The following is a 72,089-nucleotide window of genomic DNA, read 5'->3' as shown; positions in this document are numbered from 1 at the left end:
AATATAATCCCTTTAGCCTAATATTATAGATCAAACTCGAGGCATGCATTGTGTCATTCTCTGTTAATGTTTAATCCTTTTTTCCTTGATCAATGAGTAAATTATTAACCAAATCAGTATTTCAGCACGACCATGCATTTTATAGTCTTACTAAATGAGGAGGCCAATAATATCACTCATTTAATATAGGAGGGCTAAATCTCATCTAGATCATTCATATTTCTCATACGGTTCATATATACCCAATGTCTACTTTTATTATTACCCGATCAAGGATAACTTTTAATAGTATCAAAGTATATTAATTCTCATACAAAAATATAATGATTTCAGGTCTAACGACCAATACATCATTATCACTATGAGATTAACTTATGACACATGTAGTATCTCACAACAGGTCAATCCAGCACCATGTATCTAATACGTGTGTTTGTGTTCTGACTTTAGTTTCACCATACCTATGATCAATGAGTGTGATCATCAGCCAACAAACACACTAATTTCAATGTATTTATTATCGTCCCTTAACAATAATACTTGACTAGGAACCTTTAGGAATATCAATACTATTATCATAATCTCATTTCTAAATCACGTACTTAGATATATAGATTTACATATCATATTTTAAGGATATTTATTAATCTAACATTTTATCGCAGAAAATAAAGATATAATAAATTACTAAAGAATAATCCATACAATCATAATTAATAATCCAAATGTTTCATAATGTAAACATAATAGTGTTGTCTCTAGGGCACACACACTAACAGACTTAACATCAAATCCTGACAAGGGGTTATTTTCTGACAAGCAAGCCATTCCTGACAAAAGGTCAATTCCTGATGCAGCTATTCCCGACAGAGTAATTCCCGATGAACTGGTTATTGCTAAGGACAACAAAGGAGCGATTTTGGTCACTCATTTTTCAGTTATACCCATAGAATCACACTCTAAAGATACATTAATTTCTCAATCTACTTTTCTAGATAGCATGATTATAAATAGACTTGTTTATAGGGATACCTCTATTTATATGACTACAGACCACTCTTCTTTGCCCCCTCTTATTTCTTCAATTACTATTGAGTTGAGCCTTTCTAGAGAGTTTTTTAGAAAAGATCAAGAGAAAAACATAAATATTGAGAGGCAGTCTCCTGTACTGGCAAAAGAAGAGGTAGATAAGAGTGATAAAAGTGAGCCAAATATTACTATTGACGGTAATATATGTGTGAGAAGTGAGTAGATCACTTTAAAAGAAGAGAGAGATTTAGGTATTCTTGGTTCTTTTATTCCAGGTTCATCACAGGATACTGGGCCTTCTAAGTCAAATCCTGATTTAAAGCTCAAAGGAAAAGTTGATCCAATTCTTGACTCTATTCCTGATGTTCATGAAGCATTCAACAGCAATTCGGATGACAGTGATAATGATCCTGATGATGCTGCACTGAAAGATGTATTGAAAGCATCTAAAATGTCTAACTTTGGATTTTCATCAGGTCGTGCTCCTTCGGATGGTCTTAGATCCCATGAATGGAATTATTTTTGGTGAAAGTGCGTAGTTGTATGAACAGTTACGTGATAACTCAACACGAGAACAACACGAGAACAGGACGGGTTGAATTCCTTGTATCCTAATTTGATATCTTCTATTACTTATTGTCCATTTAATTTAATTTAATCCCATATCTTATGTTCCCTCAAATCACGTGATTGGACTAGGATCTTTCCAACCTCCTCGCCAATCTCGTGAATCTCGCATCTCCCTGATTTCCACCATGGGCGCTTGATGTTTGCCCTTGCTGCTTTTGGGCACCCCATGCATCCTTTCCGCCACCTGCATTACGAATCCACTACGATCCTATATTATTTTTCGCACCACTTAACCAATTTCCATATGCCTTGTCTATCATCTTCTCAGGATTTGCATAAACAACATCACACTCCCTTTCAGAATGTCCTATGACATGGCAAACAAAGCAAAATGTACCAAGTTTTTCGTATTTAAAATGAAGCCAACTCCAGTTGTTTCCTTCTCGCTTTATCTTCAACCTTCGTTTCAGTGGCCTTTCTATACATTCACTGCAACCTGAATTCTTATATATGGTTTCCAACCTTTTTCAAATGTTCCTGATCTGACATACTTTCTCGTTACTATATACACATATGTTTTTTAAAATGTTCTCAGAGACAAATCCCCTTGGCATATCATGTATTTGTATCCATATTTCCATATCTTGTATCTGAACCACAGTTAGATCTTCCCCCATTTCCACTTGATGAAGCACAAGCATCGATTGTTCAAAAGACCAAGGCTCTTCTTCCATAACCTTTGCCACATCCAGTTTATGATAGAATATGAACAAGTATTTCCGATCTCCCATCTCATACACTTCCATTCCTTCTTTGGGTCGCCACAATAACGCCATTAAATTCTGCAGATCTTGAAAGTTGATATCTTTCTCTGTTATAAACTTCACCACCAGCATATATGTTGGTTTATGTTCAACCACCTCAGTATTGGCCACCACTATTTCATCCTCCTCTTCTTCTTCGATTACCAGATTTGCATACATATCTTCTAACGATGCTTCAGAACGTGCCATAAATACCCACGTAGATTTTAGTAATTTAATGATGAAGACATTGATTTTATATTGATGAAAAGAATAATGGGTGTTTAAAAACCTCCCATATAGTCATTGACAGAAAGAAAAACTGTCATACAGACAGAGAGATTGTTAAAACGCCAATTACCATCTGAAGTAGCTTAGCTTTCACACATGAAAGATTGTTTTGTTCTTTGCTTTTATATTTTTATTTAGCATTATACTTTATTATATTTCCAGCTAAATTCTTTTTTAGTTGGTGTTCATGTCAATTCTACTAACAAATTCTAAAGTCCCGAGTTTTAAACTAATATTATAAAAAATAGTAAAAAATCTAATATAAATAATTTAAAAAAAAATTAAGATAAAAATAACCCTAGCTTTGCATAAATAACAAGCTACTTTAGTATTTTATACTAATAAATACATAGTAATTCATTCTAATTTATTTATACTTTATTTATCTAATTTTATTCTAATGAAAACAATCATTATCATTTATCTACCGTATTACTTTATATAATTTGTATCGTGGCAATTGTGGATATATAACATGAATTTTCAATTTCGTAAGATTTAAATTGAAACTCTAATATAATTATGAATTCGTAATATGATAAAATGGAATTATATAATTAAAAATTGTTTCAAATTAAAATTTTTATTATTATTTTAAACTACAACATATTTTAACAATAAAATATAAAAATTAAATATTTTTAATACACTTTTTTAAAAATTTAATTTGGTAAATCATATTATGTAATCTGTGTTTTAAATTTTCATCATTTTTTAAATAACAGTGCGAATTACATTTATTTATATTAAAATATAAAAGATACATTTGATAATAAAATTTTCTTTGATATAAAAAATTTTGATTTGTGAAATAGATTAAAAATTTAGAACCATGATATTTTATAAAAAATATATATTTTACTAATCTATTTAATATACATATAAAGGTACACTTTTTTAAATAATAATTGTAAATTGAGACGGGGATATCTTAATTAACGATCCAGTCTTCAAATTCTTTTATTTTTTCTTCAAATTCTTTTAATTTTATTCTTCAATCAGAACATGTGAAAAGAGGAAAAATCCCCAAATTATACTACCTTCCAACTCCAACTGTTAAAAATGTTGATCGGTGATACGCTTCGCCCAAACTGTTTCCTGAATACGTATTATGTCTATTTTCCATTTTGAGGCCACCGGAAACCGGAGCCGCTTTTGCGGTCCTTGGTTTTTCTGACATGGTTATTGCGTTTTGGTAGATTTAAACCGGATTTTAGATTGTGTATCAATTGTATGGATCGGTTGATATAGTTTAATTAAAGTTTTGTGTCTATTTTGGGTTGACATCGCCAGAACTCGATAAAGGTCGTCGGCTTCGTTCTGTTGTTTCACCGGAAATGACGTGGCTGAGGTCGGTAGTTCTCGTTGAGGCTGAATCGGTGTTGCGGCATTGTTGGTGAACGAAAACAGAGAAAAATCGGACGAACCCGTGATGATTTGTGCAGCAATCGAGCTCGTCGGATAGTGAAAAGCTCGCCGAAAACTGCATTAATTTCGACGTGTTCTTCATGGTCCGGTGACCCGTTAACCCGAATTCTAACCCGAGTTTTGACACGGTTTTGATCCGAAAATCTACAATTATTTTCTTAAAAACCTGATTCTGAGTTTTATTTTAAAAACAAATTTTAAAATTTTTTATTTATTTAAATAAATTGATTAATCAATAAATTGATTTATTTAATAAATAAATTGATTTATTTAAAATTCTGATTTTTCTTAAATAATTAATTAAAAATATGATTAATAATTAATTATTTTAAATGATCAATTTTTCGGAAACGAGTCAGCTTTTGATATTTATTTATTTTAGATCCAAATTATTTTAAAATAGGGATTAAATATTTTATAAAATTATTATACGAGCTAAATATTTTATAAAAATACGAATATTGATCTCATTTCGATTTTAAAAATATTTTACGAACCTGTGTGATGATTTGACTTATGTGCTATGTGATTTATGTGCATAGTTGAGTCCTAATTGTCATCTTTATTTGTTTTGTGAGTTATTTGTTATCGTATAGTTTGACAATAAGTTTTAGACGAGTAATCTTTTATTTATAGATATGAGTCGGATGAGGCGATATGAGCCAGGGTTAACTAGCAATAATAGAGTTTGTTTTTATCACATACTAGGCAAGTTTTGTCACATATTCTAATTTTAGAATGCTGAAATACTTTACTTCTTATTACATCAAATTCTGATTATGCTAGTACGCATATGCTCATTGATCTTTCATTATGATAGTTTATTGATATCTTGAAAATATGACCTTTGTTCTGGGTTATCTGCAATTCAGTTATCTTTCTTTTGATAGTGGATCTTACTAGATTGCCTAATATTCTAGATAAGTTGAATGCACCCTCTCATATCTTATTTTCCTTATGCAATGTTCGTAACTAGAAAAATATTATGATGTTGGGACAACATCAAAGCTTACTGATTGTCCGGGATGCTTACCTTATGGATTGGATGGTTACAACAAAGGGTCAGAGATGGAATGGACCCTATATTTTATTATGCCAGAATAGGCCTGGGTACCCTATATTATTGTGGGTTTATGTCGATGGGCATAGATTCATACTATATCCCGACTGATAAGCGGGTTATAGCACATATGTTGGTTCTAGTGCTTAGTCTAATTTTTTGTTGATCGTCGTTAGCGGAATTCCTTTTTAACTGCTAAAGTAAACAGTTATATGTTGAGATTGCTTTATTTAGGGCGTGTTGTGCATTCGGTTATAACCAAACCGAACTTTTTTTTGGTTAACCGAAACCGATATAGTGGGAAAACCCATACCAAAAACCGAACTGTATTATATTCGGTTTTAACTGAATATATTCAAAAATCGAGTAATCAATCAATCGAATATATTCAAAATAGAGTTGAATATATTTACCACAGTATAATCAATCGAATCCAATTAATAATCGAATTAGAGAAACTGATGGTGCATCGAGAGGAGAGAAGAGAAGAGATTGCGTAGTCGTTGAAGAGAAGAGATGAACATAATCGATCGGGTTTAAGCTCATGTGATTGTATACTGTATGGCTGTGTAATTTTTTGGTTGTGTAAGTATCGACTATTGTTTAACTTAGAAGATAAGAACAATGAGACATTATAGACATATGTTTTAATAAATAATAAATATTTTAGATTTTCATTAAATATTCGGTTATTAATTCGGTTTTTCGGTTCATCACGGTTAATAACTGAATTACCGAAAAATGTAATTTCAGAATTTTTACTACCGAAAACCGAATCGAAATTTGAAGTTTGGTTATCCGAATCAAAATAATTTCGGTTATTCGGTACGGTTCGGTTAACCGAACGGAATACACACCCCTAGATTTATTGATTCTTTATCAGATTCACCTTGTTTACGTTTGTTGAAACTTGTATATATACATATTATGGACTTGTTGAGCAATTTTGGCTTATCCTCGTTGTTACTCCATTTATCTTTCTGTTAAGTTAGAAAATGAAGCTTATCCATACCCGAACGACAAGGAAGCGTGTGAGAAGGCGGGACCCTCAGACACATAGGGTGCTGGTACCTATTCAAGAGGAGAGCTTTGAGTTACCCACTCAGGTGTAAATTATGTAGTAGTGTGTGTGTGTTAAAACTGAACTAGTTGTAAAACTTAACTAGATGTTTGGTTGTAGTATGCTTATTATCAGAGTTGTGTTGAGAATTTAAGTTGGGTTATAATAATTGTTATGTTTTTTATTCTTATTTCATACCATAACATGAGATCGATCCATTTCCTGTAAGGAAGAAGTTGAGGCTATCTTAGCTCGAGAGGAGCGATATTTGAGGAAAAACACCATTCTGTTTGTGAAAGTTTTGTGGAAAAATCATTCGGAAAGAGAGGCTACATGGGAATTTAAAAAATCTATTCGTGAGAAATATCCGCATTTATTCGATTCAGGTATGAGTATTTAGTTCGCTTGATTCTGGGACGGAATCCTTTTAAGGGGGTATATATGTAATATATGTGAATTTTAATAATAATAATAATAATAATAATAATAATAATAATAATAATAATAACAACAACAATAGTAATTGAATTTGAATTAAAACATAGAATTAGAATAAATAATTATTTTATATTTCTTATTTAGAAAAGGTTTATAAATGAAATTGAGTTTTGGAGTCCTATTAGAATTTGGTTGTCTGTGATTATATTCGATATATATATAGTATCACATGTACGTTCTATAATTAAAACCCTAAACCATGAAATCAGATAAATCAGAGAGATGGAAGAGAGCCGTGTAAAAAAAATTAATAGGGCAGAGAGAAGAAACACGGGTGAGCAGATCAGGAGACGAGAGGTAGTGTCATTCTTAATTACACAAAAGATAAAGGCATTCCTATTTTCGTTTCTCCGACATGAATATAAATCTAATTTAATATTCATATGATTGTATAGCTTGCTCTTGCTTGTGTTAATGCTTATACCATGTATAAAACTCTAGTATTAAATTTTTCATTATAATACATATGTGCGGTACACTACATGACTTATTTTATGTTGTCTTTGTGTTAAACTATTCAATCACTTAGTCTGTATGGTGTTAGGGGATATATACTACCAGTCTACCACTGAGTTTGAGAGGGTTCATTTATATATATTTATAATTTTATATTAATTTTTAATTTGTTACGGTATATGTTTGTTATTATAAGTTCGTTTGCTAAACCAACAGAGGACTTATGAACCCATGCTCTGTTTTGATCTCATGTGTACATCATGTATATATTATTTTAATTAATTGGCATGTGGAGTTTATTTTAAAATATATTTTTTTATATTAGCTACTTCAATTGTTTATGTACATGCATGGCAATGCTCTCTCTTAAATCATGGTACTATGTAATTATTTAAATGTTAGGTACTAATGATGGTATGTGTATTTTGCGATATCTAAATATTGTTATTTAGTCTAAGTTTTGCCAAAGGTGGCCATGTAATTCGAGGAAGCTTGGTATACAATATTTGATAAATATATGTCACCATATCTTGGCCTAACTTAGTTATATTAGTTCATAGTAATTCATTAATAATTGGCTTGTAAGATTGTAATATTAAAACTAGAACTAGTGCGTAGTGTTACAGCATGTCAGGTGATTATAATGTCATATAATATAATATTAAGAATAAGTTACTAACTAAATTTAGTGAATATTTTAATTGTTATAAAAACAAACACTAAACAATATTTTATATAATTAGGTCCAGAGCCGGGAGTTTAGAAGATCGTTGCGAATTTTGATAGTATTTTAGTTCCGATATTTGAGGTACGGATTTTGTCCCTTTTTATTATGCGCTACTTCTCTTAGATATTAAAAATATTTGATTTATTCCGTTCTACTTCATGTTTGTTCCGTTAAAATTCCTTTTGATCTCCTTGACTTCCAAAAATTGTTTTAAAATGGATTTGCAAAATTATAAATATCTGTTTATTCTGTTTTCAAATATTATTTATGACACCCTCTGATTTGGAAATCTGAGTTACTTGTATCAGGTAATTTTAAGTTTTGCGAGAATATTTTATTTTAAACCCTTAGTGTGATTTAGGGTATACCGAGTTAACCAGCTGTAGGGGTACTACAACCATGTCATTGCGGCACCAGTGACATGACACTTCCGTGACACTGTGATTGGTCACGGCGTATCCTTCTATTATCTCTTGGGAAGAGCTTTTGGCCATTTTGATTTTTGTTCAGGATAAGTGGGTGCACCCAGAGTTTGATCTTTGATTTGATTTGTGGTGAAGTTGTATACGGCGTACACGCTATCCATTCTGTTGCACGCATTAGGTACCCTATGATGTGTGTATTTGTATATATTCTTATCTCGGTATAAAATATCCTAACCCCTCGTTGTTTCAGCCTTACTTATTTTTTTTAAAATTGTTGATTTATTATAAATTGTAGATTAATTATTTTCGATCTCTTATTTTATAAACTGTATTCCAAATCCGTACTGGGCGTTTGGCTCATGCCGTATTCTTTTTCTGGTAGGTGCTTAGGGGGATTTGGGACTGTGTGATGGAAAGCTACCATATTTATTGATTAGGATTTCGGACTTTATCATTATCTAGTCTTAATTATTTAATTTGAGATTTCTACATTTATATTACTGGTTTAGACAATTTGGAGATTTAATATTATTTTGGAGATTTTAAACTATTAAATTATTATTAAAAATATATTAGTGCTCTGTTTGCATGTCTTTGGATTTTAAGTAATATATCCCTTTTATTTTAAAGAAGGGGGTGTTATAGAGATGGCATCAGAGCTTAGGTTCTTTCTTGTAAAAAACCTAATTAGGTTGACCTGTGAGTTTGAGTAGATGATAGGATGGGTATCCTGTTTAATTTCATTTCTTTATGCTATTTATCATTTCATTCTGCTTCATTATCTTGAAATTTGTTTGTAACTGATTCATCATATGTGTTATCATAATCTTCATTCATTCGCTATCTTATATTGTAGATGCCTCCTAGGCATGATCCTTTTCACATTGACCCGCTCAGCTTACTGAGATGATAGGGCAAATAGTGGCTCAGTGTAATATCCTGTAATTTTGGAATTCGATTAATAATAGAATAATAGTTATCAAAGGATTAAAATTAGACAAGGGCTAGGATTTAAAATTTGATTAGAGTAATGGGACAAAAATTTGGATCAGATTCTAATATGGATAACTTGTAGGTTAAGATATAGGGTTTTGTATCATTATAAATACACTCTATTCGTATTTCTCGTATTAATCATTAAAATTGTAGGGCTCTTTTCAGCATAAATCAGCTGTATTGCAAAATTCATAGAAAATTCATCATAAGTCAGAATTCATTGATTCTGGACTTTTCGGAAAGTTTTTTTCGTTTTCTACAACTTTCGTGTTTCAGGTTTTTCAAGAAAACATCGTTTAGAGGGTCAAAAAGAGTAAATACAGATCTAATCAGGTTTTGAGGTAAGTTTTCGATCGATTTTGCTAGTGTTTTCTAAACTATATGTTACGTGTGTATATTTGATTATAAAAATTTGGACCAAGTGATAATATATTTGAAAGTATTATTTATTATAGAATATCTATCGATGTGTATGTGTAGTGTCTAGACGATAATTTTGGATCTCTGATTTATGCCTTGGTTTATGAAAATATCGAATAAGAACTTAGGACCGCAGTCACCGGATTGTAGTGACAGTTTTCAGAAAATTTAGGACCGTTATCACCAGGTTGTAGTGGTCGTGGCATGGGTTATGGATTTTGAATTATTGTTCTTTATGTGCTATGTGTATCGAATAAGAATAAGAATATGTATCGAAAGTGTTTGTTTCGTATATTGTACATCGTATCGTATAGATTTTCATATTTTGTTATATGTGTTCATGTTACTCGGCCTACTAGTTGGATCGATTGTTTTCTTGCTGGGGTTCGTAGCTCATTACTTACAATTTCAGGTTTTGTCTAAGATTCGAGTTGTTTAGCATTGGAGTTCGAGGACTTAGAATTGGAGTAGATTGACCTTTGGACTTCCGCTTTTAGCTGCGCATTTGTAATAGTCACCTTTATAATAGATTTTTGTATTAATAATTGTATTATATTTTAGTTTTTCTTTAGAATTAATAGTCCGGAAGTGCGGGCTGTTTCAGTTGGAATCAAGAGTAGGATGTCTTTCGGAGTGTATTAGGTATGGGAATAGTACATTCCCTAGGATGCGTTCATGTGGACCATAGTTTAAGTTTGACCTGTAGGAGATTAGTAACACTAGACGTAAAGGATTATTGTGAATTTGGGGACCAAATTCTTTTTAAGGAGGGTAGTATGTAATATCCTGTAATTTTGGAATTCGATTAATAATAGAATAATAGTTATCAAAGGATTAAAATTAGACAAGGGTTAGGATTTAAAATTTGATTAGAGTAATGGGCCTAAAATTTGGATCAGATTCTAATATGGATAACTTGTAGGTTAAGATATAGGGTTTTGTATCATTATAAATACACCCTATTCATATTTCTCGTTTTAATCATTAAAATTTGTAGGGCTCTTTTCAGCATAAATCAGCTATTTTGTAAAATTCGTAGAAAATTCATCGTAAGTAAGAATTCAGTGATTCTAGACTTTTCGGAAAGGACTTTTCGTTCTCTACAACTTTCGTGTTTCAGGTTTTTCAAGAAAACATTGTTTAGCGGGTCAAAAAGAGTAAATTCAGATCTGATCAGGTTTTGAGGTAAGTTTTCAATCGATTTTGCTAGTGTTTTATAAACTATATGTTATGTGTGTATATTTGATTATAAAAATTTGGGTCAAGTGATAATATATTTGAAAGTATTATATGTTACAGAATATGTATCGATGTGTATGTGTAGTGTCTAGACGATAATTTTGGATCTCTGATTTATGCCATGGTTTGTGAAAATATCGAATATGAACTTAGGAACGCAGTCACCGGATTGTAGTGACAGTTTTCAGAAAATTTAGGACCGTTATCACCGGGTTGTAGTGGTCGTGGCATGGGTTATGGATTTTAAATTATTGTTGTTTATGTGCTATTGTATCGAATAAGAATAAAAATATGTATTAAAAGTGTTTGTTTCATATATTGTACATCGTATCGTATAGATTATCATATTTTGTTATATGTGTTCATGTTACTTGGCCTACTAGTTGGATCGATTGTTTTCTTGCTGGGCTTCGTAGCTCATTACTTACAATTTCAGGTTTTGTCTAAGATTCAAGTTGGTTAGCATTGGAGTTCGAGGACTTAGAATTGGAGTAGATTGACCTTTGGAGTTCCGCTTTTAGTTGCGCATTTGTAATAGCCACCTTTGTAATAGATTTTCGTATTATTAATTGTATTATATTTTAGTTTTAGTTTTGCTTTAGAATTAATAGTCCGGAAGTGCGGGCTGTTTCACTCAGGCTATACAGCAAGCCATGGCAAACCAAGGAAATCAGAATGGCGAGGGAAATCAGAATGGATAAGGAAATCAGAATGGCGAGGGAAACCAGAATGGACAAGGAAATAAGAATCAGAACGGCCAGGGTCATCAGTTGGAGCCATTTGTATGGCTGGAGAGGTTTGTGAAGCAGAAACCCGACTCTTTTAGTGTAGCACCGACTCATATTGATGCTGAAAATTGGATTATTCATCTCGAAAAGATTTTTGATGCACTGGGTTGTGATGAGATTCAGAAGGTCAGGTTAGCTGTGTCTAAGTTGGAGGGGGATGCTCAGAGGTGGTGGAGAGGAGTGAAAGCTACTAGAGGAGAGTAGTATGCAGAGGCTTTGGAATGGCAGGGATTCAAGGAGGTATTCTATGAGCAATACTTCTCTAATACTGATAGAGAGGCTTATTTGAGGGTGTTTCATTCCATTGTGCAACACTATGATGAGAGCATTACTGATTATATGGCGAGATTTATAAGGTTGGATGGATTTTCTGGGATAGTTGCAGGGACTGCTGCACAGCAGGCTGATAAATTTAAATGGAGGTTGAAGTCTAATCTGGGGGTTCCATAATTTCTTTTAAATTTGATAATGTGGAAGAGAAGGCTAATGTAGCAAAGGATGTTGAGAAGGAGCGCATAGATTTCAGGACTTCCAGGTCTAACAGTGGTAGTAAGAGGACTATGGATGATCAGGGTTTTGCACAGGGTACACAGTGGTATGGAGGTCAGAGTGGTCAGCAGGGACAGTGGCGCGGACAGAATAAGAATAGGGGTGGTCAGTCATTCCATGGCCAAAATCAGTATGTTGTTCAGAATCACAATCAGCAATTTCAGCGACAGAAGCAGCCTAGGCAATGGCAGAATCGTCAACAGGGGCAGAGCCGTTACTCAGTGTATGGGGGGAAACCCCAATATGATTCCAATAGCTCCTTGTCCTACATGTGGTGGACATCATCCAGGTAGAACTTGTTACAGACAGACTGGGGCTTGTTTCTTGTGTGGTAGCATGTCCCATAGGGAAAAGGATTGTATAGTGTCGCGCAACACTGGTGGAGGAGGAGTTGGCTGTGGAAGTCAGCAAAATCCTACAGCCAGAGTGTTTGCATTGACTGCAAATCAGATAACAGCTAATTCAGGTACCATTTCAGGAACACTTCTTGTTGGTAGACGTGATGCTTATGTATTATTTGATAATGGTTCGACCCATTCTGTTGTGTCTTTATCGTTTGTTTGTCATCTTGGTATTGCACCTTCATTATTATATCCTCGTATGTCTATTTCTACCCCAATGGGAAATTCTGTTGTTATTTTTATATGTATCGAGAGTGTCCACTAGCTGTTGGAGATAGAAGTTTTAAGGTTAACTTGCTTCCGATGGAGATGCGTGATTTTAATTATTTTAGGCATAGATTGGTTGAGTGAACATCGTGCCACAATTGATTGTCAAGGAAAAAGGGTAATCTTTTGTTATTCCCAGTGGACTAACAATGAGATTTACAGAAGGGGGGGTTGAATGTAAATCTCAAAACTTTTTCAAGTTTTGAGCAGTTTCTAAGGCTAAGTGTTTGAGTGATCAAATGTGTGTGAATTGCTTGAAGCTGATGCAGACAGATATATATTCAAACACAAATGTAATGAGCACAAAGAACTTAAAAACTTTTCTGGTGGATTTGTTGTTCCACCAGAGATGTGTTATTTCAGAAAATCTGTGATTCAAAGAATTAAATCACAGCTGCTTCCTAGTACAAACTATATGATTTTCTCTTTTGATATTTCTAAACAGCTCAGGAAAATTCATATCTAATTACTAGCTGCTACTTGGTTTATATATCACCAAGTTTACAAGTGAAGACAAACTGTAAAATATAATTGAAAAGATTCTTCACATGTTCTCTCTTCATTTCTCTATCCAATGCAATCTAGGATAATCTGTAAATCTTTGAATACTTCCTTGCTTGCATCAGAATGGAAATGCTGCATTTTCTTGATTCCTCCTAGAGGCTTCCACATTCCAGTATGTCTCTGTCAACCCATGTGCCTCTGTCAGCTTGTGAATTGTCACTATCAACTGTTAATGAACTAAGCATCCGTTGAAGCTTTCATCCGTTGATGCCTTATCCATTGAGGCTTTATCCGTTGAAGCTTTATCCGTTGATGCATTATCAGTTGAAGTCTTTATCCGTTGAAGCACTTATCCGTTGATGGATATTATCTGTTGAAGCATTAGAGACATCCGTTGAAGCTTTGTTTCTTATCCGTTGAAGGTTTTCAATATCCGTTGACACTTCTTCACTTATACAAAATTACAAGGCATGAAATATTTATAATTAGCCCTCCTATTTGTACATCCATTAGTAGTCAATATGACTGATTATTTCCTAACAACATCTAAGAATTACAGCTTGAAACCAGAGAGTGAAATGTGCTACAATACTAAACTTATTGCTAAGTAAAGCTACTCCTTCAACGGATAGCCAAGATGGTCTTATCCGTTGAGGCTACAAACACAAGATTTCTACTTAAGTGTTTTGCTTAACTTATCATCAAACTAATACACATATTCCTAACAATCTCCCCCTATTTATGTCTACTAGAACTGTAGGCATAAATTTGGGTTTAGCTTGATGATAACAAAACACTTAACAAATATATAAACTGTAATAAAGCAGAAATTCAAAAGTGCTACAAAAATGTATATGCTGAGATGGAATTGAAGAATTACATTGTTTCCAAGGGTGCTCCTTTAGCCTGAGCAAATTACTTTCTTTTCCTTTGATCCCTGGTTTTCTTTCCTAGCCTCCTATCATTCTCCTCTATTTGAAGTTGAAGTTGTCTGTAGAATTCAGCTTCATCTTCTTCATTGATATCTAACTTAGATTGCATATCCTTGAGAGTTTCATTACTGGCAATCTTTAGATGATCTTCAATTCTGAAAAATCTTCTGACTCCTTTGTTGTCTCTGAACTCCATCAACCAATGAGGTGATCTGTGAATTATAATTCCTCTTTCTTGAATGAGTAAAGTTCTAGGCAAAGCATTGGGCTCCCTCCAAGTTTTCCTTATGTTGGCAATCTTGTTGAGAATCTCAGTCTTGGCAGTCCTGGTAAAGCCAGAATCCCTTTGTATGGCTGTGTAGACTCTAATCAAGGTAGAGTAGCCTTCATTCCGAATTCTGTGAAGAGGCCATGTTCTTTCCCCAGCTCCTTTGTATTTGAACACTAGTCTTTCTGGTAGCTGTCTGTAGGCAGTTATTCCCCTTACTTCCTCCAGCTCATCCAGATAGAGTTCAATGTCTGAAAATTCTTTTATGTCACAGATGTGAACATAATCATCTTTAGAGGTTTGAGGTTTAGGCTTAGGCTTCTGTGTGAATTTTATTGAGGCTTTAGAGGGTGTTGATTTGATTCTTCTTTTCTGCTTCTTTGATGGTGGAGAAGAGGTTAGGAAGGTGGGCAATTTGATGGTGTCCCAATCAATTGGTTCCTTCTTGGGAATGATTATTTCACCATGAATGTTCATGAAGGGGTCAGGTACAATGGGTTCAGGAATAGAGGGTAGTGGTTTGGATATTGATTGGGTTTCTTCAGTCTTATCTACCTTCTTTCTATTTGCATTGACCTTCTTTCTTTTCCCTTTCTGCCATTCTTCCTTACTTCTTTCCTCCATCTCAGTACCAACCATGTCCCCCATAGCTTCATATTCACCTTTGTCTTCAATTTCTTTCTGTTCTTCAGCCTGACTTGACTTTAGCTATTTTTCAAGCTTTGGTTGTGCTCTTTTATCAGCCTTTAGCTGTTTGGCTTCTTCCTTCAACCTTTTGGTTTCTTCCCTCTTGGCTATTGAGAATTTGGCATGTCCTTGCATCACACATATGCTCTTTCCCTCTCTGAAGATAATAGCCATGTTTCTCCTTACAGCCTCATGCATGGTCTCTTTGAGATATGCAATACTTCTACCTAAAAGCTTGTCCTCATCAGCTTTTGGAAGAGGAAAATCCACCTCTTTTAGAGGATTCTTTGTAGAGTCCTTATTGGATCTGTTGTTGGGCTTGAGAACCATAGGTTGCAGATCTTTGGAAGAAGTTTCTCCATCTTTATGCCTCCCTACTGGCTTGAGTTCCATAATAATTGATTTCACTTTTGTGCTATGCTTCACAGATTGTGATTGAGAAGTTGTAGAACCAAATATTAGTTGCATCTTTTCATCAATCTTCTTCCTTTGCTCTTTGACTTGCAATTCAGCTGCTGTTATCTGGATTAGATCAATTCCATCTAGCTTTCCTTTGACTTGAATAGTTGGAGAAGTTGTGATGACAGGAATTAGCACTTGAGAAATCTGAACTGTTGTAGATGGCTCTCCGTCCCCTTCCCCTTTATTCTCCCCCTTTTTGTTATCATCAAGGGTAGGGGTCAAGCCTTGTACTTTTGCCAGCTGCATGAGTAGATTTGTTTGAGTTTGTTGATTCTGAAGAATGGTGACCAGAGAGTCTTCAATGATTTGAACCCTATCTTCCAATCTGGTCAGCCTCTTGTCAGCATCAGATGCTTTCCTCAGTCTCCCCAACAAATCTTGCATAGTCCCATAGGGTATAACTGAATCCAATTTCTCAGCATTGTAGGATTTCGGATCAGCAATGTCTTGCTTGAGCTCATCCACACTGAGATTTTGCTGGTAATGCTGCAACTGCAAGAGATGCAAAAATTCCAGATGAGCTTGAAGAATTGCCTTGGTACCAGCATCTTGAGTCTCCTGAAGGGCCTTCTGAATTGTCATGACTTGTCTGACCAAAGTGACACCAAACTCTCCTGGTGTTGATGGTTTTGCCCATGCCCATTCAGGAAGATCAGGAATAGAACTTGGGCCTGCTACTCCCCCTAAGTTCATGCTCTCATTCAAAGAAATAGAGTCATCATCATTAGAATTTACTCCAAATTCTTCCGATGGCTCACCAGTTTGAGAAGGCAGCATGTTGACAGCAGCTTTGTCTCTGAGAAGAGATTCTGAAGTGTGTACAATGTGTAGTGTCTGTTCTGCCTCCACATTGCCCTGTGCAGCCAATAATTGATAGGCTGAAATGGGGTGAGTAAAAGTGTCAGCATCCAAGGAAATGTTATCAATGACAGCTTTGTAATGTTGCTGAAATTGTCTTTTCTTTTCTGCATCATCCACTTTCATTAACTCACTAGCAATGGCTGGATCCACCCTTATAGCTTCTGTACCTGCCTTTCTCTCAATTTCTCTCTGTTCTTGCATCAGGGGCTCCCCTTGGCTCACACACACCCTCACACCCTCACCCTCACCTTCTAAGGTGGCACTCCTCTCACTCACTTTTGCCATGCTGGAAGAAATAGCATGCATATGGTGACTCTCAACCTCTTCTTTTGTCTGGGAGCAACCCGGCCTCTCACTCAAAAGATCACTCCCTTCCCTCAAACCTAAAAGTGATTGTACAGTTGCCATGTCCTCTACAGTTGGAATTGTTTATGTTAAGTGTGTAGTAACCATCAATGGATAGGGAATATCCGTTGAAGTGGAAACTGATGGTATCAACGGATAACTGCTGTTAAGCTTATCCATTGAAGAACCACTTGTCAACGGATGAGAGATATCCGTTGAAGAAGGAAAAGATGTAGAGATAGAAAGTGACATAATTATTGAATCTGTGTGGATTGATTTTAAGTGTGGTGACACAGATTCTGCAACTACATCTGAAAGAATTGGCTGATGATCCAACAAATCATCTAAAAGATGATGATCACCTGGTTTTGAGTGGGGCTCCTCCCTGAGTTTTAATGAGGGAGAATCAGGAATTGATGTGAATATCATATCCACATCCAGAGAGGGTGTTGGAGAGTTTGATGAATGGTGTGTTTCTATATTGAGAGAATGGGGTTGTGATTCCACATTTGCTGGAATCACATCAAGCTGAATTTGAGAAGGCACAGATGCAGGTAGATGTATCTGTGCTGTGTGTGTCCCTTGTGTGGAAACTAGGGTCTTGGCCTTCTTCTTCCTTGAAAAGGCTTTAAATGGTGAATGTGTGGCTTCAGTGTCCCTCCCTCTTTTGTTCTGTGTCCCTGGTTGGGGACTATTTTCAATAGTTACAACCTTTTGGGAGGATGCAACTAGGGATGTGTTGGACTCCTTTTGAACCACCACAGTCTTTTGAGAGACTGTGGCTTGGCTGGTTTGGGTACCACTCACCTCTCCCACCTTATCCTGGGGGGCTTTTTAATGTTCACCCCTCCCCTCACCACTCACACCCTGTTCACTCCCTTCAGGGTTTATGGTAGTTGTTACAACTGTTGTCTTTTGAGAAACAATAGAGGTAGGTTTCTTTGACTTGACTTTGGAAACTTTAGATTTGGTGGCTTTGGTAGGAGCCTGTTTGGACAAAGACATAGGTTCGATAGCCACACTAGAAGGCAAAGAAACATTGGGGTTGGAAATAGTAGGAGTTATAGAAGTATTTACCTCACTTACCTGTGGTGCATTCATGATTGGCAAGTATACCAATGGCACCTGGCTGTTGAGGTTCATTCTCAAAAGGTCTACAAGGACCCTTTTCTCTTGCGCCCAACATTTGAGTTTATTATTCTCATTGGATATAACCAAACCTTCAGCAACATGGTTAGCCAATAACATAAAGAATCTAGCATAGTAGATGTTATGTGGTCTATTAGCTTTGTTACCTAATCTGGAACCTAATTCTAGCATAACACAGTTGCTAAAATTAAAGTACCTATCAGAAACTAGCATATAGAGCATATTAACAAGAGATGAAGTGATAGCATCAAAATTGCTAATCTTCCCAGAGAAAACCTTAATAAAGGCATCTCCAAGAAAACTCCATTCTTTCTCAAGGCCTTTCCTTATAATACTACCTAAACTAGCAGAATCAAAAGCATAGCCTATGGAATCTAGCATAGCAGAGACATCTTTATCAGTGTGTGGTGTCATGGCATTATTCTCAGGCAACTTAAAGCAAGATTGTATATCATCACAATTAATGCAATAGTCCTTACCTTTGAGAGAGAAGGCAATAGTCATATCTGTCGTGTTGAACTCTGCAGTTGTCCAAATCTCCTCAATCACCTCACAGTAGATGGTTGGGGTTTCCAGCATTGCATAGCTTAGTTTGCAGTTTTTGATGAAGTCCATCATCTTGTGATAATCAGAATGGGCTTCATTCTTTTCAACCAAGGCTATGAAATTATTCTTTTCATAAACAAATCCTGTTTGAGACATAATTTTGACTACTGGTGCCATTGTTGTGAGTAGAGGTTGCAGAGAAAAACTTGAGAATTTAGAGAGAAAGAGAATAAGAATTGCAAGAAAGCGTAAAGTGAGAATAAGAGTTCAATTGGGCTTTTATACTTTCTTGAATTAAAACGTAAATAAAATAATTAAATGATACTTTTAAGTAAGTTACAGCCGTTCAAGAATAAATAAAACTGTAGAAATTCTGAAAACTACCTTAAATACAAATACATACAACACTGTATATCTGTATCAACGGTTGAGTAAAAGAATCAACGGCTGTGACTCAGTTATAGTAACTGACGTGACACTTCAACGGATAAGGGAAATGGTTATCCGTTGATGAACAACACCATTTTATCCGTTGAAGGATAAAATTACCAGAAATGTATTTGTCTTTCAACGGATAATGAACATCCGTTGATAGAGCAATTTTGGCTTTCAACGGATAGAGAATATCCGTTGATAGGATAAGTCTTAATTAAAGCCAGCTTTGTTCTTGCAGCAAATTCATTTCAGGCTTCAAGACAGATTATATAGATGACATAGATTATGAATAATTAAGCATACCTAACTCACTTACTAATCTTGTGAATGTTGATTCATCAAGTGGCTTGGTAAATATGTCTGCAATCTGCTTTTCACTTGGAACAAAATGAAGTTCCACTGTACCTTTCATCACTTGTTCCCTAATGAAGTGGTACTTGATATCAATGTGCTTGGTTCTTGAGTGTTGCACTGGATTTTCAGTAATGGCAATGGCACTTGTATTGTCACAGAATATTGGAATTTTGTCAACAATCAGACCATAGTCAAATAATTGATTCCTCATCCATAGTATCTGTGCACAGCAACTACCAGCAGCAATGTACTCAGCTTCAGCTGTTGATGTGGAAATAGAATTCTGTTTCTTGCTGAACTATGATACAAGCTTGTCCCCTAGAAATTGACAGGTGCCTGTTGTGCTTTTCCTGTCTATTTTGCAACCTGCATAATCTGCATCTGAGTAGCCAATTAGATCAAAACCAGACTCTCTAGGGTACCAAATTCCTAGATTTGGAGTCCCCTTGAGATATCTGAAAATTCTTTTAATAGCCACTAAGTGAGATTCTTTAGGGTCAGCTTGAAACCTAGCACAGAGACATGTAGAAAATATTATATCAGGTCTACTAGCAGTTAAATATAAAAGTGAGCCAACCATGCCTCTATAACTTATAATATCCACAGACTTTTCAGCCTTGTTTAATTCAAGCTTAGTGGCAGTGGTCATGGGAGTTTTTGCAGGTGAACAATCCATTAAGTCAAACTTCTTTAAAAGATCATAAATATATTTAGTTTGACTAATGAAAATTCCACCACTAACTTGTTTAACTTGTAAACCAAGAAAGTAAGTTAGCTCTCCCATCATGCTCATTTCATATTTATTTTGCATTAATTTAGCAAACGTTTTACAAAGCTTATCATCTGTAGATCCAAATATAATATCATCTACATAAATTTGTACAAGTATCTTAGAGCCATTAACATTTCTAAAGAAGAGAGTTTTGTCAACAGTACCTCTTGTGAAGTGATTATCTAGAAGGAACTTTGACAAAGTCTCATACCAGGCTCTAGGTGCTTGCTTTAGTCCATAGAGTGCTTTCAACAGATAATACACATAGTCTGGAAAATTTGGATCTTCAAAACCTGGGGGTTGGCTTACATAAACTTCTTCCTCCAATTCCCCATTTAGAAATGCACTCTTGACATCCATTTGATAGACTTTGAAATTGGCATTAGCTGTATAGGCTAGAACGATTCTGATGGCTTCAAGTCTGGCAACTGGAGCAAATGTTTCATCAAAATCTATTCCCTCTTGTTGAGAATAGCCTTTAGCAACCAATCTGGCTTTATTCCTTATGACAATGCCATTTTCATCCATCTTGTTTCTGAATACCCATTTTGTGTCAATAGAACTCTTGTTCTTTGGCTTGGGTACCAGCTTCCATACTTTGTTCCTCTCAAATTGGTTTAGCTCCTCTTGCATTGCTAAAATCCAATATGGATCCAATAGAGCTTCTTCCACTCTCTTAGGTTCCTCCTGTGATAGAAAGCTACTATACAGATATTCATCTTGACTAGCCCTTCTAGTTTATACTTTTGATGTAGCATCACCAATGATCAGTTCAAAAGGGTGATTCTTGGTCCATTTCCTTTGAGGTGGTAGATTAGCCCTAGATGAGGTTGCCTCAGTATTGTCATGATGTGAGATAGAATGTTGATTTGTTGAAACTCCCCCTGAGTTGCTGATCCTTTGAAAGGAATTGGGAGCTCTATCAACTGATGAAGTGAATTGATTATCCGTTGACAGACTGTGATCAACGGATGCTTCATTATGAACTTCAACGGATGATGCACTTTGTCTTTCAACGGATGCTGCATTGCTTCTTTCAACGGAAGCTGAATTATGACTTTCAACGGATGCAGCATTCTGTGCATTATCCAAAGGCAGATTCTGAATTCTTCTTGAGATGCCTTCTTCATCATTCTCATCTTCACTATCAGCACAGTATATCTCAATGTTGTCAAATTTGAGTCCTTCATGATGTCCCTCATCTGTTAGTCCATCAATCTTTTTATCATCAAACACAACATGTACAGATTCCATGACAATGTTGGTTCTTAGATTGTAGACCCTATATGATTTTCCAGCAGAATAACCAACAAATATTCCTTCATCAGCCTTTGCATCAAACTTCCCTTTGTGATCAGATTGATTCCTTAAGATGTAGCATTTGCAACCAAAGACATGTAGAAAGTTTAAAGTTGGTTTTCGTCTCTTGAATAATTGATAGGGAGTCATGCATTTTTCCTGATTGATTAGAGAAATATTCTGAGTGTAACATGCACAGTTAACAGCCTCAGCCCAAAAATAAGTTGGGAGTTTTGACTCTTCAAGCATTGTCCTTGCAGCTTCAATTAGTGATCTGTTCTTCCTTTCCACCACACCATTTTGTTGTGGAGTTCTTGGAGCTGAGAACTCATGCATGATCCCACTTTCTTCACAGAACAACTTAATGGTTGAATTCTTGAACTCAGTTCCATTGTCACTCCTAATATTCCTTACTTTGAAATCAGGATGATTGTTGACTTGCTTGATATGATTGATGATGATTTCACTAGCTACATCCTTTGATCCAAGAAAATAAACCCATGAAAACTTTGAGAAATCATCTACAATCACTAGGCAGTATCTTTTCCTTGAAATTGACAATACATTGACTGGTCCAAAAAGATCCATGTGTAGAAGTTGTAGTGGTTCATCAAGTGCAGATTCAAGCTTCTTACTGAATGATACTTTCTTTTGATTTCCTTTCTGACAAGCATCACACAGTCCATCCCTTGTGAATTCCACTAGAGGCATTCCTCTAACTAAGTCCTTTTTGACTAGATCATTCATTGTCTTGAAGTTCAAATGGGACAGCTTCTTGTGCCATAGCCAACTTTCAACTGGACTTGCTTTGCTGAGAAGACAAGTAATGGATTCTGCATCTGTAGAGTTGAAATCAGCTAAGTACACATTCCCTTTTCTAACTCCAGTTAGAACCACTTTATTGTCCTTTTTACTTGTGATAATACAGGCTTCAGAATTGAAGGAAACAGTATTCCCTCTGTCACATAGTTGACTGATGCTCAATAAATTGTGTTTGAGACCATCAACCAATGCAACTTCATCAATGATGATATTTTCTTTTGAAATCAAGCCATATCCCATAGTGAATCCTTTGCTGTCATCTCCAAAGGTTATGCTAGGGCCAGCTCTCTCCTTAAACTCTGTGAGCAGGGTGAAATCTCCTGTCATGTGTCTTGGACAACCACTGTCCAAGTACCATAGATTCCTTCTTTGTCCCTGCACACAACAAAATCAATCAAGTTGATTTTGGTACCCAAGTTTCCTTGGGTCCAGCCTTGTTAGTCTTTTTCCTAGACTTCATTCCTCCTGCATCTTTTGACTTAGGTAACTTTGGGTCAACCTTGGTCTCAGATGTGGTTGGTTGAAGTGTAGGGTTAGTCACAGAATCATTTAACACATTTGATTGAATTTGATAAGGCATAGGTTGTGCAAACATGTTATTCCACATGGGCATATTGTATGGCATTTGAGGCATACTAAATACAGTAAAATAAGGATTGTTAATATATGGCATGTTTGCAAAATGTGTATGGGGATTTTGGTGAGACATAATAGGCATAACATGCAGAGGTGACATAGACATGTTAGGCATGGAGGGATTTGAAGGCATGGGAGCATTTTTAACAGATTTGCAATTATCAGATAGGTGATTAACACTTTTATAATGCACACAGCTTTTTCTAGGAGCATACCTATTAGGTGTCTAATTGTTATGTTTATTAATCCCTACCTTCCCATTTCTTTTAGATTTTCTTTTAGTTTCCTTCTTATCCTCAACCAACTTAAGCCTATCTTTTAGCTGATCTAAAGTTATGTGTCCTATATTCACCTTACTGACATCTCTGGATGTGCTCGCTCCTTCATTGACAAAGTTCTTGAGAGTTGAATCATTCTTTTTATTGAGATTTTTATTTTTTAAAGAACTTGCCTGTTTTAATTGATGAGCCTTCAACGGATGCTCCTTTTCTTCCTTCAACGGATAACTTTCATCATCCGTTGATTCCACATCCATTGACAATCCATCAATTAATTCTAACTCCTTTTTGTTTTTCTTCCAGGCGTCCTCACAGAATGATTCAATTCCCTGAACCTTTGCAATCTGAACACTAACATCCCTAGATGTTTTCCAGGCCTTGATTACCTCTTGCTCACTTTCTAACTGTTTAGAAAGAATTTCTACTTTCTTAACAGGTTCTGCTAGTTCACTCTCAACAGTCAAGCATTTAAGTTTTATCTTTTCAAGCTCAATTACCTGATCCTCTAACACAGCATTCCTATCACTTAAAAACACATTATTCTCCTTGATCCTAGTGTTTTCTTTTGCTAGTGATTTAAGGGAAACACGCAAATGATATAATTCATTGGTCATATCATTTATGGCTTCATTGCATTCATGTTTAGAAAGCTGAGAGAGATCAGTAGTAATTACCTGGTTGCTTGATGAACTAGTTTCATTTTCATCAGAATTAGCCATCAGGGCTAGGTTGACATATTCCACATCATCATCTTCATTTACCCCATCTGCTGCCCAATCATCTTGAGTGAGAAAAGCTCTTTCCTTTTGTTTGAGCAAATCAAAATACTTCTTTTTGTAATCAACTTGCTCAAATCTCTTTTTCTCAGAATTTGGCTTCCTACACTCACTTGCAATGTGTCCACTAATGCCACAGTTGTAACATTTGAACTTTGATTTGTCCACCATATTTTTGTTTGGCTTAGTGAACTTTGTGTTTTTCCTGAACTTCATTTTTGCAAACCTCCTGGACAGAAAGGCCAAATGTTCTTCAATATCATCAGATTCATCCTGACTGGAATTGTCTTCATCCTCAGCAACTTGCTCTTTACCCTTGCTTGATTCTGATTTTCTTGTGCCAATTTTGAGACTTGGCATTATCTTCTCCTCATTCCTGGCTTCCATCTTCTCACTGTCAGCTACAAGAGCAACTGTTCCTCCTTTTCTCTTTCCCTTTTCCAACAGCTCATCCTGCTCCATTTCAAGTTCATAAGTCTTCAGAATTCCATATAATCTTTCAAGTGTGAAGTTCTTATAATCTTGAGAATTTCTCAAAGAGACAGTCATGGGCTTCCATTCCTTTGGCAGAGACCTAAGAAATTTTAAGTTGGAATCCTTGACTTGGTACACTCTACCATACAGCTTCAATCCATTCAACAGTTTTTGAAACCTGTTGAAGGTATCATTTAATGATTCACCTTCTTCAAAGTGAAAATATTCATACTGTTGAATAAGAAGCTGCATCTTGTTCTCTCTGACCTGCTCAGTACCTTCACAGATGATTTGTACAGTATCCCAAACTTCCTTTACAGTTTGGCTATTGATGACACTGTCAAACATATCTTGATCTAAGACATTAAACAAAATGTTCATGGCTCTCTTATCCTTGCGGATTTCTTCCATGTCTTCAATAGTCCATTCTGCTTTTGGCTTGGGAATGGACTGTCCAACAGCAACTGTTGTAGTAGCAGCTGTGGCTACTTTGTGAGGGATGTGAGGACCATTTTCAATACAGTTGATGTAGCTTTCATCTTGAGAAAGAAGATGTAAATGCATCTTCACTTTCCAGTGATGATAATTATCTTTTTCCAGGACTGGGATCTTTACACCAATATCCTTCCTACTCATGATGGTAGCAGGAGGATTCTTCTGTGCACTCATGATGTTAGCAGAATAGATCTTTAAACTCTTTGTATGTTAAGAGCTTGCTCTGATACCAATTGTTATTCCCAGTGGACTAACAATGAGATTTACAGAAGGGGGGTTGAATGTAAATCTCAAAACTTTTTCAAGTTTTGAGCAGTTTCTAAGGCTAAGTGTTTGAGTGATCAAATGTGTGTGGATTGCTTGAAGCTGATGCAGACAGATATATATTCAAACACAAATGTAATGAGCACAAAGAACTTAAAAACTTTTCTGGTGGATTTGTTGTTCCACCAGAGATGTGTTATTTCAGAAAATCTGTGATTCAAAGAATTAAATCACAGTTGCTTCCTAGTACAAACTAGATGATTTTCTCTTTTGATATTTCTAAACAGCTCAGGAAAATTCATATCTAATTACTAGCTGCTACTTGGTTTATATATCACCAAGTTTACAAGTGAAGACAAACTGTAAAATATAATTGAAAAGATTCTTCACATGTTCTCTCTTCATTTCTCTATCCAATGCAATCTAGGATAATCTGTAAATCTTTGAATACTTCCTTATTTGCATCAGAATGGAAATGTTGCATTTTCTTGATTCCTCCTAGAGGCTTCCACATTCCAGTATGTCTCTGTCAACCCATGTGCCTCTGTCAGCTTGTGAATTGTCACTATCAACTGTTAATGAACTAAGCATCCGTTGAAGCTTTCATCCGTTGATGCCTTATCCGTTGAGGCTTTATCCGTTGAAGCTTTATCCGTTGATGCATTATCAATTGAAGTCTTTATCCGTTGAAGTACTTATCCGTTGATGGATATTATCCGTTGAAGCATTAGAGACATCCGTTGAAGCTTTGTTTCTTATCCGTTGAAGGTCTTCAATATCCGTTGACACTTCTTCACTTATACAAAATTACAAGGCATGAAATATTTACAATTAGCCCTCATATTTGTACATCCATTAGTAGTCAACATGACTGATTATTTCCTAACAACATCTAAGAATTACAGCTTGAAACCAGAGAGTGAAATGTGCTACAATACTAAACTTATAGCTAAGTAAAGCTACTCCTTCAACGGATAACCAAGATGGTCTTATCCGTTGAGGCTACAAATACTAGATTTCTACTTAAGTATTTTGCTTAACTTATCATCAAACTAATACACATATTCCTAACATCTTTGGAGATGCAGATAAACCATAATTTGTATACCAAGGGTCTCATTCAAAATGGGAGGTTAAGTTAATTTATGCTCTAAAGGCGAGTAAATTATTGTCTAAGGGTTGTGATGGCTACCTTGATTTCGTGAAGGATACATCGAAGGATGAACCTCGCATCAAGAATTATCCAGTTGTGAGGGAGTATGAAGATGTGTTCCCCGATGAACTACCAGGTTTGCTACCACATAGAGAGGTGGAGTTTACTATTGAACTAATTCCATGTGCAGAGCCTATTTCTAAGGCTTATTACCGGATGACCACTTGAGTTGCAGGAATTGAAGGAGCAGTTGCAAGAGTTGTTGGATAGGGGATTTATCAGGCCAAGTGTGTCTCCGTAGGGCGCTCATGTGCTGTTTGTGAAGAAGAAGGATGGTTCCATGAGATTGTGTATTGACTATAGGGATTTGAATAAGGTGACTGTCAGAAACATGTATCCTTTGCCAACATTGATGACTTATTTGATCAGTTACAAGGGGCGAAGTACTTTTCAAAGATAGATTTGAGGTCAGGTTATCATCAGCTACGAGTTAGGGATGAAGATATTCTGAAGACTGCATTTCGCACTCGTTATGGTCATTTTGAGTTTCTCGTGATGTCCTTAGGGTTATCGAATGCATCAACGGTATTTATGGATTTGATGAATTGGGTCCTTTATGATTATTTGGATAAATTTGTGGGGTCTTTATTGATGATATCTTGATATACTCTAGAAGTAGAGATGAGAATGGAGAGCATTTACGCGTTGTTCTTGACATCTTGAGGGAAAATAAATTATTTGCAAAATTTTCAAAGTGTGAATTCTGGTTGGAGGAAGTGACATTCTTGGGGCATATTGTGTCTGGTAGGGGAATTGAGTTAAATCATGCGAAAGTCGAGGTTATTACTAATTGTCCCAGAGCTAGCAATGTGACGGAGGTGAGGAGTTTCTTGGGTTTGGTAGGTTACTACAGGCGCTTTTTGAAAGGTTTTCTCTTCCATAGCTTTGCCATTAACTCAGCTAATGAGGAAGGGAATTAAGTTCGAGTGGAATGATGATAGTGAGAAGAGCTTTCAAGAGTTGAAGAAGAGGTTGTTGTCTGCTCCAATATTTGTGTTTCCATCAGGTAGTGGAGGTTTTCAGGTGTATAATGATGCTTCTAAGAGAGGGTTGTGATGTGTTCTTATACAACACGGGAAAGTGATCTCTTACACCTCTAGGCAGCTTAAACCCAATGAGGTGAACTATCCTACCCATGAATTGGAGTTAGCAGCAGTGGTCTTTGCTTTGAAGATCTGGAGATATTATCTTTATGGAGAGACTTGTGACATCTTTACTGATCACAAGAGTCTCAAATACATCTTTACTCAGAAAGAGCTTAACATGAGACAGCGAAGGTGGCTTGAACTTCTTAAGGATTATGATGCAAATATTCAGTACCATCCAGGAAAGGCGAATGTAGTGGCAGACGCTCTTAGTGGGAAGAACTTGGGGAGTGTTATATCATTTATTACTCAGTCGCACCTAATTTCAAATTTGGAGTGCTTGAGTGTTGAGTTGTATGTTAGGGGATCGGGTGGTAGTATTGCAAGTTTGAAAGTGGAACCGAATCTTATTTCAAAGGTTAAGGAAGCCCGGAAGAATGATATAGGTTTGGATGTTATTAGATTTGAGGTGGAAAATGGCAAGCAAAAACATTTTTGTGTTGCTAATGAGGGTGTGATATGGTTGGGTAGTAAATTGTGTGTGGCCGCAGACACGATGATTCGTGAGGAAATTTTGAAGGAGGCTCATAGTTCTTCATTCTCTATTTATCCAGATTCCACTAAGATGTATAGGGATTTGAAGAAGCACTTTTGGTGGAGTGGAATGAAGAGAGACAGCTGAATTTGTGGGGAAATGTCTTACATGTTAACAAGTGAAAATAGACCATCAGAGGCCTAGTGGACTATTGCGGTAGTTAGATATTCCAGTTTGGAAGTGGGAAAACATTACTATGGATTTTGTGACTCATTTGCTGAGAACCTTCAGGAAGAATGATGTCATATGGGTGGTGGTTGATAGACTTACTAAGTCCACTCACTTCTTTCCTCTTAAAGAGACTAGTCATGTTCATGAGTTGGCAGAGATTTTTCAGTGAGATATTGTTAGACTTCATGGTGTGCCTGTGTCGATAGTTTCTAGCAGGGATATGACATTTACATCGCGTTTTTGGAAGGGATTCCAGCAGGCTTGGGGTACAAGGCTTAATTTTAGTATAGCTTATCATCCGCACACCAATGGATAGTCAGAATGGACGATCCAGGCGTTAGAGGATATGGTGAGGGCATGTGCTTTGGAGTGGACAGGTGACCAGGATAAGTATTTGTATTTTGTTGAGTTTGCGTATAATAACAGTTGGCACGCGAGTATCGGTATGCCGCCATTTGAGGTTTTGTATGGTAGGAGGTGTAGGGCACCATCCTGTTGAGATGAGGTTGATGAGAGAGTCATTGAAGGGCCAGAGTTGGTTAGAATCACTAATGAGAAGGTGGAGAAAATTAAAGAAAGTTTGAAGGAAGCTCGATCTCGTCAAAAGAGTTATGCTGATCAACATCGAAAATTTGGTGGATTTTAGCCAAGTGATCATGTGTTCTTGAAGGTATCACCTTGTAAGGGTGTGAAGTGTTTTGGTATAAAGAGGAATCTTAGTCCAAGGTATGTTGGACCTTTTGATGTTATGGAGAAAGTGGGGGAAGTGTCTTATAGAGTTGCATTGCCGCCATAACTATCTCATGTGCATAATGTGTTTCATGTGTCTGTTTTGAGGGGCAATAAATATCATCCATTGCATAAGATTAGAGAGGACATTTTCTGTGAGGAAGAAGCTGAGGCTATCTTAGCTCGAGAGGAGCGAGTTTTGAGGAAAAACACCATTCCGTTTGGGAAAGTTTTGTGGAAAAATCATTCGGAGAGAGAGGATACATGGGAATTTAAAGAATCTATTCGTGAGGAATATCCGCATTTATTTGATTCAGGTACGAGTATTTAGTTCCGCTTGATTCTAGGGACGGAATCCTTTTAAGGGGGTATATATGTAATATATGTGAATTTTAATAATAATAATAATAATAATAACAATAATAACAACAACAACAACAATAGTAATTGAATTTGAATTAAAAAATTAGAATTAGAATAAATAATTATATTATATTTCTTATTTAGAAAAGGTTTATAAAAGAAATTGAGTTTTGGAGTCCTATTAGAATTTGGTTGTCTGTGATTATATTCGAAATATATATATATAGTATCACATGTACGTTCTATAATTAAAACCCCAAACCATGAAATCAGATAAATCAGAGAGATGGAAGAGAGCCGCGTAAAAAAAAAATTAACACGGCAGGGAGAAGAAACACGGGTGAGCAGATCAGGAGATGAGAGGTGATGTCATACTTACTTACACAAAAAGATAAAGGTATTCTTATTTTCGTTTCTCCGACATGAATATAAATCTATTTTAATATTCATATGATTGCATAGATTGCTCTTGCTTGTGTTAATGCTTATACCATATTTTTTTGTCCCATGGTATAAAACTCTAGTATTAAATTTTTCATTATAATATATGTGCGGTACACTACATGACTTGTTTTTTGTTGTCTTTGTGTTAAACTATTCAATCACTTAGTTTGTATGGTGTTAGGGGATATATACTACCAGTCTACCACTGAGTTTGAGAGGGTTCATTTATATATATTTATAATTTTATATTAATTTTTAATTTGTTACGGTATATGTTTGTTATTATAAGTTCGTTTGCTAAACCAACAGAGGATTTATGAACCCATGCTCTGTTTTGATCTCATGTGTACATCATGTATATATTATTTTAATTAATTGGCATGTGGAGTTTATTTTAAAATATATTTTTTTATATTAGCTACTTCAATTGTTTATGTACATGCATGGCAATGCTCTCTCTTAAATCATGGTACTATGTAATTATTTAAATGTTAGGTACTAATGATGGTATTTGTATTTTGCGATATCTAAATATTGTTATTTAGTCTAAGTTTTGCCAGAGGTGGCCATGTAATTCGAGGAAGCTTGGTATACAATATTTGATAAATATATGTCACCATATCTTGGCCTAACTTAGTTATCACTACAAGAAAATAAGGCTAAATACAACTGCACAAATACAACCGACATCAAATTCAACCGTTTTCGGTTGAATTTAAGGGTGCGGCTAAATTCAACCGTATACGGTTTGCATATAAATTCGGTTGTATTTACGCGGTCGCATTTAGTACTAATTACAACCGAATAAATACAATCGTATTCATATGCAACCGTATACGGTTGACTTTAGTCGTGCTCCTAAATTCAACCGCTTTCGGTTGAATTTAGCCTTACTAATTACAACCGAATAAATACAACTGTATTTATATGCAACCGTATACAGTTGAGTTTAGCCGTACTCCTAAATTCAACCGCATTCGGTCGAATTTAGCCTTGCCAAAAAATGGAGGGAATTTTCCCGCCAACCAATTTTGTACTAAATTGGAAATTTATAAAAGTACTTTGAAATATGTTTTGAATAATAATTAGAGATCGTAGTTAGATATTTTTTTCTAAAATTTTGTCATATCACTAAAATATACAGATCTTGAAGTCCGTACGGTTGGATCATTCATTAATATTTTAAAAAAATCGAAACATCAATTTGGGATTAAACACTAGTTAAAAGTATTGGTCAAACTACTAGTTGACTATTAAAAAGGCAAACCAAGTATATTCTTTTTTTCTAAAATTTTTGTCATATCACTAAAATATACACATCTTTAAATCTGTATGGTTGGATCATTCATTAATATTTTAAAAAAATCGAAATATTAATATGAGATTAAACACTAGTTAGAAGTATTGGTCAAACTACTAGTTGACTATTAAAAAACCAAACCAAATATATTTATTTTTTTCTAATTATTTTTTCATATCACTAGAATATACAGATCTTGACATCCGTATAGTTGGATCATTCATTAATATTTTTAAAAAATTAAAACATCAATATGAGATTAAACACTAGTTAGAAGTAATGGTCAAACTACTAGTTGACTATTAAAAAAACAAACCAAATATATTTATTTTATTCTAAATTTTTTGTCATATCACTAAAATATACAGATCTTTAAATCCGTACGGTTCAATCATTCATTAATATTTTTAAAAAACCGAAACATCAATATGGGATTAAACACTAGCTAGAAGTATTGGTCAAACTACTAGTTGACTATTAAAAAGGCAAACCAAATATATTCATTTTTTCTAAAATTTTTGTCATATCACTAAAATATAAAGATCTTGAAATCCGTACGGTTGGATCATTCATTAATATTTTTAAAAAAATCGAAACATCAATATGGGATTAAACATTAGTTAGAATTATTTGTTAAACTACTAGTTGACTATTAAAAAAGCAAACCAAATATATTCATTTTTTCTAAAATTTTTGTCATATCACTAAAATATACAGATCTTGAAATCCGTATGGTTGGATCATTCATTAATATTTTTAAAAAAATCGAACCATCAATATGGGATTATACATGAGTTATAAGTACTGGTCAAACTACTAGTTGACTATTAAAAAGGCAAACCAAATAAATATTTTTTTTCTAAAATTTTTGTCATATCACTAAAATATACAGATCTTGAAATTTGTACGGTTGGATCATTCATTAATATTTTTAAAAAATCGAAACATCAATATGGGATTAAACACTAGTTAGAAGTTCTGGTCAAACTATTAGTTGACTATTAAAAAAGCAAACAAAATATATTTATTTTTTTTCTAAATTTTCTGTCATATCACTAAATTATACAGATTTTTTAAAAATTGTTTATGAATGATCAAACCGTAAGGATGTCAAGATCTATATATTTTAGTGATATGATAAAAATTTTAGAAAAAAATATATGTATTTGGTTTACTATTTTAACGGTCAACTATTAGTTTGACTAGTACTTCTTACTAGAGTTTAGTCTCATACTGATGTTTCGATTTAAAAAAAAAAGATTATAAATGATCAAACCTTAAGAATGTCAGGATCTATATATTTTGGTGATATGATAAATATTTTAGAAAAAAATAAATGTATTTGGTTTACCATTTTAAAAGTCAACTAGTAATTTGACCAGTATTTCTTACTAGAGTTTAGTCTCATACTGATGTTTCGATTTTTAAAAAAATGATTATAAATGATCCAACCTTAAGAATGCTAGGATCTATATATTTTGGTGATATGATAAAAATTTTAGAAAAAAATAAATGTATTTGGTTTACTATTTTAACAGTCAACTAGTAATTTGACCAGTACTCCGTACTAGTGTTTAGTCCTATACTGATGTTTCAATTTTTTAAAAAGTGTTTATGAATGATCCAAACGTAAGGATGTCAATATCTATATATTTTAGTGAAATGATAAAATATTTAGAAAAAAATTAATGTATTTGATTTGTTATTTTAACAGTCAACCAGTAGTTTGACCAGTACTTCTTAATAGTGTTTAGTCCCATATTGATGTTTCAATATTTTTAAAAATATTTATGAATGATCCAACCGTAAGGATGTCAAGATCTATATATTTTAGTGATATGATAAAAATTTTAGAAAAAGCAAATGTATTTGGTTTCTATTTTAATTGTCAACCAGTAGTTTGACCATTACTTACTAGTGTTTAGTCCCATATTGATGTTTCAATTTTTTTAAAAATATTTATGAATGATCCAAAGTTAAGATAATTTATTTACTATTGATGTGGGCTAAAATTTATTTTTTAATTTAAAATATAATTATCTTTTGGAAACACACCTATGAATTTCAACAAAATTAAATCTTTCGATCAATGATTATTTTTTAAAAACTAAAATTTCACTAAATTATACACATGCATTTTTTAAATAATTATCAAATCATATTATCAACAATTTCTAATATATAAATTTCAGAGCTTTAAAATTTTCACTTCAAATTAAATTCAAAAATTATATAATATTAAAAATAATTCATATCGCACGAGTTTTAGGCTAGTATGTATCAAAATAGTGTATGTATAATTATTAGAAAATCATATAAAAATTTTAAAAAATTTCATATTTTTAAATTTAAATTCAGTTTATATTATAATAGTATATAATAGTTGAAAAATTCGTGTATCCCATCACTTGTAAGCTAGCTTACATAAAAAGGAATATGACTTTTTTAATCGAAAGAAAATAGCATTTGTTACAATAGAAAAATAAAAATTGGGGGTTGTCACTTATAAGAGCTAAATGGACCGGCCCAACAAATTAAAGGCCCAAATTACACAAACCCCACGACCAAAATTACCCCCATTTCAATAAAACTAGGGTTTTGTAGTATAAACACTAAACACACAAGCCAGCCGCACCAACACTCGCCGAGAGAGAGATTCAGAGAGAGAGGGGGAGAGAGACGATATCCATCTCTCAAGATGCCAGCCTAGTACAACTTGAGCATTTTCCCAGCACTTGGCTTTAGCTGGGGTGCCAAAGAAACGAGGTCTATCTTCTTCGCTACCGCCGACGGGATTACGACAAGGAAGAGGTGATGATGCACCCTCTGAACTCATCTCCTCTCCGTCGGTCCCTCTTGCTTTTGATTTTTCTTTTTATTTAAGGGAGCTTTTTAGAGTTTTTTAGCAAAATTAAATTTATAGCAGTATTTTTTTAATTATTTTTGTCTAAAATTTCTCACTCATCTTGTTATAATCATTAATACTTTCAAAATTAAGGAGATAGTACAATGGCGGTTCCAGCGTCGACGAAAAAGATCGTGAAGAAGAGGGTCAGGAAGTGTTAGAGGCCATGGAGAAAGCAAATTAAATTCTTAGGTCTTGATTACGAAAGTCGAATTATAGTGTAAATTTTGATTATATTTTCTATGTTTGTTCATAAAGTTTTATATTAATACGGTTAAGGGTAGTAGATTGTATTTGATTGTATCTTTAATTTGTGATATTAAAATCTTGATTTGGTTAAGAATTATAGAGTTCATCGTAGTTTTGCCGGAAAATTGAGTTTTTGATCGGAATTTGCTTTGTAGCGATATTATGAAGTTATTGTTTTATGTTTGATTTGTGTAACTATTTGCTATACAACACAGACTGAAAATTTTGTTTGTGGTCGGATTGTGGCTGCCTGAATTTGACCGGATTGGGGCAACTCGCCGGATTCTGAAAACTTTCAGTTTCCGGGAGTTTTTTTTTAAACAATTGGTGTTCACTATTTCAACCGAATACGGTTGAATTTAAAATTATATTTTCAACTATATGCAGCAGAACTTATTTTCTGGGCGGATTTTTTGAATTTTTTTTAAAAAAAATTAATTTTTTGGGCGGGGTTTTCAAAATTTTAGCAAAAATCAATTTTGACCGCTTTTGGTTGAAATTAAGCGGTTGTATTTAGGCGGTCATAATTAGCCGGTTGTATTTAGGTTGTTGTATTTAATATAAATACAACCGATTTACTAAATATTACTAGAGCGAATACAACCGGTTCAAAAACCGGTTGTATTTAGTTAAATACGACCAAATCCGGTTGTATTTAGCTAAATACAACCGTTTTTGACCGGTTGTATTTAGCCTTTTTTTTGTAGTGTATATTAGTTCATAGTAATTCATTGATAATTGGCTTGTAAGATTGTAATATTAAAACTAGAACTATTGCGTAATGTCAGGTGACTATAATGTCATATAATACAATATTAAGAATAAGTTACTAACTTAATTTAGTGAATATTTTAATTGTTATAAAAACAAACACTAAACAATATTTTATATAATAATGTCCGGAGCAGGGAGTTTAGAAGATCGTTGCGAATTTTGAAAGTATTTTAGTTCGAATTGTGTCCCCTTTTATTATGCGCTACTTCTCTTAGATATTAAATATATTTGATTCGTTTCGTTCTACTTCCTGTTTGTTCCGTTAAAATTCATTTTGATCTCCTTAACTTCCGAAAATTGTTTTAAAATGGATTTACAAAATTATAAATATCTGTTTATTCTGTTTCCAAATATTATTTATGACACCCTCTGGTTTGGAAATCTGTGTTACTTGCATCAGCATCAGGTGATTTTAAGTTTTGCGAGAATATTTTATTTTGAGCCCTTATTGTGATTTAGGGTATACCGAGTTAATCAGCTATAGGGGTACTACAGCCATGTCATTGCGGCACGAGTGACATCGGCACGAGTGACATGACACTTCCGTGACAGTGTGATTGGTCACGGTGTATCCTTCTGTTATCTCTTGTGAGGAGCTTTTGGCTATTTTGATTTTTGTTCAGGATATGTGGGTGCTCTTAGAGTTTGATCTGTGATTTGATTTATGGTGACGTTGTATATGTCGTACACGTTATCCATTCGGTTGCTCGCATTAGGTACCCTATGATGTGTGTATTTGTATATGTTCTGATCTCGGTATGAATATCCTAACCCTTGTTGTTCCAGCCTTATTTTGTGTAAATTGTTGATTTATTATAAATTCCACATTAATTATTTCTGATCTCTTGTTTTATAAACTGTATTCCAAATCCGTACTGGGCGTTTGATTCATGCCGTATTCTTTTTCTGGCGAGTGCTTAGGGGGATCTGGGACTGTGTAATGGAGAGTTACCGCATTTATTGATTAGGATTTCGAACTTTATCATTATCAGGACTTAATTATTTAATTATAGATTTCTACATTTATATTATTGGTTTAGACATTTGGAGATTTAATATTATTTTGGAGATTTTAGACTATTAAATTATTATTAGAAATATATTAGGGCTCTGTTTGCAGGTTTTTGGATTTTAAATAATATCTCCATTTTATTTTAAAGAAGAGGTGTTACACATAACACTTTTGAAACCGTTATGTAAGTAATGTACTTAGAGAGCTCCTTAAAAAGTGTTATGCAAGTGAATTGAACTTGCATAGTATTAACTTACATAGCACTTGAAAGCGCTATGTAACCTCAAAAATAAACGTTATGCAAGTTAAAATATGTAGTAGTGAAAAATATCAAAATATTAAAATTAGTTTGAAACAAGAGGTTTTACAATTCAATTATAAATATAATAAATATGTAACTCATCTATACTATTTTATAATAGACGAAACATTAAAAATTTGTAGTCGGTCGGTCGGTACTTGTTAAATTTACTTAATTACCTTTGAATAAATACCTAATTTATTTCATTTATTAAAATCAACTTCTTATGTTATTTTCCTTACTTTAGTTACAACAAGGAAACTATGTTATAAAATTAAATCACTCATGAACCTTAAACCATTCTCACGTAGCCATCATCCTATAGTCCGAGGTAATTGCCAACTAATTTTAAGTTAGACGATAAAGTAGATGATTGCTGCAACGTGGAATTTGAACAAATTTGTAATTTGAACCAACTCGAAAACTGTTTGTCCTTAGCTGTACTTAACTATAATAATCTATACTATCTATACAACAGTATAATAATCGGAATGAGCTATATTTTATTTCAACGGTTATTCCATATTTTAGTTATTAAAAATAAAAATAAATAGTGTTATATACATGTTAAACTACTAAATTGCTAAATTACTAGATTTAGTCTCCTCATTTCGCTAAACCACGATCAAAACTTATCCTACTATACTATGATTACAGCTTCTTCCAAATTCTTTTATTATTTTTATTATAAATCTATATTTATTATATATTGATATAAATATATTAAAATTATTATATAATCAAATAAACAAAATTTTAAAATTATTTAAATATTAATAAACCCGTGCAACGGATTTAGGCTACTTTATATGGAAGGACACAAAAAGTGATCTTTATTTTTTAAAATGTGACCACCCAATCCCGTTGACGAGGAAAATTGAAGGCGAGACACCTCACCAGCATTTGTCGGGTCATTTTCTTACTATTCAAAATAGTTTCAAAATTCATGTAGCGACATCACAAATTAAGATCAAAGCACGACTTTTCTGATTAAGCCCTAAATCACAGCTACTACAAGTCTATCACCGAAACTCAGGTATCAAATCCATAAATGATTTCTATTTATTGATGTATGTTTTATTCATTCGTTTGTGTGTTTCGATCAACTAGGATCTTTCCTTTAAAATTGTAAGTGCTATGGGTGAATTGTTTGTTTACAATTAGGATCTTGAAAACATGATGAATTCAAATTCATTAATTTGATATATGTAGCAAAATTTTATGCTCTTAGATGTTGTGACTTTGTACTGCGAGCAATTTAATTACTACTAGTCTGTAACATCCTTTTAAATTTTTGTGTCCCTGCCTGTTTTCGAGTTCAGACTTATGGCTAGTGATGCGAAAACTAGGCAATTTGAATATGGAGGCGCAGCAGTTGATAGGATCAGCAGCTTGCCCACAAGCTTAATGGACTCAATCCTAGAACGCTTACTGACTGATGATGCGGCAAGGACAAGTGTTATCTCTAAAACATGGAGGGATGTGTGGCGAATGCACCCCCGAATACATTTGGATGAAAATTTAATCTCAGAATTGGTTTTTGAGAAGTTTTCTGAGTTAGATGAACATACTCAATTATTAGAACTTTCACGAACAATTACTGATATATTTTCAGCTCATAGAGGCCCAGTTTTGGATTTCCTTCTTTTCATTCCTGAAAACCTGCCTATTCATCAAACTCTAGATATGGCTATATGGATTAGAAACATATCAGACAGTGGTGTTAGGAAACTGAAGCTTCTTAATGAATCACTCTTTAACCCCTTCATTGTGCCCTCTTATTTCTTTTCCTGTTCGCAATTAACTCATTTGACCCTCGTGAACTGCGAACTAAATCCACCCTTTGGATTCGGAGGATTTTGTAACCTGATTAGTGTTGAACTTAAGTATGTCGCAATATATGCTGACATGTCATTAGGCACTCAACTCAAGGAATTGGATATGGAAATTTGCACTGGGATTGAACATTTGGGATGCCAGTTTAACTGTGAAAATAAGGTCACTTCATTGAGAATCGTTGACTGTGAAGTAATTTATTACCAATGGTTTGAATGCATCCAAAAATTGCAAGTTCTTGAGCTTGGGATGAATGAATTGCCAAGTACTGGTAACCAGGTGATAACTTTGGACAAGCTAGTCCACAATATGCCTAGACTCAGTTCTCTTTTTCTTGATGGCTTCTTTCTGAAGGTAATCTTTAACTTAATTGTTATTAACTACTATAATTAGTTGATCCAACTAAATTTAATTGTTATTAACTACTATAATTAGCTGATCCAACTAAATGTCTCACAGTTTAATTTATTTTTCGATGTCCTTAGAAATATTTGTTTTTGTATGTAGATTCTGAAACCAGGTGCAGCTACTTTCATGAGGCTTTCAAGAACTATGGAGTACTTGAAATATCTATACCTTCACTGTATTGAATTATATGAATTGGATCAGAGTCAACATGTTCTTTGTCTGGTCAGAAGTTCACCTAATCTGCAACTTCTTAAAATCGATCTGGTGAGAACTTTTTCCCCAATCTTGTTATAATAAAATTTTACATACATTTTAAGGTTTCTGCTGGGGACTCCGGAACTCATAATTTAAAGAGAAACATGGAATATATCTCTATTCAAGTATAATTTGCAAAGCATACACCAGATGTCTTTTTACTTTTATTTAGAAAAGACATATGTAAGAAAGCAATGAATTCTATTCAATATAGATGCCTTAAACCTATAACTATAGGTATGTTTTATTCTTGCACATAAACCTAAAATACTAAAATTAGAAAACTGAGTGTTGGACCTGTAACCTAACAGTATTCAGAATATATAGGACCGATATAATCTGAAAGAAGATATAGCCCAACAGGCCTAAAGAAGAGAAAAGAAAGAACACCCTAAACCCACCCCCGCCCTCCACCCCCCCACAAGGATTAATTTAGAAGATATTCCTAGGAAATATGTGTATAAGGATCCAAAGTTCTTGTAATTGACCTTACCGGAAAAGAATTCCCCTCAAAGTAAAGAGATATAGGTATCAAAATGGAGGGGCAGTATAGAGAAAAACACACTTCCCTTGAGTGCTTTGAGTGCTTGACTTCTTGTTTAGTTTGTTGAATATCATAAAATCCTGTTGGGGTCTTTCATGTGACACCTTAAGGTTTTCAGAGGAGTTGGTTACTTAACATGGTATCAGAGCTCGATTTATGGAGAGTCTCCGGTTCGAGTCCTCCAACCATGGACCACCATCTATCTAATTTAAATATTTGTTGGTATTATTTTTGGTTATGTAATTGTCTGCTCAATCGACACGATTAAGAGGGATTGTTTAATAGTCGGGGCCTTCCTCTAACTCCTTAAAGCATTATCATTATATGAATACCCAAGATCTTCAACTTCTGCTGAAGTTTCCATTACGCACTTAGAGATCCTAAGAGGTGGGAGTACCTTCTAGCGGTTAAGTGAACTCTGAATGGAGTTTTAAGCAAATTAGCAATATATATTTAAAATTGATTAACTATTGTCTATTACTATATGTAAACTTAAAATTATATTATAATTAAATAACAGGAAACAAAACATAAATGGTTTTAATAAAATTCGTCACTACAGATTGATTGTCCCTACCTAACTGACAAATTATTTTCAAATGTATATATTCTTATAGTTGTATTATATTAAAATATAATATTTTAAAATTAAATATTCAGCAAGTTGACATCTCTTTGGCTGCTTGATTGGCTGAATATGCCGCATAATCTTTAAAAAATGGTTAATAATGCGGTAAATGATAACCCTCTCTGGATTACACTATATAAGCCGCGTTACAAATTGAAAACCCTTTATGGTCCGATTCCGTATAAGCATCGGCTTAGGAAGCTGCTGAGTAATTTGCTTTTTAGAACACTGGTATGCATTAATTAGTGTGCAGTTGTTTGGTTATAAAATAACGAGAATTTATGAAAGGAATATGCTCACATGCAAGGCCCTCATAGATCCTTCACAACACATTGAAAGCATTACTAAATATTATGGTGAACATCTGTTTTCCTTCCAAATGTATGATAGTAGGCATCTAAATTCTTTTTTTTAATCAAAAAAGAAGAAGAAATGCTTGATATTCTGGTATCTTTTCTTTTGGTAATATACATCATAAAGTAGGTTTACACAGTCTAAATTTGGAAATATTTTGTTCCCCTTGATTTTGTGTTTTCACTCCTAAAAATTTGAAAGTTCCCTTTCTCATAGATACATAGCCACTTTCCCTCTATAGATATTTACAGTATCTTTTCTACTGCAAGAAAGGATATATATTTATTCATTCAGAATTAACTGAATAACTTTAGTGTTAACATTTTATATACCTGTCAACCAAAAACATTTTATATAGGTTCATGGAGTACAGAGCGATGATGATGTAGACTTATCAGACTTCGTGGTGTTATCAGACCCCATGATTCTAAGCCGACTTGAAACCATTATGATATTTGACTTGGTTGGTTCCCTCACGGAGTTTCAGTTGATAGAACTTTTGCTTGTGTCGTCCCCGTCGCTTAAACGGATTAAGCTTAAGACACACACAATGAAGGATCCTACAGATGTGTTCAGGATTTCACAAGAGGTGGAGCAGATCCCTAGAGCATCTAAATCTGCACAGATCCAGTGGATGTAATAGCTGGCCTAGTGGCAGGGCAGACATGTCTTGAAAGCAAATGTTTGAAGCTTGCAAACTTCAAATAAATGTATGTTGTGGAGAAGAGCTGAATTTTGGCTTATCTTAAAACTCTGATTGAAGTGCACATTGAACTTTTTTGGTGGTTATGGAACAATTGGTTGGAAACCAACTTGGAAAATGCCCTTTAACTTGTAATCATCTGAAGAAGCTTACTATATCGAGTAGTTTTAAGACATGAAAGATATTTTTAATTGTTTTTTACTTTTATTTTGAGCTCTCCTCATCTATGAGAACTTTCCGTAACTCAGCAAGTCATAGTTTAATGTTATTTATACATACCGGATATCATTAAGTCATAGTCTAATGTAATTTATACACTCCATATATCAGCAAGTCTTAGTCTAATGTTATTTACAAGATGTGTGTAGATTAATCGTTTACGACCATAGCTTTTTTTGTTTTTTTGCTGTTTATCAACCACTGAGTTTACTGAATCCCTTTTGATGACATTGAGTTAAGAGTTCTTAATCACTAGGAAGTTTTAAATATGATTTCCAGGGAGACAGGTTTTCATCTCATAGCTGTTTCGCTCTACCTGTTCATTCACCGATATCTAAAAAATAGCCCAGTTCTGCTATATTTGTTTCTACTTTATCTAAATATGAATAACAGCACGGGTTCGGTCTCTTACAATCGCGTGTCCGGGATTGTGCAAGGGACCTTTTATCTAACACGCTACTCCAGGCCGTCCGATCTATATTTTAAAGGTTCATGTTGTAGGATTTTTTTGTCAATCTGTAATAATTTTTCGTGGATTGGAAATTTCCTTTAGGCGGAAAAAAAGGTCCCATCCTCAAAAATGCTCTTAAAAATACAGTTCTAATAGTTATGGAGTAGTGTGTTATATAAGCCCTCCCTCATACGCGAATTGGACCAGCACCCTAACAAGCACCGTATCAATAAAACTGAAAACTTGAAGCAAAATTCAGGTTGCAACTCTGACCGGTTGTTGCTCCCTTTCTCAAATTTCTACTTTGAATTAAGAAAAGGAGACCCATTCTCGTTACTGAACCTGCAGTCTCTTACCTTAACCCATCTTAAGCTTCCTAAAGACACGAAGAAGTTTTAGTTCTAGACTGGCTTTGATATTGAACTCCGCAAAGCCCTCTAAACTTGTAAGTTGTAACTATTTGAAACTCAAGAGTTTTTTTTATAAGAGGGAGAGAGTAGAAAAATCCATGAGTCCTTGTGAAATTTCTTGGAGAAAGTTTACTATGAAAGTAAAAAAATTATTGCCAAGTAAGATTAAACTCTTACCATAAAATGAAAACTTTAAAATCTCTCATTTGATTTTTATCAAGAGACTTTTGGTAAAAAAATGTTAGGTTCTATTTGTTCAACTAATGATATTAGTTTTTTTTGCAATTATCACCTTTACACCACTTTTTTAGGTAAAGGAAACAATAAAATGGTGGAGTAATATATCAATACTATACTATAATAACAAAACATGATTTACTTGTTGTAGTTTGGTTCAATCTTTCTTATTTTTAGGATTTCATTTTTTAATAATCTAATAATTGCATTATTAAATATTTTAAATAAACAAATAAATAAAAACCAAATTCTAATCAACACACTTAGAGTTTCTCACCTCACATGTCCAGTCTCCCGCTTCATCTTCTTCCGCTTCATCTTCTTCGACTCTCCCCTTCAAAAATACCAGCACTTGTGAATATATTTATACTATATTATAATAGATAAAATATTAAAAATTTGATAGTTAATCGGGGGTATTTACTAAAATCACTTAAATATCCTTATTAAATAATATAATATTAAACCGGTTAGAAGTCGATTTCTAATTCTTTTATTAAACTAATTAGAGGGCCAAGTGTACACCGTACTTTCACACTATATATAACATACCGTGTACCTAGTATCGGGAACATACCATGTCATGCCTCATGTCATGCCTCACACGTGATCGTATGGTGATTTATTCTATGCCATCTAAATTTACTTAATTATTATTCTTAATTATATTTAAAATTTATTATAATGTTAATTAGTATATAAATTAATAATATTTTCACCTAAAATATGCTAACCGTTTTATTTTCAATTATTTTTACCAAATTACGTTTACTTATTTTAAAATTTAACTATATTATTGTTGTGGAATAAAAACCTGAGTACTTTAGTATTTAATGCTAGGGTTGGTGAACTTCGAGATTTAATGGTTGCTCTTGCGTTCGGCACTATCGATCATTGCTAGATGCCTACGTATCTCTGTGTTGTAGAGAATCAAGCCAAAAACGTAGTTCTAAGTTGAGGGGAAGAGCCCTTTATATAGAGTTGAGTCTAGGGTTAGACTTTTGTTGGGAGACTTGGTGCACAAGTCTCCAATTTAGATGGTGATTAGGAGTCCTATTGAGGAAGGAGTTCCAGAACCTTCTTTGTAGGACTTTGAGTCCGTTTAGAACACATGTCTCTGCTCTTCCAGCCGTATTGGGTCTAGTTCGTGATCAGCTCGTGTTCGTGGACTTGGACAACCTCCGCTGGTAGGCCTTGGCTGTTTGGGCCGTCATGGGCCTGTTACGAAGCTTCGGACCAGACATGCCTGCTATGAAGCTTGGACTAGACATGTCTGTGTTGGACTTTTCAGACAAGAAGCCCAAGTGTAATTAATGCGATATTTAATGTGTCTTTAGAATATATTTTCTATCCATATCATTTGCCCCCAACTTCTGGGAATACTGCTCGAGTTTTTATGGAAGTTATAATGGTCTGTTCGCGACTCGGGGTACTTTTGGCCCTTCTCGGGTATCGGCCCTTCATGGGTATCGGCCCTTCTGCGTATCATCGCGTTATCGTAAAGTGTGGAGCGACCTACACGTTTACAACGGCTTATTAGTGTGAGCATACACGCTTAAGGCCCCCGTATGGGCTATTTGAATGGTGTTCAACACTAAACGATCCTAATCGGGACTATAAAGCGAGCGTTTATCACCCCTTAACCTTCGTCAAGGTTAATTATAGAGTGAAAGTTGCTAATTGGCCCTAATCGGGGTTAATCGGCCCTAATCGGGGCTAATTTCCATGTACAAGTTGCTAATTAGGCTTAAAAGAGCCTAATTTTAAGCTATAATGAACTAATTGACCTTAATCGAGGCTAATATGCCCTAATCGGGGATAATTAAGACTAATCAGTATGCATAATACACTAATTATCCTTAATTCACACTAATTATAAGAGCGAATGAGTTAAACGGCCCTAATCTGGGCTAATTTCATCATACAAATCACTAATTATCCCTAATTTGGGTTAATTATGCCTAATATACATTAATCAGCCCTAATCGGGGCTTAATTTCACTAACCGATTCTAATCTTGGCTTAATCTTAAAATCCTGAAAATTTAAAAAAAATCAAAAAAAATCTGATTTTTTTCCATTTTTTTCGAAATTTTTCAAAATTTTCGAAGGGGGGTCATCGGGGTTGAGCAGAACCTCCTGGGGTTGGAGGCTCTGCTCGGCCTCATGCCCCCAATTGTGGGCTGCTAGGCCAGTTTGGAGGAGACCCTCTTGGTCGGTCGCTTCTTGGTTGGCCTAGAGGTGGTTTCTCAGGGGTTCCTGCCCCTCACTTTTTTTCTTTTTTTTTTAGCTTCTCACTAGGAGTTCAAGGTTTCTACATACCTTTTTATGTCCTTGTTGCTCTTGGTTGTCCATGGAATTAATTTTATGGTTGCCTTTGAGTTCCTCAGGGCTCTGCTATGGCTGTTTCAGCGAACGTTCTATACTCATCCCGGTGGACGTTCTGTACTCGTTCTTGCTGAACACTCTGTGTTCTACTGAACTTTCCCTTATAGGAAGTCTTATAATTCATTAAACTAGTCCAAACTTCTCTTGTTGGATGTTATACACTTCAACCAACTCATTCTCGTAAACGTTCTAGTCATCACAAAACTAGGTTATGCTGAGAGTTATCGTTTTTCAGAAATTTCCTAAGGACCTCTCAAGAGGGTCTCCGGAATAACTTTTGAAGGCCTCATAGCTCTCCTACAGGAGTTTCTGATAGGCTGAAAGGCCTCAATTTGTTGGCTGGTAGGCCAAGGCCGCTACGGAGGCAAGTTGTGGCCGTCATGGCTCTGCTACAGAGGCTCCTAGTAGGCCAAAAGGCCCCAACTTGTGGGCTGGTCGGCCGGGGCATGGAAGTTGTGGTCGTTAAGGCTCTAACACGGAGGCTCCTGGTAGGCCAAAACGCCCCAACTTGTGGGCTGGTCGGCCGGAGCTTCCCCGCATGGAAGTTGTGGCCGTCACGGCTCTGACACGGAGGCTCCTGGTAGGCCAAAAGGCCCCAACTTGTGGGCTGGTCATCCGGGGCTTCGCCACATGGAAGTTGTGGCCATCACCGCTCTGACACGGAGGCTCCTGGTAGGCCAAAAGGCTTCAACTTGTTGTCTGGTCGGCTGGAGCTTCCCCGCTGGAAATTGTGGCCGTCATGGCTCTGATACGGAGGCTCCTGGTAGCCAAAAGGCCTCCATTTGTTGTCTGATCGGTAGGGGTTTCCCCGCATGGAAGTTGTGGCCGTCATGGCTCTGATATGGAGGCTCCTGGTAGGCCAAAAGGCCTCCATTTGTTGCCTGATTGGCCGGAGCTTCCCCGCATCGAAGTTGTGGCCGTCATGGCTCTGATACGAAGGCTCCTGGTAGGCCAAAAAGCATCCATTTGTTGCCTGGTCGGCCGGAGTTTTCCCGCATGGAAGTTATGGTCGTCATGGCTCTGATACGGAGGCTCCTGGTATGCCAAAAGGCTTCCATTTGTGGGATGGTCGGTCGGGAGTGGTTCCTAATGGACCTTAAAAGTCTCATACAGGACAGTCTGATCTGTTAGGAGGAGAACGCTCTGTTCTCGTATTCGTGAGTTCAGCTGAAAAGCTAATCTTGTCTTAATCTTCACTAATTTTTCTTATCATGGTGATTAACATAATCGTCCCTTAGTTAAGACTAACGACTTGTGTTTAGCCTCAGCCAGGCTTTTCTGATCGTTTTCTAGTGAATGTTCTATTCTGCATGAAACTTGTTTTCGTGGATGTCCTAGATTTCACGAAATTTGTTCTCATGGACTCTTTAGTGAGAATAATAAAGGGTTAATAATAATAATATTTTATGAAAAAAATTTCAGCTTAAAATTTTGCCTATAAATATACTAGTATAAACCCTATTTTTGCCTCAACCAAAAAGATTTACAAAACCCTAATTCTCTCCATCTCCTCCTCCTTCATTACATCGTTTTCTTGGTGGATACCGGTGGAGTGCTTCACACTTGAGGAGCAGCTGCTAAGGATCTCCGTTCATCATTTTTGGATCGCCATTAAAGACCTCCATCTTTCCATTAACGTAAAGCTTCTTAAGGTAAACATACTGAACTACGAATTAAATATTATTTTTCGCATGGATCCTGCGGAGGGTTTCGGTTTTTTTTAAGATTTAAATTTACATTTTCGCCGCGTTTATGTGCTAAAACCCTTCAATGGCATCAGAGCTACTTGCGAAAAGGTTTTAATTCGTTTATGTGTTATTTTCGATATATGAGCATGTACGTGATTCGCCATGATTTGATGTTGAAATAAAATGCTTATATATGTATGGTTTTGAATATATGATATTCATGTGAGTTGTATAATCATAAGATGATTATGCAATCTGTATATATACTGATATATACATGATTTATGTTTGTTCTAATTATGAGAATCATATTAGATACGGATTCTGAATTGGATGTTGCATATTAGCTGAAATCTGGGTCTGGTGTCCGATTTACGCAAACCAGTACCCTATTCCATAGGTAAACGAGCGTCTGAACAAAACAGATAGCTAAAGCTATCAATGACTCGTCTGTAAGACGTTTGACGTCATTTACTGCCCGTAAACAGTAATTCTTGTTTTTCTGATTTGATTCTGATTTTTCTGATTTTTGTCATATTTTCTTTTTATGATTAGATCATGGATAATATGATATGTTAAGATCAGATTATGTGTTTTAACATGCTTTTATGTGTTGTATGAGCATGGTGGATGGTTATGGCCTTTCGACCTTAGTGTAATGGTTTTGGCTTTGGTTTTAAATACGACTTGCATGTCTTCAATCTTTGTAATCATAAATCTCGAATGTAACTCGAGTTATTCTTGTAAGTTCATTAGATTAGTTTTACTTTCAATCATGTAATGTAATTGAAGACTCAAGAAGGCTATCCAATGGAGGTGATACAAAGAAGAAGACGAGGCATACAAGAAGACTTATGTAATAAGTAGTTGTATTTATTTCCATCACCATATTAGATTGACCTTGATCTTTATCATGAGCTTGATAAAGATCACATAGGATGGGGCCATAACCAAACACATTTACTTTATTGCACTTTACATTTACTTTTTTATTTAATTTTATATATGAGATACATGCCTATGTTTACCATGCGATAATAGATTTAGGTGAACTTAAATCAATATAAGGCGTGCTCTAGAAAATCTAGAATAGGAATCATTTCTTGCCTTAACAATAAATATTATGAATACGATAATGAGATTCTTGTGTTTATGAAACACGTAATTGAATATGAATTTTCAATATTGAGAGAAAGGATTGTTAGATATATTTGATAATGTCATGGTTAATATGATTTATGTTTAGTTTTCAGATCTTACTTAAACAGGATAAATCTGTACTTACTGGAAGTCAGGACTTAAGGATATCAGTACTTATATTATCAGGAGATAATCATCAGAAGATGGATATCTAAACTTAAGTGATGAAGGATGTTCAGATAAGGACAGTAGCTGATTAAAGGAAAGAAGATCGAGATAAACATAAGAAGAGATATGCATGAAGAAGGAATTCTATGAAGAATAGAATTCTTGGAAGAAAAGATATCTGATTGATATATTTTAGGAAGCAGAATTATATTCCATATCAATTAGAGATTATCTTGTAACTGTGTAGTATATAAACACAGACATAGGGTTTACACTATAAGTGTTATCATATTCGAGAAGATTATTCATTGTAACCCTAGCAGCTCTCGTGATATTTGTTCATCACTGAGAGGTACCAGTTCAATACTGTAACAGAGTTTATTGTTTCAATAAAGTTTGTTTTCTGTTACTTGAGATATTAAAGTTTGATTTGATTGTACTTCACACTGTATTCACCCCCTCTATAGTGTGTGTGTGTGACCTAACAAGTGTTATCAGAGCCGATCTGTTAACACACATACAGTTTAAGATCCAAACATAATCATGTCTGACACAGAAACTCCAACTAAGCCTACCAAAACTAAAGAACCACCAAAGACATAAATTCAAAGTCGGTATGAGACCATCAGAGTTCCCATACTGAGACCATCTGAATATCCCATATGGAAGGTGAGGATGACCATGTTCCTGGAAGCAACAGATCCAGAATATCTTGATAGAATCAAGGAAGGGCCTCACAAACTAACCAAGCTCGCTGTTGCAGTTGCAGGTGAAGCAGCAAAGACCGTACCAAAGGAGAAGAGTGATTATACTGCTGAAGATATCGCATCAATTGCTAAGGATGCTAAGGTACGACACTTACTGCATAGTGTCATTGATAATGTAATGTCAAACAGGGTAATAAACTGCAAGACTGCTAAGGAGATATGGGATGCTCTGGAAACAAGGTGTCAGGGAACTGATACAATTAAGAAGAACAGGAAGACAATACTCACTCAAGAGTATGAACACTTTGACTCAAAGGCAAATGAGTCATTGACTGATTTATATGATAGATTTGTCAAACTCTTGAATGATTTGTCATTGGTTGATAAGGAGTATGATCTTGAAGATTCAAACCTTAAATTCCTGCTAGCTCTTCCTGAATGCTGGGATTGAAGGCAACAACAATAAGAGACAACTACAATCTTGATGAAACAACTCTTGATGAAATTTATGGAATGCTCAAGACTCATGAACTTGAGATGGAACAAAGAAGCAAGAGGAAAGGAGGAAAGTCAAGGATAGTTGCTCTTAAGGCTGATGAAGAATTCCCCAAGGCAGCTACCTCAAGGAAAGACAAGGGTAAAGCTCTTTTCACAAAATCTGATACTGAGTCATCAAGTTCTGAAAGTGATGATGACTCAGATTCTGAAAGCTTGCCTGAGACTGATGCTGATGAGGAGATGATGAAGCTGTGTGCTCTTATGGTGAAAGGGATCACAAAGATTGCATACATGAAGTTCAGGAAGGGAAAGAAGTTTTCCAGGAAAGGCACAAGTTCTGATAAGAAGAATTTCAGAAGATCTGAGGGCAGAGGAGGAAAGTCTGATAGAGGAGATTATACCAATGTCAAATGTTATAACTGTGGTGAGAACGGCCACATATCTCCTGATTGCAAGAAAGTGAAGGGTGACAAAGGCAAGGCTCTTGTCACAAAGAAGAAAAGCTGGACAGACACCTCAGACTCTGAAAGTGAGGAGAACTATGCTTTGATGGTAAATGCTGATAAAGAAAGTGCTGAGAGCAGTTCTGAAGCTGCTGAAACAAAGGTACCTCAGACTACTTATGTTTTTCATACTGATGATATTAATGAGTTGAGAAGATATCTTAAAACCATGTTAGTGAGTTATAGAGATCAAACTTTAACATGTGAAAGATTAACTTCTGAAAATCTTGCTTTTAAGAAACGAAATGATTTCTTAGAAAAAGAGTTAGTTATGTTCCATCAAACTCAGAAGGATAGAGATGATGCTTTTTATGTTAGGGATGAAGTGCTAAAAATGAATGAATCTCTAAAAACTGAGTTAGAAAAGGAAAGAGAGATTATCAGGACTTGGACTAACTCTGGCAGAACAACTCAAAATTTGCTAAGTAGTGAAAATTGGAAAGAGGGCTTAGGTTATGGAGAGGATAAGAATGATAAAGGAACTGTAGAAATTAAGCCTGTTATTGTTAAGCAAAAACCAAAGTTAAAACCTGTTAAGTTTGTAACTGTAAAGTCTGATAATGAGCAATAAGAAGTTAAAGAGGGATCAATTTCTGACAAACTAAAACAGGAAAAGACAGCTGAAGTAAACATAGGCTTAATGACAAAGAAGCAGCTTAAGCATAAGCTGAAAGATGTTAAGAATGCAAACAAGGTAAAATCACCTAGGAAAAATAGGAATGGAAAGGAAGGTGTGAATAAAAGCAATGATTATAAGCCTGTTCCTGATGCTCCTAGGAAAACATGGCATAACTGTGGAAGTTTTAACCATCTGGCTTCTTTTTGCAGGAAGAATAAGAACATAAACTCCTTACCTTCAAAGTCAGGGGTTAAGAGTCAGTTTGTTAGATATAAGCCATAATATCCTTATTTTCATTGTGGTAGTTTATGGCATTCCATTTATACTTGTAAGGAATATCATAGTTTGTACTATGATTATTATCAAATAAAACCTTCTTTAAAGAAAGTTTCCATTGTTCCTTCTAGTGTAAATTCTGATTCAAAGTCTGATAGTGTAAATTTTGATTCAAAGTCTGATAGTGTAAATTCTGATAAGAAAAATGTTAACATAAACTCTAATGCTAAATCCGCTGTAAATGTTAACAAACTTGATAAGGCCAATGGATCCAAGCAAGTCTGGGTCCTTAAAACTAATCATTAGTGGTCTTTGTGATTGCAGGGCAACATGAAAAATATCCTAGTCCTGGACAGTGGATGTTCAGGACATATGACTGGAAATAAAGCCCTGCTATCAGACTTTGTGGAGAAAGCTGGCCCACGTGTTTCTTATGGAGATGGCAACATTGGAAAAACATTGAGATATGTCAATATCAATCTTGGGAATGTCATCATTAATGAAGTAGCTCTGGTCTCAGGACTTAAATACAATCTGCTGAGTATAAGTCAAATTCGTGACAGAGGTTATCATGTTGATTTCTTTGAATAACACTGTGAAGTTGTGAGTAAATGTAAAGGCAAAGTTGTCCTGAAAGAATACAGGCGTGGTAACATTTATGAAGCTAAACTTTCAACAAGTACTGATGGTTCTGCAATATGTCAGATGAGTAGAGCATCAATTGAAGAAAGCTGGAATTGGCACAAGAAACTCTCTCATTTAAATTTCAACAATATAAATGAACTAGTCAAAAAAGACCTTGTGAGAGGACTGCCAAAGTCAGTATTTGCTCCTGATGGCCTTTGTGATTCTTGTTAGAAGGCCAAACAAAGAAAATCTTCATTCAAGAGCAAGACTGAATCATCAATTCTTGAGCCTTATCATCTACTACATGTTGATCTATTTGGTCCAGTGAATGTCATGTCTATTGCAAAGAAGAAATATGCGTTGGTCATAGTGGATGAGTTCTCCAGATACACATGGGTGTATTTTTTGCACAAAAAAAATGAAACTGCATCTATCTTGATTGATCATGTCAAACATCTGGATAAATTGGTCAAAGATTCTGTGAAAACCATAAGGAGTGATAATGGCACTGAGTTCAAGAATTTGATAATGGAAGAGTTCTGCAAAAACCATGGAATTAAGCAGGAATTTTCTGCTCTTGGAACTCCACAGCAAAATGGAGTTATTGAAAGGAAGAATAGAACTCTCATTAAAGCTGCACGTATAATGCTTGAAGAAGCAAATCTTCCAACCTATTTCTGGGCTGAAGCTGTGCAGACTGCTTGTTTTACTCAAAATGCAACACTCATTAACAAGCAAGGAAAAACACCATATGAGATGGTGAAGAAAAAGAAGCCAAATCTGAAGTACTTTCATGTATTTGGATGCAAGTGTTTTGTTCTTAAGACTCATCCTGAACAGCTATCCAAATTTGATCTAAAAGCTGATGAAGAAATTTTTGTTGGATATCCAATTTCCACAAAAGCCTTCAGAGTCTATAATTTGAGAACAAGAGTGGTCATGGAATCTATTAATGTCTCCTTTGATGAAATGAAGATTACTGGACTTGAAGATTTTATTGATCATGATCAGCTGAGATTTGAAAATGAAGACTCAAATTCTGATACTGAAAATCCTGACAATCTAAGTCCTGATAATGCCAACTCTGATGGATTAAACTCTGATGTTATTGAAACTGTGGTGTCTACGTCAAAGAAAGATGCACCTATGCAGGGGGAGCATACTCAAGATCTTACCACATCTCAAGAAGCATCAGAACATACATCTGGCTCTTCAAGTTATGATTCGTCAAGTTCTGATAAGCCAAGTTCTGATAGTTCTGAAAATCTAAATTCTGAAGAATCCAACTCAGAGAGCATAGTTTCAGGGGGAGCATCAGAAAATGAAGTTGAAGACAGCATGGATCATGGAGGAGCATCCAATTCTAGAGACAACCTTCCATCTGCAAGGAAGTGGACTAAATCACATACACCTGATTTGATAATTGGAAATCCTGATGCAGGTGTCATAACTAGAACAGGTACTTCAAATGAATGTCTTTACAATTCTTTTCTTTCTTAGACTGAGCCAAAGAAAGTGGAAGAAGCTCTTCAAGATGCTGATTGGGTGCAAGCAATGCAGGAAGAGTTAAATGAATTTGAAAGAAACAAAGTCTGGACCCTAGTGCCAAGACCAAAGAATAGAACTGTTGTTGGTACAAAATGGGTATTCAGAAACAAAACTGGCAGTGATGGCATAATTACAAGGAATAAGGCAAGGCTGGTTGCAAAAGGATATTCTCAACATGAGGGAATTGATTATGATGAAACATTTGCACCAGTTGCTAGGTTAGAAGCCATAAGGATATTTTTGGCTTATGCTGCTCACATAAAGTTTACTGTCTTTCAAATGGATGTGAAAAGTGCTTTTCTCAATGGAGAATTAGAGGAGGAAGTATATGTTGAACAACCTCCAGGCTTTGTAGATTCCAAACATCCAGATTATGTCTACAGGCTTGAGACTTTAGCTCAGTTTCTTCTGGAAAGTGGATTTAACAGAGGAACTATAGATAAAACACTGTTCTACCTCAACCATGGAAAGGACTTACTTCTGGTCCAGATTTATGTTGATGATATCATTTTTGGGTCTACAAATGACAGACTTTGCAAGAAGTTTGCCAAACTGATGCAGTCAAGGTATCAGATGAGTATGATGGGGGAACTTAGTTATTTTATGGGCCTTCAAGTCAAGCAGAATGAAGAAGGTACTTTTATTTGTCAAACTAACTACACCAGAAACTTGCTGAAGAAATTTGGAATGCAAGATTGTTCAAGTGCATCCACTCACATGGCTACTGCAATAAAACTGGATAAGGATACTGGTAAATTAATAGAAATTACTGATTACAGAGGTATGATTGGCTCTCTACTCTATTTAACTGCTAGTAGACCTGATATCATGTATGCTACCTGTCTTTGTGCAAGATTTCAAGCAGATCCAAGAGAACCTCACTTAACAGCTGTGAAAAGAATTTTCAAGTATCTTAAGGAAACAGCTGATCTGGGATTGTGGTATCCCAGAGAATCAGATTTTAAACTAATAGGTTACTCAGATGCAGATTTTGCAGGTTGCAAAATTGACAGGAAAAGCACAAGTGGAAGCTGCCAATTTCTTGGAGGCAGATTGGTTTCTTGGTTTAGCAAGAAACAAAAGTCATTTTCCACATCAACTGCAGAAGCAGAGTATATTGCTGCAGGAAGCTGTTGTGCACAGATGCTTTGGATGAAGAATCAGTTACTGGACTATGGGTTAACATATTTCAAAATTCCTATTTAATGTGATAATCAAAGTGCTATTGCTATGACAGGTAATCCAGTTCAACACTCTATGACAAAGCACATCAGCATCAGGTACCACTTCATCAGGGAACATGTGGATGAAGGTACAGTGGAATTGCACTTTGTTCCAACAGATCAACAACTAGCAGATATCTTCACAAAACCATTGTGTGAAGCTACTTTTACAAGATTGGTAAATGAACTTGGAATGGTTTCAGGTTCTTTCTCTAAATCTGCTTAGTTTTGTTCTGATGCATCAAACTTTATGATCAGTATTTACAGAATTTACTCTCTTTGTGTATTCTGTACTTAATTGAAAAATGTGCTTAAGTACTGACTGTTGTCTAATATATGTTTCTAAAGTCTAAAAATGATATGTCTGTTTGTGTAACTATTCAATCCTATGAGGATAATTGTGCTAGATGCTGACCTAGTAGTCTTCAATAAACAAGGGATCCTATGTAAGAAGTAATTATTTCTGTGGAAATCTATTGACAAAAGCAAATTCTGATAATTGAGCTTAGTTGAGTTTACTTTGTCTATCTTATTCCTAAGTCATAAACTAGCATATTGCTTCTCATCTGTTAAGTTCTGATGCTAGTAAATCTATTGAATGTACTAAGTGCTGATAAACCTCACTTATCAAAAGAAAAAGCAAAAGAATCAAGGATTAAAATTCAGGTACTCCTTTGAGATCTAGAGTATAAATGTGGAAGGAACGACCCAAGTGCATTGCTAGTATTAAGTAAATATGCATCAGAAAAGCAAAATATTTTCTTGGTGACTTTTCACACTCTATGATTACTGGAGAAATACTCTGATAATAGCATAAATTCTGATAAGCAGTCGTGACTCACTTACACTGAGAAGCCACTGTAAACTGGAATTTAAAAAGATGCATAAAATTAGCACAAAATAGTTGAGGTGGACTCAGGCATGAATTCATTCAATAGAAGGTTTCAGAATAATGACAGGTTTTTAGTAAAATTTTAGTTATGCCTTATTTCTAAGATGTACTGAAGTGAATTAGACTTTACTCCTTGTCTGATATTTAGCTTAATGCACACACTAAACACTCCATATGAATGATGAAAATCACTGTGGTGATCTATTTTGTTTTAGATGAACAGTCATTGTGTCACATTGCACAAATTCTGAGGACAAGTTCTGATTGCATGTTCTGATGATTAAGTTCTGAAGAATATAAATCAGAATTTGTGTGAGGACTTACTAAGATAGGCATTCATTTTTTGAGTTAAGAAATTATGTTCTGATGACCGTTAAGTTCTGATATAAGTCTAAGTTCTGATATTAAAGTTTGATTCTTTACTTGACTTATTTGTGGATCAAAATTTGAAAACAGTCTCAGTTTAAACCAGAATATGTTGAAGTGGAAGATTAACAGTCACTATATTTAGGGATAGTGGTACACATACATGAACAGTCAACTTTTACTTGTTTCTTGTGCGCATTAAACCATGTTTTCCCTTTTCAATGAATGTTTTTCTTTTTCCAAGTCTGGGGAGACGAGGTAGAATTAATTTTACCTGTCAGCATTAAATTTCTTTGTGTCTCCTGGCATTCTCTTGCCTATATAAGCAACCACTTCACATCAGCCTTCCCATCAAATCTTTTATCACAAACTCACCTTCATAATCTTTATATCAAAAACACCATGGTCAATTACAATATATTTTTAAACTATGAAACATTCAGCATGGAGCTGAGCTGTGCCGATTGGCAGTAGGAATGGCACGTCACTGCCATTCCTGATGAGATATGGGACTCAGTTCCCCAGAAGGTACTCACCCACCTCCTGTTCTTCTACATGGACTACCATCGCCATCTGGAGCGATTGGAGGAGGAAAGGCTGGAAGCTCTTCGCCAGCAAGAGCGAATCATTCGACTCGCTATTCTATTTGTCGAGAGTAGGAAGAAGAAATGATTTATTTTCTTCTTCCTGTTTTTCTTCATGATCAGCCTTGCCCTGCTTCTTGAGCTAGGACAAAGGCTGTTGACGTTAGGTTTACCAGCTTAGGGCAATCTTGTAAAAAGTTCTGATGTAATTTAAATTTCATGAATGTATTCTCTTGACATATTAATGAAATTTGTTTTTGTTTCAAGATCTTGTCTCTGAGATATTTTGTAATGCATTGATAAATCCTGATACATATTCATATTCTGATGACCATATAAATTCTGTTTTAACTTAAGTTATGATTTTACTTTATCAGTACTTGCTCATCTGATTTATTATGGTCATTTTCACTCGATTTTTTTTCAGAATACTGATGTTGCAGTGAAAAATAATTAAATAAGTGGGAACAGTTTCAATTTTGAATTAAAACTGATTCACCTTGATTAATGGAATAACTGGGTAAGTGGAACGGTTTTTCCTTGAAAAACTGCAAGTGGGTAAGTAATGATTACTGATTTCTCGTGCCCATTAACTATTCGTTTTTACTGCATGTCTGACAGGTGTCCAAAGGTTACATTTTTTTTTCAAAAGTATAAGTAAGACAGAGAGAGGATTTTTTAATCTTTTATTTCCTTTCATACTTTTTCTCTCTATTTGCTTTTACTCTCTTTCTTCTTCTAACGTTGGTTTTTCATATAGACATTCTATCAAACACCTAACAGGCCCTTATAAATCTCGATTAATTTCATGGCACCTAAGGAATTAATCATTGATGGAGCTAAATTTGTTCCAAACAACTATGCTACAATTCTTGATAATGCTGAAGTTCCGTCTGAATTGCATTTTGTGCAAGATCTTCTTGCACACAGTGAAATCGGGTATGCATTGACCCAACCTTCAATCTTCTCAAGCCAACAAGTTCTGACACTTTAGAGGACTGGAAACTTTGATAATAGTGGTCAAAATGGTACTCCTAGTATTGTTTTCGAAGTGGGTGATTCTCTATATGCAGTCACTCCTGGTACAATACGCAAGGCTCTACATCTCCCAGAAGGATGTACTTTTTCAATTCCAGAGGAATCAGCTCTTCAGGAGTTAATGGCCAGTTTGGGGTATGAACAGAGTTTGGCAAGGCTTGGGCAGTTGAAATGGGCTCATATCAGAAAGGAATGGATCTTCTTCTTCGACTGCATCGCTAAAGCTTTTGGGAACAAGTGTTCAAATTTTGATGCCATCCCCATAATGAGTCAGCACATCGGGTATACCATTATAAACCAAACTCATTTTGATTTTGCAACTGCTATAATAGGTTTTATAGGGGATAGGATGACAGAGGATAGGAATGTTGTCTACTTTGCTAGATTCTGTCAACTTATATATACTTTTTGTACTGATGAACCTCGACTAACCAGTACCTTAACTCCACCTTTCAAAGTTGCAAAACGTTACTTTAATGACCTGGTAAATGCTGACACTAAGAAACAAGTGATTAGACCTTTACAGATTCCTCAGTCTGTAAAACAGATCTTAGTAAATGCTGATCCTGATTCCTATAGATCTGTTTATCCTGATGTTCAACCAACAACCACCTCCCACACACCACAACAACCATCAGAACATACCACTCATACTACTCAACCAACCCTCAGGCAATATATCAAAGCATATCTCTCCACTTCACAGACAGTTCAACCCTCATCCTCAGCACCTACTGTGAAGCCTTCATCTTCCAAGCCTAAGAGGACAAAAACTGTTCCTCAAACAAATCAAAAGAGAAGGAGGATTGCTTTGAGAGATGAGTCAGACAGTGAGGAACAAGTTTCTACATCAGATTCTGTTGTCAAATAAGCTGAGAAAGTTTCTTCTCAGAAGGATTCTGGAATTGGGGGATCTAAGCTTCTCAAAAGGCTTAGAAGAATGACTGTTGCTGAAACTCCCAAGGAATCCATATCTTCAAAAAGATACAAGAAATAGAGGGCAAAAAGGCCAGTTTCAGATGATGAAGAAGCAACAGCTAAGGAAGGAGATCAGGAATCTCTGATCTCACAAGAAAAGGAATCTGCTAAAGTCACTACTTCTCCATCAACTCCATCTCAGGAAGCTGTTACTGAAAAGACCAACACACCATCTGTGTCTCCTGTTCAAAAGTCTGTATCTCCTGTTAATATAGGCACAATTGCTGATATAAATATCCAGACCTTGGTTGTGCCTGAAGTCCTTTGCTTAGAAGCTCCAACATCAACTAATCCATCAACAACACCTGTTTCTGATGCTGCTCAAACTCCAGAATTATCTACTACACCTTCTCTGCATCTAGATGCTGATGATCAGAATATAGGTGAGCATCAGGATATGGCTGTTGATCAGAACTTGGAACCAGATCAGCAATTAGAGGATGGTGAAGCCTCCATTACTACTCAGACTGTTGTTTTATCAGAAGATACTGATTCTGTAAGTTCTGATGCTACATATGTTGGAGATACTGGTGATGCTGCTCCAAATGCAGATGCTGATGAAGCAGGTCCTTCAGGACATGCTCCTCAACAAACTGTTCTTAAAACTGAACTTGTTAAGAAGTTTGTTACAAGAGAAGCACCAGTGCCTTGGAGTGAAACTCCTGCAGGACATGAGTGGACTAAGGAATGAAACTCAGTTTCCTGTGTTCCATCTGCAAAGCATCTGGCTGAGCACTTGACAAAAGCTGATGAAATGTTAAATTCTGATGATTTCAAAACCCAGCTTAGAGTCACTGCATTGAGTACTAAACATTTACAAGGTCTCCATTCAACTACTCATGCAGAGCTACACAAGATTCAGGAAGAATTCATCAAACAGGACCTAATTCAGAAAATTGACAAGAAAAAGTTCTTCCAACCTACCTTTGACATGATTGCTTATATTGAGAAGACTCAAGAGAAACAACAAGCTCAGATTGATGATATTCTGAAAAATCAAGCTTCTCAGCAATCTCAACTTACTGAAATCCAAGCCTCAGTGGAATTGCTTGTCTCTCTTCTACTACCCGCTGATGCCAAAAAGGGGGAGAAAGTAATTAAGTCCAAATGCAAAACTGATAAGATACTGAAAGGGAAGGATGATGCAAAGGATGATCAAGGAAACTCTAGAATGGGTAGAGGTCATAGTCAAGGTAGAGGTTTCTCATCAAGAAAAGCTGAAATCACAAGTCACAGGACAAGTTCTGATACTAGAAAAAGAATTAGTTCTGCTACTGGTAAAAGGATAAGTTCTGATGAACTTTTAGATCTTGATGAAGAAATGTCAAGACAGTTATTTCTTCAGAAAAATCCAGGAATGGACTTGGAGAGTTTAATGGAAGAAGAAGCCAGACTTAAATCAGAAAAAGTCACTTCTAAATCTGAAGCTTCTGATAAAAAGACACTTCCAAAACTCAAAGCCATTGTGATAAAAGAAAGACAAATACTGAAGCAACATTGGTTAAATCACAACCACAGATAGATCCAAGATCCAAGGGTAAAGAAAAGGTTGGTGAACCTATCAAGGTTTATGTGCCTCCTGAGAATGAAGAAATCACTGATGAAAAGGATGATCTTGCTCTGACTTTAAGAAAATTTCTTCAAACAACCTCTGACATGGCTCAAGTTGTTCAGAGTCAAGAGACAGTAAGTTCTGATATTCCAAAGAAGCATGTAACCTCTGACATCAGAAGATAGACCAAAGACACTCCTACTAGGATTCACTAAAGCAAAACAGACTCAACCTTTGAAGACTGCTGCAAGTGGTTTTGAAGCAAGAGTAGTTACTGGAAAGGAAGCAAGAGATAAAACTGGATTGGGAAGTGCTGATGAAAGAAGAATACAAAACACTACCAATGATCCAACTTCCTTGAGTGAAGCAGGTATTGGAGCAGCTCCTGAGAGATTGAATCAACTGGAATCTGTACAAATGGTTTACCATACCTACTTGAAAGAACACATCTTGTTGTACTTCATGACAGATGGTAGGGTTTATCATATAAGGCAAAATGCCATTCCATTGAAGTATTTTGAAGAATTGGAGCATGTACTATTCTTACATCAAGTGGATGACAGATTGACAGGAAGTGCTGCAAACTATTTGAAGGATCAGTTTCAGAGACAGAAAAGGCTTTATTCTATTAAGTCTGACAGCACATATGTTCCAAAGTACAGAGATCACAAGGGTGATATAGTTGAAATGAAGCTCAATACTGCTAAGATTATAACTTCCTTTCTGGGTTACAGGGCTGTGGAATTCAATCTTGAGTCTGATAAAGCTTATTTGATCAGACTGGATCAGGATATAAGAAAAGCAAAGATTAATGATCTCAGGGCTGCAATCTTTCAAATTGGTGAAGATAATGCAGAGCATAAAGATGCTAAAAGGAGGATGATTGATGAAATTAGATATACTGAGAGATGTTTGTTGAAGAACTATCTCAGAACAACTCCTGACATCAGAGAGATCAGAAGATGAAGCCAAGTCAAGATCTACAACTGCTTAACTTCTGATATTTGTACAGACTGAAGCTGTTATCAGAAGTTAAATATTGGTAAAGCTTTAAGAACTGTAAGTTGTAGTTATCTAGTTTAATTCTCATACATTTGTACTTAATGTTTTTAACATCATCAAATATCTGTTAAACTTGTATATTATGCTAATTTACAAGTTGGGGGAGATTGTTAGATATATTTGATAATGTCATTGTTAATATGATTTATGTTTATTTTCAGATCTTACTTAAACAGGATAAATCAGTACTTACTGGAAGTCAGGACTTAAGGATATCAGTACTTATATTATCAGGAGATAATCATCAGAAGATGGATATCAGAACTTAAGTGCTGAAGGATGTTCAGATAAGGACAGTAGCTGATTAAAGGACAGTAGCTGATTAAAGGAAAGAAGATCGAGATAAACATAAGAAGAGATATGCATAAAGAAGGAATTCTATGAAGAATAGAATACTTGGAAGAAAAGATATCTGATTGATATATTTTAGGAAGCAGAATTATATTCCATATCAATTAGCGATTATCTTGTAATTGTGTAGTATATAAACACAGACATAGGGTTTACACTATAAGTGTTATCATATTCGAGAAGATTATTCATTGTAACCCTAGCAGCTCTCGTGATATTTGTTCATCACTGAGAGGTAACAGTTCAATACTGTAACAGAGTTTATTATTTCAATAAAGTTTGTTTTCAGTTACTTGAGATATTAAAGTTCGATTTGATTGTACTTCACACTATATTCACCCCCTCTACAGTGTGTGTGTGTGTGTGTGACCTAACACGGATCATTTTGTCAACAATAAATTTCTATCTGTAAGAAAGGGTTATTAAGTGACGCCTCTTGACAATGCTCCACCCGATCTGGGAATCATCTGATTATCGATTATTGATTTGAAATATTTAATTTAAAAGGAAGAATCTCTTTATAATATGATTATGATTGTAACGTAATATAATCCCTCTAAAATTAAATAATATCAAGTAGTAATTGGCCAATGACACAACGGGCTTGTGTCGGTCATAGCCTTCCAACATGGTAGAAAGTGGTTCTTATTTTTAAATCATTGTCGTTTCGTGCTACAGCCGAGGGCTTTGATTTCGAAATAAGAAATACTTGTCTATTACATAGAGATGTGTACATTGAATTAGAATCTAAAGGTCGGTACGTGCTACAGCCGTGGGCCGTTGGAGACTGATTCAATTGTATGAAATATTGGGTTAGACTTGACTTAGAATATTGAGTTTGTCGTGCCACAGTCGTGACTCAATTATTCAAGAGGCTAAACTTATATTAGGGAATAACATAAGATGTAATTGACAAGAGTTGTCTGCCTATTGAACATCACATGACATTTTGTGCCACAACCGAGGTTGTGTGATGGAATGTAGGATCCCTATTCCCTAGCATTATGAATGCTTAATTTTCACTAAGGGGGTTGAAAAAATTAGATAAACTAGTGGGAGACACTTATGAATAAAGACCCGATTCATATAGTGTTTTGAAATGAAATTGAATATTTGCTAAGTGTTGTTATGTGTTTATCATTTACAGATTTACTATATTCGTCATGTCTTCTGCAATATCACTCCGGAGCATACTAGATACTCACAAGTTTACTGGTCCTAATTTAGCTGTTTGTTTTCACTGTAACAAGTTGGGGCACTGGAAGAGGAACTGCAAGGTTTACCTTGCAGAATTGAAGAAGAAGAAGGGTAGTAAGACTACCGCTTCTGATTCAGGCATGTTCATGATCGAAGTTAATATGTCACTAGGTCAAATTTCTACTTGGGTATTAGATACCGCCTGTGGTTCTCATATTTGCAATTCCTTTCAAGGACTAAAGGGAAGTAGGACTCTTGAAAAAGATGAGGTGATTCTACGAATGGGCAATGGAGCAAGGGTTGCGGCCATATCTGTAGGATATGCCTACGGGCAAGACTATTATTTTGAATATTTGTTATTACGTTCCCTCTATTGTGAGGAATATTATTTCTATTCCTATGTTGGATGTGGATGGTTTTTCATTTATTATTATGAATAATGAATGTTCTATCCTTAGAGATAATGTTCTTTTTGGAGGTGGCATTTTAAATAATGGTCTGTATGTATGTGACTTAGAGCATGATTTACTTCAGATTGAACAAACTAATAAAAAAATGAGATGATGAAAATCTGACCTATTTATGGCACTGTAGGCTAGGTCATATTAGTGAAAATAGACTGCGGACATTGCATAAGGAAGGGTTACTTGACCCCTTTGATTTTGAATCATATCCTACATGCGAGTCTTGTCTATTGTGTAAAATGACCAAATCTCCATTTAGTGGACATGGAGAGAGGGCTGCAGATTTGCTAGGATTGGTACACACAGATGTATGTGGACCAATATCTACGCAAGCCATGGGTGGATTTTCATACTTCATTAATTTCATAGATGATAGATCTAGATTCAGATATGTGTATTTGATAAAACACAAGTCTGAAGCCTTTGAAAAGTTCAAAGAATATAAACATGAACTGGAGAAACAAATCAAACACAGTATTATAACTCTTCGATCAGATCGAGGTGGTGAATACTTGAATGGAGAGTTTCTAGATTATCTCAAAGAAAATGGTATAGTCTCCCGGTGGACTTCTCCATATACTCAACAGTTAAATGGGGTATCTGAAAGGAGAAATCGAACTTTCTTAGACATGGTTTGGTCCATGATGATCTATGCGAATCTTCCAGTATTCCTGTGGGGTTATGCATTGGAAACCTCAGCATATTTACTGAATAAGGTGCCTCCTAAATCTATTCCTCAAACACCATATGAGATATGGAAAGAAAGGAAACCGAGTCTTAAACACGTTAAGATTTGGGGATGTCCAGCTTATGTCAAGAAAGTTGACCCAGATAAGCTGGAATCTCGATCCGTAAAATTTAATTTTGTGGGATATCCTAAAGAGACTTTGGGGTATTACTTTTACACCGATCATCGGGTGTTTGTCTCCAGACATGCTACCTTCTTGGAAAAGGAGTTTATCCTTAAAGGAAACAGTGGGAGCAAAATTGAACTTATTGAAGTTCAAGAAGCACAAACTACTACGGATCAAGTGGAAACACCTGTTCAGACTGAACAACCTTCTGTGGAACAGCCCATTCGTAGGACAGGGAGAGTGTCTCGCCAACCTGAGAGGTATTATGGCCTTGTCATTGAGAATGACAATGAGTTGTCAATCATTGATGATGACAACCCTGTGACCTATAATGAGGCTATGAGTAGTGTTGACTTAGAGAAATGGCATAGTACCATGAAATCCGAAATGGAATCTATGTATACCAACCAAGTATGGACTCTGGTTGAGGCGCCTGAAGGTGTTAAGCCTATTGGGTGCAAGTGGGTATACAAAAGAAAGATTGGAGCAGATGGCCAGGTGGAGACCTATAAGGTCAGGCTCGTGGCAAAAGGATTCAAACAAAGGCAAGGGATTGACTTTGATGAAACTTTTTCGCCTGTAGCCCTATTAAAATCAATTCGAATTTTGCTTGCGATTGCTGCTTACTACGACTATGAGATCTAGCAAATGAACGTGAAAACGGCCTTCCTCAATGGGGAACTTGAGGAGGAAGTGTATATGACACAGCTAGAGGGTTTTATTTCCAAGGGAAATGAACACCTAGTGTGTAAGCTGCTGCGAACCATATATGGTTTAAGGCAAGTTTCTCATAGATGGAACATCCGTTTTGATGAGATAATCAAAGAGTTTGGTTTTATCAAAAACATAGATGAACCATGTGTCTACAAGAAGGTTAGTGGTAGCACGGTAACATTTCTTGTATTGTATGTGGATGACATAATTCTTATAGGAAATGATATACCGATACTACAATCAGTCAAAGTATGGCTATCAAAGAACTTTACCATGAAGGACTTGGGAGAAGCATCCTACATTCTCAGTATGAAGATCTATAGAGATAGATCTAGAAGAATGATAGGTCTTACCCAGGGTACATACATCCAGAAAGTGCTTAAAAGGTTTAGCATGGAAAACTCCAAAAGAGGTCTCATACCAATCAGCCATGGAGTGTCCCTTTTCGAAAAAATGTCTCCTAAGACACCTGAGGAAAGAGAGCGTATGAGTAAGATTCCTTATGCTTTAGCAATAGGATCTATCATGTACGCGATGTTATGTACAAGGCCTGATGTTGCTTATTCAATTAGTGTGATGAGCAGATATCAGTCCAATCCAGGTGAAGATCACTGTAAAGCAGTGAAAAACATCCATAAGTACTTGCGAAGGACTCAGGACATTTTTCTTATTTTTGGTGGTGAATCTGAGTTGAAAATAGAGGGTTATACAAACTCTAGTTTCCAATCAGAAAGTGATAGTAAATCTATGTCAGGGTACGTGTTTACTCTGAATGGTGGTGCAATTCAGATTGTTGAAAGAGGAGATGTCAACGTCGAGAGAGTTGACACACATAACAACGTAGCAGACCCACTCACAAAGCCACTTTCTCAGAGTTACTTTGATCGTCATAAAGACAAGATGGGTAATAGATACCAGAGTGATTAGCTTTAGTACAAATGGGAGATTGAAAGAGATATTTCCTAAGTCCAATCATGTATGAGGATTTAGGAATAACTTTTATGTAATCTGTTTTGATTTCATTGATATTAATAAAAGGCTTGTTTTGTTTTTATTGTGGGCTCTATCTATTTAAATGTTTAAATAAGATATACCACAGTTTAGAGTAAAGCTTTTTATGGATTGTGATGAGATCATAATAATGAGACCTAAAAGATCATAACTCTAAACTTAAATAGTTCCTGGTCGTAGGATTACTAACTGGTAATTAATAATCCGCAAAGATCGGTACATACTATGCTTGCTTCATTATGAAGGATGTCTGTTCTCATAGACATTTCTGTGTTGACACTATAGCTAGTATGTAGGTGCTTATTATAGAATAAGTTCACTGAACATGACTCACACAGCTGAACAATTGATGGAGTTCACTCACGTGTCAACAATTATTCACATAGTGATAGTTGTACAAGTATCCTTAGACTTGAGGTCATCATAGTCATCTTGTGTACATTGAACTATGCTTTGGTTTAGTTCTTAGTCTCAAGGGACAATTATAAGGGCTCTACTGGGTATAGGAATTTGTACACGAAGATAGTGTATGATCAATAAAGGATCTACCCCTTCCATTATAGGAAGAGAATGTTCAATGCTGATCCACTTATGTTAGTTCAGGAATCTCTGGCCAGAGTGAATGAAATTAGAAAGGAGTTTCTAATTACATTAAATAGAACTAAGCATAGTGAATGTGAAAGCAAGTGATTAAATAAGATTGGCTTGACACAAGTTCCATTCCTTGTATTTAATTGTGACATTGCAGGGTAGAAGGAATTAATTGTACGGTAACTACTCACTGAATAGGTTCTTGGTATTCTAAGCAGTGAATTCGTACTATCCGGATAGTCGCGATATGCTAAGAAGTATCCCTCACGATGTAGAATAAATATGATTAATTAATTAATCATATTTAATGAATTAGAGAATTTATATAAATAATGATAAAATAGTTTTATTATTATTTATTTCTACTACCGGCTTAATATTAAACCTATAGGGTCACACCATAAAAGAGAATGATTTAATGGTGGAGGAATTAATTAATAATGGCTGATAATTATTTATTTTTGAAATAAATAATTAATTGGCAAATTTAATAATTAATTAAATGAGATTTAATTGATTATAAATTAATTAAGAAAAGGTTCTTAATATTATTAATTAAGAATTTAATTTTTGGAAATTAAATCAAGTGAGAGAATTATATCTAAAAAGTTTAGAAAAAGGATTAATAATTAAAAGGTGTTTTAATTATTAGTGAGAATAATAAAGGGTTAATAATAATAATATTTTTTGGGAAAATTTTCAGCTGAAAATTTTGCCTATAAATATACTATTATAAACCCTATTTTTGCCTCAACCAAAAAGATTTACAAAACCCTAATTCTCTCCATCTCCTCATCCTTCATTACATCGTTTTCTTTCTGGATACCGGTGGAGTGCTTCACACTTGAGGAGCAGCTGCTAAGGATCTTCATTCATCATTTTTGGATCGCCATTAGAGACCTCCATCTTTTCATTAACGTAAAGCTTCTTAAGGTAAACATACTGAACTACGAATTAAATATTATTTTTTGCATGGATCTTGCAGAGGGTTTCGATTTTTTTTAAGATTTAAATTTATGTTTTCGCTGCGTTTATGTGCTAAAAACCCTTCAAAACATGTCTCGATGGGCCTCGAACATAAACTATCATCTTCATGTTCTTAATGGGTCCTCATAATTTAAAGGAGGCTTGTTAAAGTTGGCCTAACCCCTCCTATTTTTCCATTGGTTAAATTTGTTCCAATTAGGCGAAGAGCTTCCTGAGGCGGGGATGTGCGGGTCTCATGCCTTGTATTTGGTACATCTCTTCTTTTTAGAACTTTCAATACTTCAAATTAAAGGAGGAGCCTGGATGGCTTAAGGCATCCCTTGGAGGCCGGTCTACTGGAGCCCTTTCCGAGGGAGCTCCAGTTGGTCAAAGGCTTTCTCTTGAGGCTGATCAGCCTTCTTTGGTAGGCTGGAGTTTGTAATGTACACTTTAGTCGACCATATACATTTCATGAATTTAGCTTTCTAATATCTTTTTCTTATTAGTCCAACGCCTACTTCACAGCTTCTTTCACTAAGAGTGGAAAATAAAGGTGTGAGCACATGGCCTTAGAGGCATTGATGAAGAAACTTGAAAGAAAGTTTTAGGACTGGGATTCTAGAGCTCTCTTAGTGTTTATCAACAATCGGAAGACTTATTCAAGATGATGGACACCCATGATGATGAGGTACGCTTTGTTAATATGTCCATTGGCTCTGTTCATAGCTCTTACCCGGATTTGGTAAATTTGCGGGGCTTTTCTAGCCTTTGGGTTGTTTCTGAGGTTGCCATTATTGACCAATCATTTGATTTTGGACTATAGAATGTCCTTCAGTGTTGAGGCCTTGCATGGCTTTGTTTTTCGTGTGTGGCTTTTATCTATTTGTGGTCCTTCTTGGACTTGAACATCTTCAGTGTGTAACCTAATTGTTCATCATGACTTGATTTCTGATCCTTCAGGATCTCCTGCATTTGTAGTTTGATTTCATATTCGTCTTTTATTTTTGGTAGTTTGGTCCTTCGGGAATTTTATTCAAGGATGCTCGTACACTAGTCGACCTTATTCCTCCATTTACTACTAAGTACTAGGAACATGTCTTTCATGTCCTAAATATATTAAACCTTCAGCTTTGAAATGCGCCAGGTATGAGGTACTTTGTCACCGCTCAGGGTTTTCGACTTGTAGGATCCTCATCCTCATATTTCCTTGACCTGATATGGCCTTTCCCAGTTAGGCGTTAGCTTTTCTTTCTCTTCAACTCCCGAAGCCTCAATCTTTCTTAAGATCAAGCCTCCTCGGTAAAAGAACCTTTCTTTAACCCTTTTATTAAATTGGAGGGAGGCTCTTCATTAATGCTCTGTATTACGGGCGCTGGCCTCATCTCTGACCTCGTCAATGGGATCGAGAGCGAGCCTCATACCTTCTTCATTGGTTTCTGATTCATAATCTTCGATCCTAGGGGATCCATGTATGATTTCAAGGGGCACCACTGCCTCGGCTCCGTAAGCCAGCATGAATGGGGTAGCTTCAGTTGTCACTTTGCAGGTGGTACGATATTCCCATAATATAGGCAGCAACTCATCCACCCAAGTATTTCTCGAGCATTCAACCCTCTTCTTAAGTCCATCAAGAATGATTCTGTTAGCAACTTTCGCTTGCCCGTTTTCCAGAGGATGTGCAACCGAGGTGAAGCGAAGTTCTATGTTGTTATCGTCGTAGTACTCTCTGAACTCTGCATTATCAAATTATTTCCCATTATTCGTGACAAGGATGCGTGGGATTCCATATCGGCATATCACATTCTCCCAGAAGAATTGGGTAATCTGCTTGGTGGTTATCTTGGCAAGTGCCTTAGCCTCAATCCCTTTGTAAAGTTGTCCATGGCTACCACAATGAACTTCCTTTGTCCCTATGCTACAGGAAATGGTCCATTCCCCATATTGCGAAAGGGATGGGTGTGCTGATCGATCTAAGCCTCTCTGGGGGATGTCGTACTATGGGAGCGTGCCTCTGGCATCTATCACATTTCTTCACATAAGCCTTTGCATCGGCTAGCATAGTTGGCTAGTAGAATCCCAACCGAGTTATCTTGTGAGCGAGAGCCATGCCCCCCAAGTGTTGTCCAAAAATCCCTTCATGGGCTTCTTTAACTGCGTCTTTTGCTTCAAGAGGTCTTAAGCACTTCAAGTACGGAATAACAAATGACCTTTTATAAAGAAGGCCTTCAATCAATGAATATCTCAATGCTCTAACCAACAGCTTGCGTGCCTCCGGGACATTATCGGGGAGCCACCCGGTTTCTAAGTGGGTCTTGATCGGGTCTATTCGACAGCTTGCCACACCAACCGGTGCTATCAGATTTATGACATAAATAGTAGGGATCTTCAAGACCTGGAAGTAAATAGTTCTCGGATAATTCTCGATTTCAGATGAGGCAAACTGAGACAAGGCATCCGCCGTAGTGTTTACTTCTCTCGAAACATATTCTGCGTACCATTCATCAAACTCAGTCAGTATTCCCTTTATGACTCTCAGGTACTTGGCCATAGTATCATCCTTGGCCTCAAACTCCCCATTAATTTGAGCACCTACAAGTCTTGAGTCTCCGCAGACCTCTAGGTTTTTGGCCCTCACGGCTCTAGCCAAGCCTAAGCCATCTATCAATGCTTCATATTCTACTTCGTTATTCATAGTCGAGAAGTCCACCTTCAAAGCATATTCAATCATAAACCCATCAGGGCTTTGCAAGACTAGGCCTGTACCACTAGATTTTGTTTTGGACGGTCCGTCATTTGGAGAACCCAATACTCTTTCAAGGTTATTTTTTCATCCTTCTCTTTCTCTCCTCCTTCTGGGGTTAATATCTCTTGCCCCCCGACTTCTTGGTCGTTAATGGTGCATTCGACCACGAAGTCTGCTAAGGCCTGAGCCTTGATAGCCGTTCGAGGCTTGTATTTGATATCAAATTCTCCTAACTCCATCGCCTACTTGATGAGCCTTCTACTGGCCTTCGGGCTGTGAAGAATGTTCCTCAAAGGTTGGTCCATCAGAACTTCGATCTTGTGAGCCTGGAAGTATGGTCTCAACTTCCTCGAGGCTGTGATAAAAGAAAGCGCGAAATTCTCCGTGGTAGATTAATTCAATTATGCTCCATGGAGCACCTTACTTACATAATATACAGGCTTCTGGAGCTTCTGCTCTTCCTTCACACGGACTGCACTCACGGCTTGTTCAGATACCGTGAGGTACAAATAAAGAATGTCCTCCAGACTTGGTTTAGCCAACAACGGGGCTTCAGTCATTTACTTCTTCAGCTGTTCAAAGGCCTTTTGGCTCTCAGTTGTCCATTCAAAGTTCTTCACCTTCTTAAGGGTTTTGAAAATGGGCAGGCATTTGTCTCCTGACTTAGAGATGAACCTCCCTAGAGCTATGTTTCTTCCCGTCAGCTTCTGAACATCCTTGATGGAGCGTGGTGGCTCCATGTCTAGGATGGCTTTGATCTTGTCGGGGTTGGTCGCTATTTCCCCCTTAGAGACCATATGACCCAAAAAATTTCCAGACCCAACGCCAAAAGCACACTTTCCTGGGTTTAACATCATCTTGTGATGCCTCGGCACTTCAAATGCCTCTCTGAGGTGACTAATATGATCGGCCTTACTTAGGCTTTTGACTAACATGTCATCAACATAGACCTCCATGGTCTTCCCAATTAGGTGGGAAAATATCTTGTTTACCAGTCTTTGGTAAGTAGCTCCTGCATTCTTAAGTCCAAAAGCCATAACAACATAACAGAATACATCAAAGTCAGGTATGAAAGATACCTTAGGGGTGTCATCCTTATGCATTCTAATCTTATTATAACCACTGAAGCCATCCATGAAGTTTAGCATCTCGTGTCTAGCAGTGGCATCGATCAGGGTATCAATCCTTCGTAGGGGGTAAAAGAACCTTTCTTTAACCCTTTTATTAAATTGGAGGGAGGCTCTTCATTAATGCTATGTATTGCGGGCGTTGGCCTCATCTCTGACCTCGTCAATGGGATCGAGAGCGAGCCTCATACCTTCTTCATTGGTTTCCGATTCATAATCTTCGATCCTAGGGGATCCATGTATGATTTCAAGGGGCACCACTGCCTCAGCTCCGTAAGCCAGCATGAATGGGGTAGCTTCAGTTGTCACTTTGCAGGTGGTACGATATGCCCATATTATAGGCAGCAACTCATCCACCCAAGTATTTCTCGAGCGTTCAACCCTCTTCTTAAGTCCATCAAGGATGATTCTGTTAGCAACTTCCGCTTGCCCGTTTTCCAGAGGATGTGCAACCGAGGTGAAGCGAAGTTCTATGTTGTTATCGTCGCAGTACTCTCTGAACTCTGCATTATCAAATTATTTCCCATTATCCGTGACAAGGATGCGTGGGATTCCATATCGGCATATCACATTCTCCCAGAAGAATTGGGTAATTTGCTTGGTGGTTATCTTGGCAAGTGCCTTAGCCTCAATCTCTTTGTAAAGTTGTCCATGGCTACCACAATGAACTTCCTTTGTCCATATGCTACATGAAATGGTACATTCCCTACATTGCAAAAGGGATGGGTGTGCTGATCGATCTAAGCCTCTCTGGGGGCTGTCGTACTATGGGAGCGTGCCTCTGGCATCTGTCATATTTCTTCACATAAGCCTTTGCAGCGGCTAGCATAGTTGGCTAGTAGAATCCCAACTGAGTTATCTTGTGAGCGAGGGCCCTGCCCCGCAAGTGTTGTCCACAAATCCCTTCATGGGCTTCTTTAACTGCGTCTTCTGCTTCAAGAGGTCTTAAGCACTTCAAGTAAGGAATAACAAATGACCTTTTATAAAGAAGGCCTTCAATCAATGAATATCTCAATGCTCTAACCAACAGCTTGCGTGCCTCCTGGACATTGTCGGGAGCCACCCAGTTTCTTAGTGGGTCTTGATCGGGTCTATTCGACAGCTTGCCACACCAACCCGTGCTATCAGATTTATGACATAAACAGTAGGGGTCTTCAAGACCTGGAAGTAAATAGTTCTCGGATAATTCTCGATTTCAGATGAGGCAAACTGAGACAAGGCATCCGCCGTAGTGTTTACCTCTCTCGAAACATATTCTGCGTACCATTCATCAAACTCAGTCAGTATTCCCTTTTTGACTCTCAGGTACTTGGCCATAGTATCATCCTTGGCCTCAAACTCCCCATTAATTTGAGCACCTACAAGTCTTGAGTCTCCGCAGACCTTCAGGTTTTTGGCCCTCACGGCTCTAGCCAAGCCTAAGCCATCTATCAATACTTCATATTCTATTTCGTTATTCGTAGTCGAGAAGTCCAACTTCAAAGCATATTCAATCAGAAACCCATCAGGGCTTTGCAAGACTAGGCCTGCACCACTAGATTTTGTTTTGGACGGTCCATCATTTGGAGAACCCAATACTCTTTCAAGGTTATTTTTTCATCCTTCTCCTTCTCTCCTCCTTCTGGGGTTAATATCTCTTGCCCCCCGACTTCTTGGTCGTTAA

General features: G+C 35.9%; 2 protein-coding genes across 3 annotated transcripts in view; one reads left to right on the top strand and one right to left on the bottom strand.

Moving 5' to 3' along the window:
- The first annotated feature begins 33,832 nt into the window (after positions 1-33,832).
- Positions 33,833-41,594, top strand: LOC141701183 (F-box/FBD/LRR-repeat protein At1g13570-like). 2 transcript variants are annotated; one of them, XM_074504847.1, is made up of 4 exons: positions 33,833-34,077; positions 37,830-38,697; positions 38,851-39,015; positions 40,891-41,594. In XM_074504847.1, the coding sequence occupies exons 2-4, from the start codon at positions 37,834-37,836 to the stop codon at positions 41,170-41,172; spliced, it is 1,311 nt and encodes a 436-aa protein (XP_074360948.1). In that variant the 5' UTR covers positions 33,833-34,077; positions 37,830-37,833; the 3' UTR covers positions 41,173-41,594. The 2 variants fall into 2 exon arrangements, with proteins under 2 accessions (XP_074360948.1, XP_074360947.1); XM_074504846.1 differs by lacking the exon at positions 33,833-34,077 and adding an exon at positions 35,578-37,543.
- A 28,958-nt stretch (positions 41,595-70,552) lies between these two features.
- LOC141701182 (uncharacterized) overlaps positions 70,553-72,089 on the bottom strand; it is a 3,459-nt gene continuing 1,922 nt past the window's right edge. The window contains exons 4-7 of the mRNA XM_074504845.1: positions 71,998-72,089; positions 71,534-71,902; positions 71,306-71,378; positions 70,553-70,929 (exon numbers count right to left, since the gene is read on the bottom strand). The exon at positions 71,998-72,089 is cut by the window's right edge and continues 204 nt beyond it. Of these exons, the coding sequence (XP_074360946.1) occupies positions 70,553-70,929; positions 71,306-71,378; positions 71,534-71,902; positions 71,998-72,089 (911 nt within the window). The remainder of the gene's footprint in view (positions 70,930-71,305; positions 71,379-71,533; positions 71,903-71,997) is intronic.

This window comes from Apium graveolens, unplaced genomic scaffold (assembly GCF_009905375.1).
Source record: "Apium graveolens cultivar Ventura unplaced genomic scaffold, ASM990537v1 ctg3497, whole genome shotgun sequence".
NCBI classification, from domain to species: Eukaryota; Viridiplantae; Streptophyta; class Magnoliopsida; order Apiales; family Apiaceae; genus Apium; species Apium graveolens.
The sequence above is the reverse complement of the archived record's forward strand: the minus strand, read 5'-3'. Positions and strand labels throughout refer to the sequence as shown.

Coding starts and splice junctions, on each gene's coding strand:
- LOC141701183 (XM_074504847.1), top strand. CDS start 37,834: ATGGCTAGTGATGCGAAAACTAGGCAATTTGAATATGGAGGCGCAGCA. Junction 38,698..38,850: donor TTGATGGCTTCTTTCTGAAG/GTAATCTTTAAC, acceptor TTTTGTATGTAG/ATTCTGAAACCAGGTGCAGC. Junction 39,016..40,890: donor AACTTCTTAAAATCGATCTG/GTGAGAACTTTT, acceptor CATTTTATATAG/GTTCATGGAGTACAGAGCGA.